Below are 58,868 nucleotides of genomic sequence, written 5' to 3'. Positions count from 1 at the left end.
CTGGAGCTGAGTGGTATTGGCTAACCAGCCATGGGCTTGGTTAGGACCAGAGCCTCAGTATTAAATGCTCCTCATCCTAATCTTTGGGTCGATTCCTACATACAAGGTCCTGTCTCAGAGCCAACATTTAGCCCACTTTGATATCCTTTTTGGGCATAAAAAACAGTCTCATGACCCAGGAACAGAAGAGACTCTCTAAGGATGTAACAGGATGAGTGAGTCAGCAAAACATTGCAGCCCTTTTAATTTTTCTTCTTCCTTGGCTGAAAAGGAGAAGACAAGAATGATTTAGATTTGGTGAATGAATTTTTAACAGGAAGGGACCAAACCCTTTGGTGTTAAAAGAGGGAAATTAATGACAGCTGAGTAACGAGATTTAACTCCTTGACATAAAAAGGCTTTTAGTGTTTCCAGAAGCTAAGGGGATATTTTGTAATGGATTTTGATGCAAGCAAGGACACGTGTTGCAACAGGAGTTGTTTGGAGAGGGAAGATCTGTGTCTGTGTGGTTTAGGATGGGGTTGAAGGAAGAAATGCAAATGGTGCAGTGGGGTTTGAAGCTCAGCAGGTAAGTTGCTGGGTTTGGACCTCAGCTAGGACACAGCCTGGTCTGGAGGCTAAACATTCACAACTGGTCCTCCTACAAATAAAACCTCATATTAGCAAAGCTCCTTGCTGTGATGGTGAGTTGCAAGAATAGGCAGCATCAAACCTGTGGCAAATGGAGATGTCCTTCCCATACATCCCCCCTGAGGGACTAGTGGCCTTGTGCTGTGAGGATGACTGCTCCCATGGGGTGCCCATCACAATTCCCAGTGATGGGATAGGGGAGCACAGGTTTGGATGAGGAGGGCAAACCTCTCTTGGAGACCATCCCTTCTGGGAATGTGTCCTCTGAGGACCCACCTTGACCAAGCACCCGAGATCAAAACGGGCACTTAATCTGGTGGCATCATCCATGCTGGTATCACATTTTTGCGTAATGTGTCCCTAGTGTTGCTCGATGTCTTCCCCAATCCCTTTTGGTTTTGGCCAGGTAGAAGATCAGTGAAAGCTTAAAATATCAACTGATGCTCCTTTTCTGGGGTAGAAAGATAGATTGAACTTGAGTCTCTAGGCAGCTTTCCTATTATTAAAGCAAAGAAAACACCGCACAGCCCTGAAAAGATTGTTTGGGAGCTACTGGTGACTCTGAAAGCATCAATTTCCTAATATCGCTCTGTTACAGAAAAAGACTGAAATGAACAATATTGTGAAGCCAATTAGGAAAGAGTTGTTTGAAATTGCTAGGGCCCTAACACAGTTTCTGCCTTATTGCTGAAGTGTTTCTAAGTCTTGCACGACTTACATTAATGACTTAAAAGCCTTTTATCTGATCAATTCACTCTGTCATCTCATCGTATGCAACCCTTTTTATTCCAATGCAGTGTGTTGTGAGTAATATCCTGAGTCCTTGGCTTGGATCAAAAGCCCCTTGTGCTAAGCGCAGTGAAAATTCAAAGTGAGAAGCAATTCCTGGACAACTCAATAGCAAAGATATTCAAATGTTAGGGAAGGAAACAGAGGCACGGAAAAACCAAGTGCCTTGCTGAGCACATGTAGCAGAGCTGGAACTGGATGCCAGCCTACACTGGGCTCCTCATGCAGAAGGGAAGAGGCGCTGTGATGGTTTCTTCAACAGTTTCTGAACAAAGTGAATGGGTTGTGCAAGGCTTGATCTGCATGAGTCCTTGAAAGTCCCACCTCATGCTCAAAAGCAGAAAGATGCACTTGGAAGAGCCCCAGCACCTTATACTTAGGAGTAGGCAGGAGTTTGCAGCTCAGCTGTGGAAAATGCTCCTTCATTAACTCAGACTATTTGTGACTGCTCTGAGCACTCTCAGTGATCAGCTTTGAAGCTGATCTGGTGTAGACAGCATGTCTGGCTGCATCCTCAGGGAGCTGGCTGAAAACTTGCTTAAAAGGCTACTGTTGTGTTTTATTTTGTTTCTAGTTTACTCCTATTGGAAGCAATGGGAGTTATCATTGATTTCCCATAGCAGAGCCCACACAAGTGCTAAGGAGTTGAGCAGCAATAGAATTAATGAAATCTGCAGGCACCTCTGCCTCAGCAAGTGGGAACAGCATATCAATATCTGATACCCCCAGAAGTGAAGGTGGTACAAAGAGTAGCTAGTCAAGACCTGACCTCCATGGGTTTGTGGTTGGGTTGGGATTTGTGCAGTGACAGTGTTGAGGTGTGAGTAGCTGCCCTGAGAGGTTCTGCAGACTTTGGATCTAAGCCTAAAGTTCTGTTCTGAAAAGTCTGAATCATCTCTGCAGTTACGTGAGCTTTCAGACGACTTCCAGAGGAGAAATGGAGGTTAGAGACAGTTTCAGCCTCAGATCTTCAGATTCAATTTCCAAATATCAGCTCAGGAAGGCATGTTCATTCTCACACTTCAATTAGCACACCTACAGCTTCTCCCCATGACTTCTTACTTTGTATCTGGCCTTAACTCTTTGGCCTCCTGGACTTGAAAAGTTTTTAAAATCTGGCTTTGGTCTAATCTCTAAGGAGCTCTCACAGATCACAGGGGAGCTCTCACAGCCCAGTCCACTGATTTTGAGCAGGTGAGTCGGGGCAGGGTTTTGCATGTTGAACTTTCTGCTGGGAGCCCAGGGCCACACGCTCTTTTTTCATAAAACTTTTGGGAAAGAGAAATACACTCTTCAACCATCTTGCTCTTACTGAACCTTCAGTAAGACCTCATGTCTGGGGCACCAGAGTCCGGATGCTGAGGGAATCTTGCAGTCTGAGAGACAGTTTGTCTGTCTCCTCCTCCCTCAAAGTAAGCGCTGTGTTACTTTTTCATGTAATATAAAACTTGCATACACTTTGCAAGCCTGTGTATAATGCACACCCCATCCCAGGACTGCCATGTGTCCTAGCCCATGAAAGCTTTTCAGCAGCTACACCCCCTCCAGTGGTTATTGCAGAAGGGAGGTAGAGGTTTGCATCATAGCCTGCCAAGGAAGCAGCTAATTGTGGCTGTATGGTAGGAAAACCTTCTTCAGGAGTGTTGGAATGACTCAGAAAGATGTTACATGGTGCATCCCCTTAGGAGCTCAAACAGAGCAGATGAAAAGGTTTGTCCCAGACTTATGTTCTCTCCAAAGTGTGATAGTTTGTGAGCCTCAAAGGAGCACTCTGAAATGCCTACTGTAAAAAATAAAATCTCTTTGTTTCAAGCTCAGTCAGGGAAGATAGATGTAGAATAGATGGTGGTTTATAGTTTTCTGAACTTATAGCTTTTAATCCTGCATTGACTTTTACTGTCAGTGGTTTACAAGGTTTCCTGTGAAGCTGTCTCCTCTCCTCACTTTGCTCATCTGCTGTTGCCTTACCCCAGTGTTTATAGCCCTATATCTAAGTCTCACCCAGCAAAGGTAAACAGCAAATGACATTCAGCAGCCAGATAAATCAGACTGTCTCTCTAATCCCCAGTTGTGCAAAACAGCCATTAAACTTAGATAGATTTGGAGTCATGGGACTGATCTTTTATTCATTGTTATTGTAGGAGTTTATGGTATGCATAGCCATAACAAGAGTCAATCCCAGCACCCAGCACATATAGAGGAGCTGAAACCATGATGCCCCAAAATAAACATAAGAAAACTCATGGGATCAGCCTAAGCCCAGTGCCAGGCGTCCATAGCAGGGCTGGTTGTACTTATCTGGTGTATTGCCTTGATGATTTTTTCTCCCATTCAAAGGCTCCAGAAAGGCCTGTTTGCAGATCTGCTGAGGATCACAGGTGGTGCTTGGTTCCTCTGGGCCAAAATGCAAACTGGGGTTTATAACAAATGAGTGTGTAATGGCTTGCCAAAGAGCCACTGAGTCTCAAACAGGACTTGGAGCACCAAGGGTCTCTGGGCAGGGAGGGACCCCAATGCCCAGGATGTCCCTCAGGTGATGGCTCCTCACTTGACGGCAGCACAAGCTGCAGCCTCTTGCAGGGATGGATGGCACCTTCACATTTCTGACACCTGCAGTGTGACCCCTGGAATCAAAGGGTTAAATTCCCGTTTGTGATTTCCTCTTCCTTTTATTCCCCTTGCCATGATCCTGCTTTCTTGGAAGCAGCTCCTCAAGTGGGCATGTTTCTAACTCTCCAGCAAAACCAGCAGCCCAAATGGGTGCAGCAGCTCATCAGTGAGCAAAATCAAGACCCTGCTTGTCCTGAGATGATCCATAAGTGATGTACAGGATACCAGGAGCTCCTCCACTCTCACACCCTTCTGCACACAGCAGCTTGTTGGCCTCTGCCCCCGTGTGCACTACCAGAGCAAAGAATAAACATTGTGGTAGGTGATCTTTGGTGAGTCTTGCCTTGCTACATGTGATTACTGAGAGCCTTGTCGAGCATTAAGGTTCTAAACTGAAAAATGAGCTCTCTGGAAAGGCACCTAAGGTTAGACAACTCTGACTGGATAAATTAGTGTATGCCAGGTCTCTGCTTCAGTTTGGACAATGAAGCTGGCTAGTACTAGGAATGGCCCAAGCATGGTTACAGTGGGGGCAAGCAGAAAGATCTACAACCCAACCCTGAGACCCTCCCTCCTCCTCCAGCACTGGCCCAGACAGGCTTCCCACTATTTCTTTGATCAGCTTTCCCAGGAGTATGAAATTTGTTTACTTTGACACCTCTGCTTTGACACCTGGGGCTGTTGAGGAAGCCTGTGTACAGGTGTGGATCCATTTCCCACATTTGCTGGTGGATTTCTCTTGATTCAGTTGTTCTGTCTCCATCCCCACATAATGTTCTTTTGGGGTTTCTTTGGAGAAAACATGCACTAGCAGAGACATCCAGATTAAGCATTATATGACAGTTTGCTTCTCTGAAGCTGGCAGGGGCAAAAACCACATGGGGGGCAGAATGTCCATAGGTCCCTTTTTCCTTGGGCACTGCATCTGGTGTCACAGCTTCCCTGGGTTTATATGCCACTATGTGGATTTTATATGGGTTTGCCTAATTAATTAATGAAAACAAATTGCAAAATTACCTTCTTGTTAAACTGATCTCACTGCGGAAATAAAGCTGATTACTTCCCTGACAAATTTTAATTAGTCAGCTACAACAAACTGTAATAAAGAGCACAAATTAAAAACAGATCATGCTAGACGTGGCTTTGTCAAATGCTGTGTTAATACCAGGTAACATACACAATGATTAAATTATATGGAAAAAGCTCTTATTTTCTCCTCTGGTAAAAATCTATCATATTTCCAGAGAAAGAAGAGTTTATATAAAAACATCACATTAATAATCAACGCATCAGTGAGTGTTTATCAGTAGTTTCTTTCCAACAGCATCTCTTAACTTGCACATTCTGCAAGACTCAACCATTACAGTGTTCTTTATCTCTCCTCTAAATTTATGCTTGTAGTACACATGACCCAAGGTTACTGCAGAGCCTCTGAGAACAAGAAAAACTTTATTACCTGCACATACGCTCCTCAATTTGTCTTTCCTCTTTTAGCTTTTTAGGGCTTAGATTTGGCTCAGCTGAAAACAGAACACAATTCGATAATGATTTGCATAAGAATTGTAAGCAGAGGCCCACACAAATTAAACATTAATTAATGAGCACCTAAAGCCTTCTGCTGAATGCATCCTGAGGCCAAGCAATGCTCAAGTATGCATGGGGGAAAGAGTGGGTAAGCATATAAAATTAAAGAGAAACACTTAATTCTTCTCCAGTGTTCATCCAGCCCTTGAGACTGCAGAAGAATTGCAGACTTCTTACCCCATTTAGAGGATGATGAGGGCTGGGTTAAAGGGAAAGCTCTTCCATGTGGATCTGAATTCATCCAGAAGATCCCAGGCTGTGTTGTGTCCAGGATGCTGGACTCTGGTTGAGGAGTGACAGTGCTCTAAGCCGTGGCCTGGCTGCCCCCTGAGGAGGGAGAGGCTGACCCAGCCCTACAGTCTGGGCACTGTGTGGGTGCAAAGTGGGGCTGGGGGTGCTGGGGTGGGTGTTTGGTGTCTGGGATGTGGATGGCATGCTGGTTTCCGGGACAGGCAGGCAGCACCTTGGAGATGTGTGGAGAAGGCAGGTTTGTGTTCATTAATGCAGGGTCTGGGGGGATTCAATTCATCTGAGGGAATAAGGAGACCTCTGATATAACAGGGCAGTGGGCTTTGGATGTGAGAGAAGGTCAAGGCTGAGTCTGGAGACTTTTGAAACCTGAAGTGACCGTTTTTCTTATGATGTTGGATGGGGAAAAGTACTCCTAAGAAAACTGGCTTTTAGCTTTTTTGGTCGATAACCATGCTATGGACCTGCTGCCACCCTTGACCTGTTATAGCCAGAGCCTTCACAAGAAAACATTTTGACTCTGGTTCTCTCCTTCTTTCTAGCCTAGAAAAATGTTTTGCAGCTCTGCTTTAGGCATTTAGCTGGGAGCCCCCAGCTGCTGGGCATTTCAAATCAGCTCAGGCATTCTGATAAAAGGAAAACACTCTTTCTGCAGAGCTCCTGGGAGAGAGGTCATGGTGCTGGACTTCCCGGGCTGAGCAGATGGAGAGCTGTTTTGTGCTGCCTTACAGGTATGTGAAATGTCTCCTCACACTAGAGATGTGTTAATATACCAGAAAACAAATGCTAGTATTACTCTGAGCTGGGGGGTTGTTGGTGTCCTTGACCTAATTCAGTTGTGTAGCTGTCTTGAGCATAAAGCTTGCATCCCAGTAGCCTAAGAAAGGTCCAGTCAGGCCCTGCTGCTTCTTTTTGTAAGCCCTAAAAGGTTAGGAAAAGCAGAACTGTCCCCTTGAACTGGAAGCCACTTGATCTGTCTTTGTGCTCTGCTGCAAACCTGGGATCGTTCTGCTGTTGACAATTATTTCATAACAAGATTCCTGGCTAGATGTATGTATCCTAATGAGTACTAGGAGCTAACAAGGGCCAATAGGTACTTTAAGATCAATTGAAGTGCTCAGTCAGTTTGTTAAAGTAATGGAGGGGAGCCTGAACTTTAGCTAATAAGCAAATAAATCAAAACACTTGATGTTTTTAAACTCCGTGGTACTAATTGCTGCAGCATCTCAGGTCTCTATGACTCAAAAACACACACTGCCCTTGTGGGCTCCTTGGGAACTGTCATGTGGCTCTCGGCAGACAGCGACTGTCCCCACGTGGCTGGGATCGGGGTGGGCTGATGTTGCATGGCCGGGTGTGCTGCCCCAGGGGAGAACAGGAGGGTTTGGCTTCTGGGACCGTAAGGGAGCCCAGGCGCTTGGTTTGGCACTTGGTTTGCTCTGGAGGAATGTATTTAACTTGCTGCTAAGGTGCCTGTGCTGTCGTTGCCCCATGGAGCCCTGCATCCTGCTGTGCTGTGTTCAGTGTTGCTGGGTGCCTCCCTCCTTATCTGCCCCATGAGGGTGTCTGGAGCCTGGTATCCAGGGAAAAATGATAGCAAAGGGAGTGACCATTAGCTTATATAGACTTCTGTGTGTGTATATATATGTTAAAAATAACATATATACTCTCAGGCATGTGGTATGACTCTTGAGGATGTGCAGGGCTAGGAGTTGGACTCAATGATCCTTGGAGGTCCCTTCCAACTCAGCATATTCTGTGATACTTTGGCTTCTCTATACACAAACTATAATATATATGTAATATGTACCATATATAGCTACTAATACATAAGCTATATGTAATATATCTCTCTGTGTACACACACGCATAGAATCTCCTCCAGTTTTCAGTGTTCTGACTTATCTTGCCTAAAAACTTCATCTTGCTTTTAAATGACTTTTTAGGCCACTTATGACTACAGTGAGCAGTACAGATCCCTGGGCACGTTCCTCCTCTGTTGAAAAACTACGGCTTATTCCTAGCCTTGTGGGTTTTGGGTTTTTTATCCCTCTATTTATTAATGCATTAAAGGATCCTCCTTCTCATCCTGTGACATCCTAGCGGCTTTAAGTGCCTTGAAGAGGGGTTTTGTTAAAAGCCCTTTGGCATTAAAATGCTGCCAAATGGAGTAGGCAAGCATTCTACTGGTCACTGCCCCTTGTTCCTGCTGATGTGACAGTGCCTTCCCCTGCCAGGAGCCATCCTGGTTCCTTCCTGCTGCTTCTCTTCTTGACAAAGTTTTTCCCCAGCGTGCAAGTACTGAGGTCTCCCTACCCCAGGGCTCTCTCTTAAACTCTCTCTCACATTTGTCATTTCTTATATCTCTGGTGTTGATGTTGAGGAGAGAGGGGCTGTCACTCCAACACAGGCAGCTGTGACAAGTATTTGTGGTGGAAGATCTTTGAAAAATAATTCTTCCTTTTTTTATTAATATCTGTGGTTTGAGTACTAATCTAAATATTTCATGAAGGTTTGTGACTTTCCTGGCTCATACCACATTTTTTTAATTTATTTTTTTTTAATCTGATTGCTTAGAAACTCCTTGGCTTTAATACAGCCCATTAGTTTATAGGGAGAGGGCAGAGGAAGGGGGCTGTGATGATAACAGAGCCTTGCTGCTTTGCTGTTTTGCCTGTAACACACTGCCATGTTGTAAATACGTCTTGCTGAAGGTAATTACCATGGAAAAGTCACCGGCTCTTTCTCCAGGGACCTCCCTCCAACAGGTGCATGTGGTGGGAGCCAAATGCCAGGTCTCACGTGGTGTGAGCTCTGAGAGACTGCTCCAAAATCAGGTGTTTCAATTACTCATTAGTTAATGGTTCCTTGGGGATTTGAGGAAGGCTGGAACTTGAAGGAGCCTGTCTAGAAATGAAAGTCCAAAGATATATTCACAAGAACAAGTGTCCTGGAGATGCCCTGTGTGAACCTGATTTCAAGGAGGGGCACAGCCCCATTTGTGCTGGTTGGTCTAGGAGAGCCTCCGTAGTGATAGTCATTATGGCCAGCAGGACCAGAGCAGTGATTGTCCACCTGTACTTGGCACTGGTGAGGCCTCACCTCAAATCCTGTTGTCAGTTTTGGGCCCCTCACTACACAAAAGACACTGAGGGGCTGAAACAGAGAAGAGAGAGCTAGGGAAAGGTCTGGAGCACAAGTCTGATGAGGAGCAGATGAGGGAGCTGGAGGTGTTCAGACTGGAGAAGATGAAGCTGAAGGGGAACCCTCTTGCTCTCTACAACTCCCTGACAGGAGGCTGTAGCCAGGTGGGGGTCAGTCTCTTTTTCTCAGTGACAAGACAAGAGGAAATGGCCTCAGCTTGCACCAGGGAAGATTTAGTTTGAAGTTTAGGAAAAGTTTCTTCACTGAAAGGGTGGTCAGGCATTGGAACAGGCTGCCCAGGGCAGTGGTGGAGTTGCCACCCCTGAAAGTATTTAAAAAGTGTGTGAATGTGGCATTTGGGGCCGTGGTTCAGTGATGGATATGGCAGTGCTGAGTTAGCATTTGGATTCAATGTGGATAGAGGTCTCTTCCAACCTAAACTATTCTGTGACTCCCACCACCCAGACTTTGTTCCAGGAACACTTGCAACACTGCAGGGTAGGGATGCTGTTGTTTGAAGTATCCAAAACAAAATTGTGTGGAATATTTAACAAGCTTTTTTTCCCCAACAAGTTTGCTTTACTGCAGGGCACTTAATTTGATGAATTAATGTGAGATGGGCTAATGTACCAGCAAAGACAGCAGGCAAAGATCTGTCTGCTGATCCCAGACATGACAGATTTCAACGGTGCTGCTGAGCATAGTGTGTGCTGATGCCACTAAGAATTGCCATATAGATAACAGCAGTATCTGTGCAGCCTCAGAGGAAGGTGCTTGTAGCTTTTAATTTCTCCTCTCTCTCTGTGATAAGACTGTGAGCAATCATCTTTGGAATAGGAGAGCAGGCTGGTGGGAATCTGCTCTCAAGTGCACAGGACAGAGATGCACACACTTTGAATGATGATACTATTCTCTTCCAGAGAGTTTCTTTCAAAGCCCTGGAGGGTGAACCCTATCCTGGAGCCTGCTGCATGCTCCCACTGGCTGCCCAAGTATGTCACCCCTGCTACAAGGGCTCTGGTCCTGCAGCAAGCAGCTTTGATTGCCTGGTGCTGGAACCTGAGGACAGAAGCTCCCAGCTCCAACATCTGCAATTCAATCCCAGGGAAAGATCTAGATTTAAAGACAAGTCAGGAGCCCCAGGCTTCTCTTACTGTGCTTGGAAGAGGCCAGTGCCTGGAGGGGGGATGCTGCCTTGTTTCTGATGTGTCTGTGGAGGGAGCTCACTGGCTCAGGCTTTCCACACATACCCTATATAATCTTACAAAATGTAGTGAGAGGACAAGGGGAATGGCTTTAAACTGAGAGAGAGTAGGTTTAGATTGGGTATTAGGAAGAAATTCTTCCCTGTGAGGGTGGTAAGGCCCTGAAACAGGTTGCCCAGAAAAGCTGTGGATGCCCCATCCCTGTAAGTGTTCAAAGCCAGGCTGGACGGGGCTTTGAGCAACCTGGTCTGGTGGAAAGTGTCCCTGTCCATGGCAGGGGGGTTAGAATGAGATGATCTTTAAACTTCCTTCCAACTCAAACCATTCTGTGATACAGAGGTCTGTTGTTGGGTCCTTAAAATCTTTCTAGAAGCAGCTCTCCTGTGACCACTGTGCAAAGTGATGTGTTGGTACACAGTGTACAATAATGATCACAGTTTGCATGTGGAGAAACACCTTTACAGCTTTGCTGTCTGTTTGAACTTGCCCACAGCAGGCTCTCAGATGATGCATGTTGAAATGGAGCCACCTCAAGATGCCTGTGTCTCAAGAGACCTTCAACGAGAGAGGACAAGATTTCTCTGTTGCTATTTTGAAAGATAAATGACCTGACTGTGAGTGACTGTCTGTTCACATGAGAAGTGTTTAGTCATTTGGCATGAAGCAGAATATCTAAACCATTAGAGTGTGTGGGCTCTGCAGTGCATAAATAAGTTACAAATTAGGGATTCTGAGTGGGTGCTCGCCCCTTGCGTGCAGCGCTCCAAGTGATTACCGTTCTCCTCTTTGTCTAATCAAAGATCCTCAGCTCAGAGCAGGTTTCTAATTTCAACACTTGAGTACTACATATCTCACTAAATTAAATAACCTTTACCCAGGCAAATCATTGCAGAAATCTATGTCTCATGCATGACAGATGCACGACCCCTGCCTTATACATGACTTTTTTTCCTTGACTTTGTAAGACAGCTTCCTCTGAAGGGTAAATGATTTCTCATATAAATATGAATAACCTTGGCTTTGCAATATTGTATCTTCAAACAACTCATTTAAGACATTTACTAGAAAATGCAGAAAGCACCTTGTAACTTTAGACATGATGGTTTATAGGGTCTTGGGTTCCTGAAGATGAATTTGGGACAGGATTTGCAGTAGAGCATCTTTACTCTTAGGGTCTTCAAAAACCTGGCATTCCTGGTGTGTCTTGCATTTTCTGGCTGTATTGCAATGCTGGAGTAACTGTCCAGATAAAGTCTGTGTGCAAATACTGTAACACTGCTCCAGAAAGGAGCCTTCTCTGTGTAAATGCATCTTTATGTAAAGAACTGGTAGGCAAAGTAGTAGCTACTCATCAAGGCAGAGATTTCCTCTACAACTTAACAGCATGTGCATCTTTTGTACTCTGCCCTGGGTCTCAGCTCTTGGCAGTGTTGCCTGCAGACTTTAATCCTGTCTGATGAAGAAGCCGTGCCATGCCTGCCTCTGATCCAAACTGGGGAGAACTTTGGTTCCATACATAGTCATACTTTAGGTACCTAAGGCTGACGAAAGCCTATAAATACTAACTCCTGTGATTGACCCAATAGAAGAGAGAGTGTGCTGTGCTTCATAAATGGTGACACCTGGCAGAAGGTACATCCTGGGGCTGAAGGATGCAAACAGAGCATCCTTGTGAGTAGAGGGAGAGAATATGGCTAGATGTGTGCAGGGGAAGATTACCCTTGCCTGCAGTGATTTAACTTAGAGCCTGACATAAGTATGTACTCGGGCTCTAACTCACAAAGAGTGGCTTTGCAGGGTTTCTTTTGCCCTCTGCCAGAGGCAGAGACGTCTCAATTGGCTGTACAGCAGCTGCTGAGCTGCTGCAGTGCACAGATGAGCACATTAATGCACAGCTGATGCAAGTTGGCTCAGTTTGCTCAGCTGGGAGCTGTGGCTCAATAGATGCCTGAGATGTACCACAGCATCCATGGGAATGCTGCAACCAGCAGACAGATTTTATAGGTGGAGGTTATCAGTTACCTGGCTTATTCTACAAGGGTAGTGAAGTAGAGCATGAAAATATTCAAATATATGGTTTTAAAAGATCTGTGAAATTGTGGCTTAAAAAGGATTCTTGGGATGGGGTTATGGCAGATGGGACCTTCTGGGACCCTGTGGGAAAGGGGTGAGCCCTGTTCTTTGCTCATGAAGGGTTTCTCATTGCCTTTTCTGAGTCAGTTCTGGCTATTATGGAGCTCAGCTTCTTACCATCTTGGGTTACATCTTCTGCTCTTCTGGGGTTTGGGGCAAGTTTTCCTATGGACAGTGGTGCTGTCTTGTCTTCTGGCAGACATGGGGATGGTGGTTGGGCAAAACCTCAGTGTGCCTGCCCAACCCTACAGAGCCATCAGGCAGGGGCTTGTGTACAGAGGAGCCGGGCTTTGCTCTGGGTATGATGGAAGATTTCAGGGGCATCTGTGTCAGGAAATATCCATATTTCATGTACAGTTCATCACAGACCAGGGCCAGGTCTGGTTTATCTAGGGTTTGATAATCTTTCTGTCTATTATATAACCCTGTGTGCACAAAGCTGGGAGGAACACCTGCACTCTGTGCATGCCCTGGCCCTGGGCAGGGAGCAGGATCCTCACAGCAGTCTCAGAGAGAAGAGCCATCCAGCAGCAAAGTGGTAGCAGCAATCAATGTGGACCTGACAGAGTCAGGTGATGAGTTGCAAATTAGATTTCTTTCTCAATAAGCAGTTAATTTCCAAAGCATTTTCAGGGTTGTTGTTTTGTTTTCTTTTTTTGTCTAAGTGATCAACAACTCATTGGTTCTGGATGTGTATCCTTCAGACAAGGGACTGCTCACAGATCATTGACTGGAATTGTTCCTGCCTTCTGGTTTTGATCTAAACCATGCGCTGATGAATGAGAGAAATATTTTTAAGGACAAGAGGATGGTGGATGCCATATTTCTGGTGTAAACTTTGAACAAGGAGGCATGTGCTAAAACTCACAGAAATTTTGTGAGCATCTCTCAGAAATGTCAATCTTTCCCTGGCATGTGAATAATCCTTAATAATGAATAAAGCTGTTGATATCCCAAAACAAATGTGAGGGAATAGTTTGCCAAAGAAGCAGATGCTGTGTTGCATCCCATTGTATGGTTAAAACTCCCAAAAATGACTTATCCACAAACCTTTTGCTTTTCCATTAAGTGATAATTCCCAGAGTTGTCTCATTCTGCAAACTTCTAGCTCCTCAGAAGAAGCAGAGAGCACTAAAATTAAGACAATAATTTCTAGCTGTGAAACAAATGTTCTGAGGTTTTGGGCTTTTTTTGGTTTTAGGGGGTTTGGTTTTTCAGTTGTTGGGGTTTTTTGGGTTTTTTTTGTTTGTTTGTTTGTTTGTTTTTTTAATAGGGGAAAACTATTTTTTTTTAGCTTCCTTTAATCATTAAATTAATTTCATTGGAAACCTAAATTTTTAATTGTTTTTTTTTATTATTTTTCCTTCACTTTTTCCATTTCATCCAGGGCACTAACCACCCCCCTTCCCCCAACAATATTGTAGGATATACCTGCATTTTAGTGCAAAATGACCTTGGGAGAGATTCCACCCAGTCATTCCTGTTCTCATTTCTGGGATCAGAAGGCAAAACTCTTAGGTGTGTTGTGTAGAAGCAAATCAATCTTTGCAACCTTCTAGCTGTGCCAAACTGTTCTTGTGAGCCAGATTGTGGTTTAACCCCCAAACCTGCCATCTTCCCAGGGGAAGCCCAACACCATCACTGCTGCTGTAAACTCCTCAAGTAGCATGTAACCCGATTTGTTTGTAGTCACAGCAGAGCAAGGGGCTGCTGTTCTATCTTGGCAACATTTTATTTTATCTTTGCAATGGAATAGAATAAAAGAATCAGATCGTGTGTGCAAAGTAGCATCAACAGGAAATAACTACTCGTTGATCAGCCCAGAGATAAGGAGGCTCAGGGGAGACATTATTGCTCTCTAAAACTGACTGAAAGGAGGTTGTAGCCAGGTGGAGGTCCGTCTCTTTTCCCAGGTAACAAGGGATAGAATAAAAGGAAACAGCCTCAAGTTGTGCCAGAGGAGGTTTAGATTGAATATTAGAAAATATTTCATCACTGAAAGGGTTGAAGTGTTGGAACAGGATGCCCAGGGAAGTGGTGGAGTCACCATCCCTGGGGATATTTAAAAGAGATGTAAATGTGGCACTCAGGGACATAGTTTAGTTTTGGGCCTGGCAGTGCTGAGTTAATGGTTAGACTTGATGATCTTAGGTTTTTCAACCTGAATAATTCTATGATTTTTGCACTGACTAATATTTTTTCACTGCTGCTTTGCAAGCCTGTGCTGGTCAGTCTGCATTCCAGTGTTGTCTCCACTTTACACAGCCCATAGGCAGAGATTTCAGCATGCAGGCACAGAACAGCTTAATGGGATGGCTGAGATGTCTGGATGAGCCCCATCCAGGCATGGCCAAACAGGCAGTCTGGGGTGTGAATTTGCAGCTCTTCATGGTGTATCATGTGTCACTGAAGAATAGGGGATTGTTTCTTCTGAAAGTGTTCTTATGGAAGATGTGGGGAGCACCTGCAGCCTCTGGCTGGGCTGCCCTGATCAACTCAGACACTGCCCTTAGAGTTCTGATTCACACTCTCTCTGTATCAGACACTGAATTACACCCATGTACTAGGCAATAGTTGTGTGGGGTTTAACTCTGATAGTATAAGTAAAATTAGCATGGTTGATGTGCTCATTATCCAGTTCTTTTAATACATTTTGCTCTCTAAATGGGAGGTAGGGCTACTGTGTTGCACAGACAAGTTTATCCAAAAGAAATGACCAGTAACTCATCTCTAATTGCAGGGAGTGCAGGAGAGTACAAAGCACTTTACCGGCTACTCTGACTCCACAGTGCAGAGCTGCTCCAGTCCCTCACATAACAGTTTAGCTGGAAACTGTGGAGGTCTGTCCCACCAGTTCCACTGTCAGATGTAATTGCATTTTACAGGGAAGGCTTGCAAAGTGGCTGCTCATCACTATTCTCTTCAATGTCAGTTGTAACCTGTCAGGCATTGAAATAAAACAAGCTGTTGGCACTGTAATATGTATTTATGTCACCTTCTGTGCACATCACGTATCCTGTAGACCACATGAATCTACATAATCAATTTACTCACTGCAAAAAGCTGCAATTCACAGGCCTGGCATGGCTAAAATATTAAAACTCCCATACCAGGCACTCCCTACCATCTAGACAGGCAGATACCTGCAGATTTTATCCGTTTTCCGTCAAGATACTGAGTTTCCTTTGATATTGCAGGTACAGCCCAGGGCTGTGGCATTGGAATGGTTTACATCTCTTTTAGCAAAATGAAATCCAGCATGTTAAGTGATTTTTCTCAGGAATTAAATCAAGAGGGAGTATGATATAAATACATTGGCCAAAGATGCTGTAGGGGAACTTGAACCCCCCCTCTTCTACAGTCAGGAGTGTTGGCCATTGTTTTAAATACAAAAGTCCCCTGTGGAGGCAGAGATGCCTGCAGGGCTCCAGCTGCCAGGAGTGTGGTGAGGGAGGGAAGCAGTGGGAAGCAGGGGCAGATGACACATTTAGGACTGGGGCAGGGAGCAGCTGAAGTCACAGCTCCAGCACTTTGCTGCTGGAGGAAAGAGAAGGAGGAATTGGAGATGGAGGAGGTTGGTTGGTAACAGCAGTAGCTCAAGGAGCCTCCCATTAGACGTGTTGGTCACCACCTCTCTGGTAATGCCTGACAAAACAGGTCTGAGAGTCCCTGCTAATGCTGGAACTTCTGAAATTTAGACGTGTGTGTGTTTGTTTTCTCAAGCTGTTAAATAGGCTGCAGGCTTTGGTGTCTCATGATCCTAAAATGCAATTGAATTCCCTCAACCTTGGAAATCCCTGTCTTCTCTTGGAGTTCTTGGAAGCTCTCCCTTGTGACCACAGCAAGAAGGGCTCCCCAGACTGTGCTTCCTCTGTTGCACGTGTGCTGTGCTGAGCAGCTCTGCGAGTTGGGCGACAGATGTTGCAGCTGAAACACTGAGGTGACAAAACCTGACACATCTGTGTGTATTTGGAGTAGCTTTTCAATTGTACTGATCTGATAGTAGTTTGTTTTAAAGGACTGGTGTAGTTCAGAATTTCCCAAAAGATGAAATACTGCTTGTAGTCAATTTTAAGACCCAACCCTTCCAAACAGGTATCTCTTATTCAGGAAAATGGAATAATAAAATTACAGTGACTGTATACTTGAGAGCAAGTGATTAGAAGGGTATAACTGAGCTGTATCAGAAAAGCTGAATAAGGATCCCAGAAACTGATGGCAAACGAATTGCTGGTTGTTCATAGGAACTTCTTTATCTGAGATTAATGACAGGAGGTTAGTGGCATCTTGCTCCAGAACCTTTTTTGGCTCTGGGATCCTTGCCAAAGTTTAGACTCCCATTCTGAGTGTTGACAGGCGGAGAGAGCACTTCAAAATGTGTTATGGACATAATTAGTTACTGTTATCACAGTTTTCTTAATTAGAATATCATAAAAAGGGGAAGTGTGATGATTTACATGGGGAAGATCGGAAGAGCAGCAATTCTAAAGGCCAGAGACTGAATACCAGAGAGTAATATAAAGGTTACCTGCCTCTGTGATGAGAGATGGTGCTCACCTGGGACATTCAGAGGGATGCCTGGAGGTTCTCTCACTGATAACTGAACTTTTTTTTTTTCAACTTACCAGTAACTCAGCCGAATTGCAGGAGCTTTTGTTCAGCAATTGCCCATCCATCTCCTGCAGGATGGCTCACCCGCTGCCAGGATCCTGGCAATGCTGATTACTTTCAAATGTTAAAAGGAAGCCTTACTTTTAAAAAGACAGCAGCTTCTTTCATAAGCTACATTTTTCTTGCTGTTTCTAGACAAGGGAATCCAAGACATTCAAGTTATTCATTCTCATAATTGTGGGGAGAAATTATAAACCTATTTTTAAAAGAATGCAAGCAGCTAAAGAAACCCAGTTATTTTACTGCTATCTTGCCTGGCAGTTCCTTATCAGGGCTGTGCTTCACTTCCCAGACATACCATCCTTTACAAAGGCAAGGTTGCACCTCTCCTGGAGTTCAGCTTAGAAAGCACTGCCTGTTCCCAGCCTCCACACCTGGTTGAATACTGCTTTTCCAAGCTGTTTTCTGCATCTCCCTGCCTGATGAGGAGTCCAGACCGAGCTGTTTGGCTTGTCTTTCTCTGCCATGATGAGTTTGCTTTACTGTTGCAGGGAGAATCATTTGACTGGCTTTGAGGCCAGAGCTCTGGAGCATGGGGTGCCTCCAGTTATTTCTTGAGGGCTGTGGATCTAAAACTTGCAACAAAATTTCCCACTGTTTATCAAAACTGCCACAAAACCAAGAGCTCTTCCTGAATGAGATGGACTCGGAGAAGGTGCTTTGGTGGACAAGGTGTGTTGAGGGTTGTGTCTGAGCTGTGCTGCACTCCTGCAGTTCCCTGCCCTACCACAGCCAGGGATGTAACTGGCGATCAATAAACGTTTCTTCTGTTTGCATTAATCCTTTGTCTGCAAGTAATGATTAAATTGTACCCAGGGAACTTGGGATGTGGCAGCCCACACAAGTGCTGAGACCCCAGCTGAGCTGAGGCTCAGCACTCCAGTGTGTCAGTGGCCAAGCCCTGCACCTTCTTGGATGGGGAGAGATGGCAGCTCTGCACATCCCCTGAGCCCCAGGAGTGATCCCTCTGCCCCTCCTTGCTCAGGCAGGAGCCCCTAACAGTGGCAGGGTCATGCTTCACACTCCAGGAAGCACCATGCAATAATAAATATGCCTTTCACAGAGCCATGGCGCTGGGATTCATCGGGAGAAATTAATCCCCTCCCTTTTCCTCTTCCCTTGACAAATAATTTCCGGTGTGACTGAACTTAAAATACCTAAATGAAATTCAGTGTGACTTTTTTCCCCCATAAAGTAGTGACTGAGTCATAGTTTTCTTGAAGGCAAAAACTATGTTTTTTCCTAATGGTATTCCTTGTGCATATGGCTGTGGAAACTCGCTCCTATTTGTCTCTGTCCACCCCCTCTGGCACACTCACGCTCACATATGCACTTGTTGCTTTGAGGAATGATGGTTCTGGGAGCCATAAGGTGTCTGTATCCCTTGGAGGTAACTGAAACTACTGCCACAAGTGTTCCCTGTGTTTAATTGCTGAGAAGCAGTGATCTGAGAAGCAGGGGGAAGTGCTGGTTTTGGGGAAGTAGAGACTGCCAAACACAAACCAGGAAAGCATCGTGCCTTGCAGGGACTTTTTCAAGCCCTGATGTGGGAAATGGGAGGTTGAAGTTCAGACTGTGTCACAAAATAATTACAGCAAGATATTTAGCCCTAGATGCTGAGAAGTGTCCTCTTGGGACTGCTATGGCTATTCAGGAGTGGCTCCAGGGGAACATTCCCCAACCCTGAATGACTGACGGACTTGACCTACCTTGGTGGCATGGGATGTTCCACCAAGTGCACAGATCACCAGAAGTATTTTTGTGGAGTTGTTTTGTTCTTATTGTTTGTTTATTTGGGCTTTTCCCCCCTAATTCTGCGCCCTCATTTGACTCCTCTAGTGGGAGGGTAACTGTGGTTGTCTGGTCATGGGAGAAGAGCACGGGAGCAGGCTGGTCCCCAACAGCATGTCTCACTCCATTCAACTGAAATGTCAATTAAAATTCAATTAAAAATTCAGCTGATGGGATGGGAAATGAGCAAATTTCTTGTTTACCTACCCCTTGTTTGCACTGTCCTAACAATAAGGTGAGCTCAGAGATGCAATGGTGCTTTTTGAGACACCTTGGCATAAATGTGAGAGGAATTAGTCCCAGGGTATGTCCCTCTTTGCCCTCCATGCTGGGTGTTTTTCAGGTGTGGGCTGCCACAGCCCCTCACCCTGCACAGCTGGCACCCAAGTTACCGTGGCTAGCAATGTGTTGGAGCTCTCATCCAGGGAAGAAGTGGGAATACATGCTGTCAGTAATTTTTCTGCAGGCAGTCCCATGCCCAGTGTGCCCACGGTGCCTGTTGTGCCTCAGATCCACCAGGGAAGAATGGGAAAGCAAGATGGGTTAAAAATGCAACAAACTTTGCACATTCATAGGAAGGGACTGTAATTTTCACATTTAACACTCTGTTAGATCTAATGGAAAGCTGATATTTTTCTGTAGGTGTGAAATTAACCTTTCAATAAAACTAAAAGCTATCTTGAGCATTTTCAAGCTGAAGTTTAAAATAGAGCAATTATGAAACTTGCTGAAACACTGCCAAGTTTTCTTGTTGAAAACTGCTGCAAATGAATTATGTTTCCCTTGTGATTTACAGCACAGTGTGAAGGAACTTTAGTTTGTATTTAAATCTGTTTCCATTAAAGACTATTTGCAGCTTACAGAAATTATTATTTTTTTTGGACAATGTTGTCAAACTCCATCAGAGAAAATTCCTTTCAATGTTTAATACCACAAATTGCTAAACATGGCATTGTTTATGAGTGCCACGTGTGGCAATTGTATGCCTTGAAAGAATATTTTCTTTCTGAGGGTGGATGGCTGATGCTAAACAAATTAGCTCCGTTTCTTGTGGAGGCTGCTGGAGGCAGACAGGGGGATGAGGAGAGTTTTGTCTTTCCTTAAATCCCAGCAAAGCCAGGATCTTCCATGCCATGCTCCCTTACCGTCATTTAGGCTAAAAAAGGGAAGCTGAATTTCATGTAGGTTTTGCACTCACTCATGTAGGTGCACTCGTGGTGTCTGTGCAGGGGATGGTGTTTGCCAACAGGATTGCTACTGGACACTGGAAAAACTCATTGAGTCAGCATCCAATCTGGAAATGCAGCCAAATTTGCAGCCTACTCCTAGAAACAAGGTATTAAATACCAATTCAGAGTGAACTGCTCTCTTTCACGCAGTTGTATGCACTGCAGAGAGCACGGAAGAAATTCCTGGGGATGTGGGGCATAGGAAAGGTGGTTGGTCATGGTAACACAACCGTAGTGTCTGGAGTGGAAGCTGCTTCATTGGCCACCTTTCTAGGAAATGGATTGAACTTTCTGTGAAATACATCTGATGGGTATGAAGGATAGGAAAATAAGAGGGGCCTGGAAAGGATTTTTAAATAAGGAGTTAACATTGAAAATATTCCTGTATAGAAGGCCTTGTGTCACATATACAGATACCATCATTTCATGTACATTGACACCTGCAGCTTCAGTTGGATCCTCTCTCCTCAGTGACCTTGAAAGCTTGACAAAGCAAACCATACCGCCAGTGCTAGGTGGTTGTTAAAAATATACACGGTTGGAATCACATATTCCATGTAATGACAAGGTGGTTCTTTGAGGTATTCATGTCTGAGGTCAAAAGCGAGAGAGCATTTATTTTGATTTTTTTAATTGCATTCTGAAAATAATATGTTAGAGGCAATAATCAATCTCCTGTTCAAAGCAGTCCTGAGGCAGGAGCACCATGGCATGACAAGTGCTGGCTCCTGCAGAGGTGAGGTGCCCACGGTGCTCTCCCCCAGCCAGGGATTTGGGATGTGGTCCCCTTGGAGACGTGGCAGTGCCCACTGGCTCCCTGCTGGCAGCTGTGCCTGGCAGCCTGCTCCAGCCCTGCCAGGTGCTGGCAGGTATCCCCCAACTTCACAAGATCAAATAATTTTGCTGTTTATTCTGGTTTAAATAACTCGAGGCGTGGCTGCTGCTCCCAGACCCAGAGCACACCAGGCACAACCGTATGTCCCCCGTGTGTGGGGTCAATCAGCTCACTGCGACCTACCAGGGGCTCACTCTCCACCAAATGTTTCTCCTCCTTTCCCTGCTGCAGCCATGTACACCCAAACCCTGTAGCACCAACTGCTTTGTGCTGCATCCACCTTGTTTCCAGCTACAGGTGGGTTCAGGTCAGGCTAGATAGCACTGGGTGGTTTTTGGCAAACAAGGCAGCTGGGCTCAGTTTTACTTCACAGATGGTGTTCCCAGCCTTGTTTTTGCTTGAAGAGCTTCCCCATACTTGACGGACTGCTCTTTGGCACAGAAGAAAGTACATCTGGAGACCTGTCCTGGGACAGACACAACTGAATTATTTGCAATCACCTCTGTGCCTGTGTATCTAATTAAAAAGAAAGCATTAACCTGTCAAAGTAACTGATACTCTTGCAGTCTCCATAATTATCCTCCATAAATGTCTGTCAGCTGTACAGGGCTCATATATTGCCATCCATCCTAATAGGAGATAGGCTGCTTGCCTGACTCATGCAGGTGGGCTTGGTGCTTACTGCTGGCTTCAGCAAGGTGGTGATGATTTACATCACTGGAAACCTGTTCTGATAAATGTAATAGCTGGTAGGTAATTGATTTCTTGGTAAAAATCAGCAATGAGAGTGTTACGATTCTTGAAAAACACAGCAAAGTGGCTTCTAAAAGTGATGAATCACACTTCTGATTGCATTTATGTCAGTCTTGCATCAACACAGCGGTGAAATCTGTTGGCTGTAGGTTCAGTTGTACTGTCACTGAAGTCAGCACTGATTTAAATTATTTAAGTGACTTAAGTGATGCTGAGTCTAGCTCTGCTGTCCCACAGCTGTCTGTGCAGGCCCACATGGGGCCACCTCCTGAAAACAGAGAAGACCTAGTTCACTGTCGATAGAGTTTGAATGGAGTGAATCAAGCAGCCAGCACAGGTACTGAGGATGGGGAAGCAAGTGAGTCCCAAAAGAGCAGGAAAAGGACTTTTGTCATGGTTGTGCTGTGTGTTGTGTCAGTATAAAGAAGGTGAAAGTCACTAACAGTGCAGAATTATATGCTGAAGTGCAATGCTTACCATTGGTGCTCTGGCATAGAGCAGTGGGCACCTGGGGACTCCTGGGGACAGCTTCACAGTCACAGTTGTGCTGTGCAGGGACAGTGGGATTTTTGGTGTATTTTTAGCATACAGAAAATCACTAGAGACTGTAAAGGAGAGAAAAATTGAAAAGTTTTTTCTTTCTTAAAGGCAAAAAAGTGCATTTTCCCCTCGTGCACATACTCTGCAGGAACTTGAACAGAGGGAATGCTCTCTTCTCCACAGGTGTTTTCGTGGGGAGAGTTCTGCCCCAGTGGATAACTCTGGGAAATTACTTGCTCTGCTGTCTGAAATCGCTCGACTGCACTTTCAACCATAATTATAAGCTGTCGAAAAGCTGCAACAGATACTGATATTTTGCCAAAGTTATTCTTGGAAAACGAGCTATACCTGAGCTTGTACTATAAACAGCAGCAAGAGTTCATCAGGAACTCCTCAGTATAATGAATACTGAAAATGCTGCCACACCAACAATCAGGAGATTAGCAGAAACCGTGGGTTTGAACTGCTCTTGGTTTATGGTACATTGCCAGTAACAGAGGGAGGTTTCGGCTGCCACTTGATATCTGAGATTTACCCTGTATTTCTTCTGTTTCCAGTTCTTTTCCTGCAGCCTCATCAGAATGACCAAATTAGCTCAAATTAGGACCAGGGTTTTTGTGTCCACTTTGCCTGAAGAGTTTGCTATTTGGGCACCCACAGCTTCTCTGGGTAACCTGTTCCAATGTCTCAACACTCTCACAGTAAAGAACTTTTTCCTTATACCTAATCTAAGATGCTATATTTCTGAAATTATCGGATTCTTATAATGCTACTGATCTTGGAAGCTGATAAAAAAGATGGAAAATCCCATTTCCTATGTCAGGGTATAACACTGTTCCTTAGGCAGTTAACAGCACAAGAGGCATCATTTTCACAGAATTTTCCAAAGCTTGAAGTTTTCTGTTGCCAAGAAAGCAACATTTTCTTCAATACACTTCCTCTCCCCAAGGTCCTTCAAAATTTCTGTCTACACGAAAAACCTTATTCAGCTGAACACAGTTGAGAGGTTTCAATCAGCTCTCATTTTAGACAAATAAATGAACACAACTCTCTTTACCCTGTAGATTAAAGATTTCTTTGGCAGCAAGTTACCTGCTACCGCTGCTGCCAAGTCTTTCTGCTTTTGAGTTACTTGAGAGTTATCCTGAGTTAGTTGTGGATGTAGAATGCCTGGAAGTGTTCAAGGCCAGGTTGGATGAGACTTTGAGCAACCTGGTCTAGCGGAACCATGGCAGAGGGGTTGAAACTAAATGAGCTTTAAGGTCCCTTTTGACCCAAACCATTCTATGATTCTGTGATCAGAGGTGCTTGGTTGGGTTGTGATGTGTGAAGCGGATAGAGAGGATAAGGGATTTTGCAAGGTCCTTCACACCCACCACTTGCACTGTTTGTGATTATTATCTCCTATTCTCACCACTAGATCCTGTTTAGAATCACACATTTTATCTCTATTAGAGATAAAAGTTCTGCTGATTAAATTATGTCTCCACAAAGTGGAGTAGGGGTTGTACAGTGCAAAAGTTTCTGAATTTCCCATCAAAAAGGGGGTAAACCCACAATACCTACAGAGGTAACTGGCCTGTTCCAGCTCCCCAGCAGCCATAAGAGGCCAGTAGGGGACTTTCACAAGTTTTTTGGAGGCAGGATAACTATCACTATCAATTATTTTGTGGCTACCCCTAGGAAAAAAATGCCTGTTAAAAACAGATTAAAGAGAATAAGTTTCTATATTTAACAAGGCCAGACAATATTAATATGCAAGTGCAGGGACATGGCTAATGAATAGGATTTGTTATTACTAAGGCAATCTATAACTTCTTTGAGTGCCACAAGTGGTGGGGAAGTCACTGCTGAAGTGACTGGAATTAATGAGCTGTCTCAGGAATTTTATCAAGTTCTCCATAAAAGTCTTCCCTTTGCTCCTGAGGAGATGGATATATTCAGAGAAAGGCAGAGAAAAAATTTCTTTGTATCTGCTTAAAGGTTGAATGATCATGAATGCTACAAAACCCCTGAGCTTAGGAAGCTCTTCGTGCTGAATTTTTATGGGAGCTTTGAACAGCATCAGCCCCATTAGCAAAGAAATACATCTCACCTCTTCAATCTGCTGATTTACCTCCTATGGCTCCAATCCATCAGGATTCTTCAGTGTATGAGCACATTAAAAAAAAGAGAGGTAACATGAACAGACCGGACCAGGTGCAGGCTTTGGTATAGTTTTTTAATAAAGACACTAGTCTGCAGCTTGCACAAAGCTCTTCTTGCTTCATGTTTTCCCAGGGCCAGACTGATTGAACCATCCTACACAAAACTGATTATTTATGTAGCAAATTATAGGAGTTTTAGAGGAAAACAAAGGCTCAAGGGTCTCAATGTATTTTGTCAGTGATGGGATCTCAGGTGAAGGTCCCTCATTCCTTTGGTACCTACACAGAGGGTGAGGAAGATGTAAAACCCCACCCTACCCTCCTGTAGAGGAGAGCTGATGCTCACAATGGTCATGTGAAGTAGTCACCCCTCCATGTGCCCTACCTTGCAGTAACAGGAGGGTAAATGCATGTTTAGTTGAGTAGCTGTGCTATGACTGACTCAGAAACGAGTTATTCACATGCCCACGTCACAAAACAACATGTTCTCTTGTATCAGAACTCTTGAGGAGGGCTTGGGTTCATATTCACCCCCTTCTTTGCTGCTGAGGTCTTGGTTCAAGTGAGAGCTAACAGAGGGCATCACAGTTCTGTGAAATGTATTTCCTTCAAGAAATTGAAAGGTCTCAAAGGCTCAGGGTGCATGTTTGAGTTAGTGTATATATGCATGTATTCATAATTTCCTGTGGCAACTGTCATCCTCTTTTTATTAAAAATTTCTCACACATATCTACAGATATATATAAATTGCATGTAGGAGTTGTTCTCTCCTGTATCCTAAGAAGGGTGCAGAGTAAGTAAGGGAAGATACAGGACAGAAATGTGCTTCCCTGACATTAACACTGTGCCTGTGTCTAAAAGTGCCACCTATAATTAGACAGTGTGAGCAAAGAACAGCAATCTTTCTCCTGTTGTTTGCTCCTTTTTCACATTCAGGACTGTGGGTCACTTCCCAGCAGGTACAGGCACCTGTTAGACCGCAGCAGGTGGATCTCTGCCAGCTGAGGCTTTCCTTTTCCTGCTGGGAAGTGATGCTAGAGGAGCTCTGCTCCAAACACAGCTGAGATGAAAGTGGAAAGATGTTGGCCAAGGGCAGGTTTGCAAGGCAGCCCTATGCAGACAGTAGAAACACAATGAGAGAGGAAAATAAGTCCTTTCACAAGGTTGTTCTTAATTATTTTTATTTTAAAAACATGAAATAGGAGGATTCAACAAGTCATTGAAAGTTATGGTGGGTGAGAACCTTGTGATGACTAAATGTACATGCAGAACATGTGAATTAATTCAGGGTTTGCCATTAGTCTTCTTAAGATGCAACTTCAGGGTTCAAGAGGGTTTTTTCCAGCTAGAAAAAATGGGAAGAACCCGTTTCCAACTTTTTGGAATATTTTCTAAACTTCAGTCTATTAAGCACAACTTTCTAGGCTGGAGAGCTCAAATACTGAACGTGCAGGGGTCTGCCATAGCACCCATTTACCTCACAGATCCCCCACTGTAGTCCAGACACAAGCAAGTCACTGCTGTCAGCACTGAACCCTGCACAGGTTACCTGGTGTCCACAGACAAAGATAATCCCAGGGCTCAGAGCTGGACTCCTGCAGGAGAGAAAAGTCTGTCTGCCTTCCACAGAAGAATGCAGGCACAAAATATGCTTCAAATACAAGCTCCTAGCAGGCACTAGTGACATTTAAGCTATAAAAAAATACTTTTGTTTCCTGCTGAAACCTTATGAACCATGATTTGACACCTTTTCCACAAGCTTTGGAGGAGCTGTGCTGAAGGAGGGAGGATTAGCCTTGAGGCAGGGCATGAGCAAGGACAGAAACTGGGGCTTGTTCATCACTCAGCTGATCACTTCTCATTCCAGAGCTAGTTATGAGATATGTTAATTTGAACTGGCAGTAGATTTTGCATAAATACATCTCAGAACACCAGCCAGCCCTAACATTTGCTATGGAATTTAGTTTTCATATTATTAAAACCTTATAATGAAATTTTACAGTGCAGATCTTACTTCAAGCTTTGCTGCAGTGACATTCGATACTGGCAGAGAATATGCTCACTTCAAAGGTTGAAGGGTGGAATTTTATTACTATTAAGTGTCCTGTGCTTGGCCTTGACTTCTTCACAGTGTAGGACATTAGGAATGTGGGGGTTATGTCCATAGGATTTGCAGCATCCCTCTTTTCCATGTGTGTGACAGAACTACCTAGAATTTTTATGCAGGAGCAAAGCATTTACTGTTGATGATACTGGAACTATTTCTATGACATCTTTTTGTCTAGAATGTATGTATTTTATCCTCTCTTTATAAAGGTAGTTCCACCAAAGTTGTTACCACTCTTCAGAGAATCTTTCCTGGACAGGTTGCATTTTCCTTCTGAAACCACAGGCCCATATGGAAAACACCTTCCCTTTGTGCCTGTGGAGGCTGAGGTGCTGTTGCAAACAGCACAGCTTTTGTTCCTGCTGTTTTATGAGGCTGCCAGAAGGGAGGGGGGTGCAGTGCCTGGGGAGGGCAGGCACACCCAGGCAGGGAGGCAGCAGCCAGTGAAGGAAGCAGAGCTGCAGGGGCTGGAGGAGTGGGAATGAGCTGGCAGAGTGAATTTGCTACCCAGCAGCTTTTGTAGCTGGGGTGGATGCCTTGTCCTTGCCTGCTATTCACAGCTCTTCTCTTGTCCCCCAGCTGATGTACCAGGTCTCTGGGGTGTGTGAGCTCCAGGGCAGCAGGCTGTGGGTGGGAGCAGGGGTCTCATCTCTCCAAGGGACCCCTGCTCTGGGTAGCACTGTGGTAAGCTCACCACCTGACAGGCTTCACCTCTTATCTTCCAGTGCATGTGTTGGTGATGCTGGGAATACCAGCTCTGTGTAATTAAGACACAGACGTCTCGTTCAGCAGGTTTTTATTCCCAAATGTTGCTTCTCCTGAGCTCTGTGGGGACCTTTCCCTGAGCCAGGCCTGAAGGATAGAAATATGTTCTCATAAGCACATGCCAGTGATTTTCCAGGCAGTGAATCCAGTGTGAAGTCTGAGCATCCCTGGGTATCCCCAGGCAAGGAATGAGGGAAAAGCCTGTATTCTAATCCTCACTGGAGACCTGTGCTGGAAAAGGCAGGGAGGTGAGGAAGGGGCATGCCCTGGCTGGGGCTTTGCTCCCCCTGTAGTGAGGGCAAGAGTGGCTGTGTCAGCCAGGCAGCACAGTTTATAATCGTGGGTCTAGAGAGATCAGAGGGAGCTGCACAATCCTACCTTGCAGGCAGGTAACATCAGCTGCCCTGTGCATTTCCTGCTGCAGCCTGTATGTCCTGGGACCAGCCAGCAAAATTCGAGCCAGCAGAGGCATGTCTGGATGCTCACTGCTGTGCCAACTGAATGGACACGGTCTGTGGAAATTTCCTGGGATCAGAGTTTGCTATTTCTGTTATCAGTTTTTACAGCCTGGGCTTGGCTGGAAGCAGCTTGACCTAATAGCACCACTTACCAGGGATATTTCCATCCCAGTCCTGGGATGTGCAGTGGCTGCTGCAGGGTAGGGAGGTTTTAATATTTAATATTTTTTTTATATTTTGTTTTTAATATTTTTTTGATATTGCCAACTGCTGAGTTCTTAACTTCTTTATGCTTAATGAAATCTTATTGTTTAAATAATACTAAATAAATCCCCACTGGTACTTGGGGTGCCTTCTAAACAGGGTTCAGCAAAGCCCCTCAGTCAGACTGGGCAATAGCTGGACTGATGATCTGAAGGTGGAAAATGTTAAAGCAGCACTGAGTTGATGGGAGAAAGTCTGGTGAGACACTTGCTGGCCTCAGGATGTCCCTATCCCATGCTGTGACAGAGGAATCATTGAGAGTGAAAGAAAGGCTGACTACTCATAAGGACTTTACTGAAAGTCTTTCCCAGAGCTTTTAACAGGCAAAAAACATCTTAATAAGCAAGAAGTGCAGAAAACCTCCCTGAAACTTTAATTGCTGCTCTATAACTCTGCAACTGGCAATCTCGCTTTTTACGGGTCTGCTGTACAGCTGGATCGTCAGCCACTGAAGATATTAGTTTATAATTAAAATGCTGGCAGTTCCTTAATTACCAGCACTGCTAAAATGTCATTCACCACTCTAATTGTTTGCCTTTCTGATGAGGAGCATGAGTAATTATTTTTCTTTAAGATTTTCAAATAAAATATTATTGGAAAGGATGTGGTCATCCTGTCAGTCTGCTGGAGGGAGGAACGTGCTGTGCTGGTGTAATGCACAGTGTAAGTGTTCAGCAGGTGACTCTGCAGGCAAAACTGCTTCCAGAAAGAAAAGCATCAGGGTGATATTTTCAGACACCCAGGCTGACGAGAGAGTAGGATCTGACTTAATAAATACTGGGATTGGTCTCTCCCCTCAGCTGCTGGAAAGCTGGGGTGGCTGTGTGGATGGTAGGGAGGTAATAATGCTGTCCAAGAGCTCAGCTCCTGTGAAGCTTTGCCTCTTCATCTCCTATTTTGCTGAAAAAAAAAAAAATCAGAGCATCACCAATAGAGGAGCTTTTTAACCTTTTCAATGCTTTGTCTAAATGAGCAGTAGCAGGACTGTACTCTAACTTTGGGGGTTAAAAAAATTTCCCAATGGGAATGGTCAAGCATTGGAATGCAGACCACAGAGGCAGTGGGACCTTCATCCCTGGGGACACTCAAACACCCAGGTTCAGGCTTAGACCAACCTCGCATAAATCTGAAGCTGGCCCTACTCTGAGCAGAAGTTTGGACTAGAGACCTCCAAAGATCCTTTGCAGCCAACATGATTGAATGATCCTATACGGCCAGTTTAGGTACCTTACTTTTACTTGTGAGGTAAGAAAAGGCAAAGAGAAGCAGGTACCTGTTGTGCAGGAGGGGACAGGGGGGACACAGTGTGCGAGGGACCTGGTGTGCACACCAGGAGCTAGTCTGCTATGGAGCCCCAGGAACAGGCACCTCGGTGTCTCTCTGGCTTTAGCACACCATACACAGAACTCTACAGCATTTTAGCAAACAAACACAGCCTGCTGCTGTTTCACTCACTGGGAATTGCTGCTGAAATTAATGAGCAGGAGAAGGACGGGGTGCTGAACCCAGCCTGCTGCGGCTGACACGGCTAATCACAGGCACAGCGACAGGCAGGGAGCAATTTGGAGATAACACAACTGGGAATCTTTCTTGTCTCATTTGCACTGACGTATCCATGTAATCAGTACATTTTGGTTGGTTACTATTATTTCTCGATGAAATTGCTGCTCTCTGGTCCGTGTGCCCAGTCTCTTCCCCCGCTGCTCCCCCGAGAGATGAGCCATTGTAACGCAAACAAGCGGCGGGTGTTTGACAATGGGTGGTAACAGGACAATGTGAAACAGCAAGGTAGCTGAACTTTCCAGTACATCACTAGGTGTCAAGACAAAGAATAACAAATATTTACTCCTCAGCAGTGTCTCTGTGTTTGTATCATGAGTAGAAGCAGCGGAGGGGGCTCTGGGCTGGCTTGAGAAGCCGTGGTAGCGATGGTTGTGAGGCTTTGAGCTATGGTTGGAAAAAATGGGAGTCACTGAGATATGAATGTTGATTTAATCAGTTTAAGCTTCCAGAAGAGCTTTGTACAGTGTAACCAGCAGTCTGCAAGGTTTTCAGTTGCAGGATGTGGGTGTGGGTGTGCAAATGTGCACGTATGTCTGTATACATGCACATACAGAGGCTATAGGTTTAGTCCTAGAGAATGGGAATGACAATCAGCACACAGTTAGTTGGCTTTGCTTTTCCTTTCTCTTTCTTTTTTTTGCTTCCTTTCTCTTCTTTCCACTCTTCCAAGACAATAAGCCCGCTGGCTCTCATCCCTTCCATGATCATTCCCTGAGGGCACCACAGTGGTTTGATGCCACAGCCTGTCTTTGAGCCCTCTGTCCTGAGGATTTGTTATGTTCTAGCTATTTGTCCCCATGGAGCTGTGTCCCGCAGTTTCTGTTTGCCCCCAACCAGGCTTGGTCTGCAGCTGACCACATGCAGGTTACAAGGCTTTTGAAATCCCCTGCCTGCTACTTGCATTAGCAGGAGAAAGTAAATATTCCCACTGCTTTTTAGCAATTCTCATCCTCAGGCGCTGTTAGTGGCATAAACCATCTATCAGTTGGCAGCAGGCTACGGCAGGAATTGGCACACTTGAAAAGCCCATGACATTGGATTAAAGCATCCACAGGCCAAGTAAACACTGGTGAAGCCCAGGCCTGTGGGGGCAGGGAGCAGGCAGCTTCAGGCAGTGCCCACAGTCCCTGGCTGTGTTGCTCTGGCTGGGCTTGTACAGTGCAGCTTTGCTCCTGGTCCTGCAGTCCAAGCTCTGAGGAAATACTGTGCTGCCAAACAACCCTGCTGCTTCCCTTAGGATTTTGCTCTCTAACCACGCTGTGATGTTTTCATTTTTGCTCACTCCATTTTTTTTAACTGAGTGGCTTTGCAACCACCCCACATCATTTTCAGCACAGGCCTTTACCCAGATTGCAGGAGTAGTGTGATTTCCTTCTTAAAACTTGCTTGTTAGGTGCTAGCTCCAGCCTTTATATGCTGTCTAGCAAATCAGCATCATGTGAGAGGCCTGAAATAGAGGTGAACAGTTTTCCTTCATTGTCTATTACATTATTTGGTGTAGGATGGTACAGGCATACCAGTGTTGGCTGATGCATTGTAGGGTTGGTGTCTGGATTTAGTCCTATCAAGCTTAGAGAATGTCTCTATGTATCTTGAGAGATGATGCAGTGGAGCACAAATCCCCTTTTTACATCTCTTCATTCAGTAAATATGCTGGCTATTTATTGGAGCAAAGAGATTACACGAGAGTTTTTCCCTGTGTGCCTTGAGATCCTTTGACATTGCTTGGTGTGCTTAGTGCAGCAGCTGGCAGGTTTGAAGGGTTAGGCAGTAAAGGAGAGAAAGGGAAGAGAACCTCTCACAAACTAAATACAATCTGTCTATTAAAAGAGGGGTTTGCTGTCTCTTACACCATCCTCCTGAATGAGTAGAACTGAAAAGTCAAATCCAAACACCCCCCAAATATTCCACTCTGCTCCCCCAGCTCTTCAGGACTGCCTTTACACCCAGGCAGGTCCTGGAGAGCTCTGCCCATGTGGCAAGCCCAGCTCCTGTGCCCCCTCACTGCCACCCTCTGCCCTGTGTGCACAAGCAAAAGGACCCAGGTTGGTCCTGGGGATTTTGTTCTCTTCGTCAATGTGCCAAGAAGTGCTGGGAAGAACCTGTTTTTCCATAAAAGAAACTGAATGAATGTGTGCCCCGGACAGGCTGAGTCCTGAGGTGCAATTCTCTCCTTCTTTCAGTGAATCCTGCTGCTGTTACATACCAGCAAATAGTTTTGATGCTCACATCTTATTTGACCGAGGCACAGGTCTCCCAAGGAAAGTTTCTGTCATCAGGACCGTCAGTTTTCCTTAAATCGCTTTTCAAGTTACCTCAATAGCATGACACGCTGGTATGTCAGAAGGGTAGAGATGTCACACAGCTCTACATGCTTTGAAAAATAACCTGCACATATCAGCCACCCCAGCATAACCTGTCTCCTGGCACTGGAGCATTCATGGATGTGTAGGCAGGTAGTAAATTCTCCCACTACAGGAAATGCTCCCACTTCTAGTTTTGCACCTTGCTGGCTGCTGGGGCCACTAATGACATGGATGGCAGGAGTGGTGGACCCAGTGCTCCACGGCCCTTCCCATTTCCAGCAGTCAGAATAACAAAGCAAAAGAGAATTGATCTGAACGTCTTCTGCAAATTCATGCAGAATGACTCAGAAGATACTGAGGTTAACAGGCACTAAGAAAGAAACCAAGACGGTTTTTTTTTTTCATGTTTCCTGTTAAATAAGTTAAAACATCACCTGTGAATTTCCAGTAGGCTGTAAAAGTTTCCTGAATGCAACTGGGAGAAGCTGCACTGGACAGTGATGGTTGTTTCCATGTGTTGTGTCTAAACTTGTTTCTTATGCTTGGTAATCAACCAGGGGCTTTTGCTTTCAGCTTTGAAGCTTATTGTGGTTTGGGATTTTTTTAGCAACAATACAATGCTTTAGAGAAAATACGTAGTTTTTGGTGCAGCAAGTTCAATGTAAAGGTGAATCTCACTTAGGTTCATATTAGGAGATTTAAGTGTAGTAATGCTTTATTGAAGAGTCGTTGGGAAGGTGGCTACGGTCAACTTGCCCTGCCAGATCATAAATTATATGTTGTTTTGTATTACAAATGAGCTGCTAGTGGGGCTTATTTGTTACATTCAGCACATGCTGTTATTTCCAGCATGCACTTCTGCTTTGTGTCGAGAAGAGCCCAATCTTTCTCTTCTTGGAGATAAACCATAACTTTAAATTCTCTAGGTGGTGACTTTTTCCTTGCAAGCAAACTGGCAAAGCATAACAGAGGTTGTTAGTTTTCCTTTTATTTTTCCTTTATTGTGAGAGCCATTTAAAAGCATGTATCTGGGCTGTTGACTATTTTAGGAATTCTCACGCAGTATAACACTTTTAGCAAACTTTTGCCAACTCTCTCACTGTGATGCTGCAAATTCTGAGCATCCCAATATTGAATGATTCTGAAACATCTCTTGTCTTGGCTTCGGGCTGGCGGAGTTGGGTGTGTTGGAGGCAGCAGTTTAGTGTACCAGAGGGTGCTTGGTCCCTATTGCAAGCACTGCCAGGCTCTGCTCTTCCAGCCCTTGCATGGAAGAGGCAGTGTGAAGGGTTTGGTATCTTATCATCAGTAGGAAAATGAAGTATTGGATACGCTTGTGTCACAAGATGGGGCATCGCAAAGAGCGAAGGTTTCAGCATTGCACCTTCTGCTCCTTGGCAGTGTTTTACGTGGTTTGGGGCAGTTTAGGAGAGGCCTTGAGAATCAGCGTAGTTCAGGCAAGACACTGAAAACGAAGTGCAGGGGTGAGCAAAACCCTCTTGGGGCCGTGCTATGCAGGGCCAGGAACTGGACTCCATGAACCTTGTGGGTCCCTCCAGCTCTGGATATTCTATGATTCTTCGGGGATTTAACTCCTCCGGACACTGGCGGGACTGTCCGTGCGTGGGAAACGGGAACTAAAAGAAAAAGAAGAGCTCTGGAAAGGGCTGGCGAGGCCGGGAAGCGCTGGGAACGCGCACGGTGGGATCCGCGATTCCCGGGCAGCCCGGCCTCTGCCGCCCCCTCGCGGCTCCATCGGGAGCGGGATCCGTGCGCGGGAGCCTGGGCCGAGAGGGAGGCGAGAGAAACAACGGGAGCCGGGGTTTCTCCGGGCGGTTTCGCACCATTAGGGCATTTGGGATTAGTTTTGTGCCTGTGGGGTGTTAAACGAGTACTCCCCAGCTCACCCTGCTCTGCGCGCTCCGGTACGAATCCATGATGGACCACGGTGGGGACCAGTTTTCGGGCTGTTGATAAGCCCACTTAGATGATCCCATGGGTGGTGTCTGGCAGCTCCCAGGAGCTGCTGTGGTTTGTGGCATCCAAACGTGTGGCCCCCCACAAAAGCTACTCAAATACAGACGTAGCAAATGTAGAAAAATGAGTTTGTTCCCAAGTTCCGTCCTCGTGGATCCCTCAAATAACACCAGCTCCTGCCATTCAGACAGCAACACCAGCAGCTGACAACACAACCAGTGCTCTGGCTCTGGCCAGGACAGGCCTTTAGTTCCTTCTTCCATGAAACAAGTCCCCCATCACTTCACCTGGCATAGGGGTCTAAGGCACCTCATCCTTCCCTTCTGGACTCTGCTATCTTGGACAGACCACACGCTGCACGTCTTTTCTTTTTTAAACTCACAAAAAAAGGAGACCCACCTGAGACTTGAGTAAAGGAGTGAGGGAAAGCATGGTACAAGGCAGCTGTGACAGCTGGAAAACTTACATGACAAGTATCTAAAATAATTCATAATTTCTAGCTCATAAATCTTTGGGATCTATTTTTTGCAATTTTCTGTCCTGACAGCAGCTTTCTTCAAATTAACGTGGTTTCAGAGATATCCCATCACTTGGCAATGTGTCACTGGGACCTTTTTTCTCCTCCTTCTTCCCTCCTTTCGTGGAGCTTGCTAAATCTAGCTTTAAAAATTACACCCAAGTTACCAATTCTGTCCAATGTTCCATTCTCCCTCTTCTGCTCTCATTTAGACAGGACAGAAAAATAAGTCCTGGCATTGCAAATGTCAGTTTATCACTTCAGCAACTCTCTTTCTGCTTTTATTTCTGCACCCACATAGCAAGAGATGGAGCATTTAGTCATATAATAATCCTTCAGCTCAGATAGGGACAAGGCAAATCATAAAACCAGGAATGATTTCTTATTTAAATAGTGTCATTGTGAACATTCTGAGTTCATGTACCTAGATTTTTATACATGCATATTTAAAGTCAATGCAGGTAGCATCAGAGAAAACTTCTGGAACAGAAGATTAAAGGAAATGCAGATACACATTTCCAACTTATGCAGGGCAGATTTGAAGCTGGAACCTGAGGTTTAGTAACAAAGCAGGTTAAATATTGTTGATAATTAGAATTCCATTTGGTTTTGTTTCTTTTTTTGGTACAAATCTAATGCTCAAGAGGTTAGATACATAAATACTGAAAATATTAGGAGCAAATATTTTGGATGTCCCACTGAGCTCACATTTGCAATGAATTGATGTTGCTTTTTATTTTGATTGCTCTCCAAGGTGGCCTCGTGACATCACCCTCTTGCTGCCACATGGCACTAGGGCAACTTGAATTTCTAGGGCAGCAATTTCTTTTCAAGATTGCATCACTGTAATTCAAACTAGAATGTATTCCTCTGCTATGCATTTGTCTTGCTTCTCTTGTGTGCAACTTTTGGTTTTGCTTATGTATTCCTTACCAGAGGGACAGGCTTGGATGTTGGCACATTTATGGTCAGGTTTTATCCAGAGCAGTGCAAGTTCTGAGATAAGATACTTAAGTGATGCAATTAATTTCCAAAGAAATGTGTAAAACAATTAATGGAAAATGTTCAGATTTTCATGATGACACTGCTATGGAGACTGTTTTTAGGTGTTAAATGTCATCCACCTCTGCACCAAAATTCAGTCCAGGTAGCTTATGAAGGGCATTTCAAACACAAAAAAATGTTAATATGCTTTAAAACTGTCTTGAGCCTTTGTAATTTATGATCTTCATAATTCATATGTTCATGACAGTGACTACTCCCTGATTTGGCAATAATTTAGTATTGCTGCTTTACAAAATATTTACTATTCACTGTTGTTAGGAGGGGAAAAACACAGTACACTAAATACTTTTTGACGCTGTATTTTTTCATATTAAATCCTTTTTGTTTGCTTAACCACCACCCCAACCTGCCAAATCTGTAGTGCATGAGAAGCACTGCATGTCTGCACAGGCTCTATCAGGCAAACCTGAGCTTCCCCTGTGTTCTGAGTTGACCAGCTGTGAACTAGAAGACTTTTGACAGCTTATTAGTTCAGGGCTGCAATGCGCTACTGAAGTTGTGTGACTTCTTGTTCAGCTGGCTTGCTGTTAGCAAACCTGGAATGTGAGCAAAACAAGCTCAGATATGTCTGTTCAGCCCAATGCACATAGATCCACAGCCACTGAGAGTGGGAATGATATGGCATTTGGACTATAAGTCTCGAATCTCAATCCTGGAAATCCCCCTCAGCTGTCACCGAGTAAGAAGGCAGCTCTGTTCTGTAGAACATCATTATTTTACTTGAACCATATATGCTTATGGCTCTGTCTGAGTGAGATCCAAAATGTTTTCCTTTACGCAAACCACTGGAAGGCTCAATGTTTTTAGAACAAGGCTAACAGGCAGTGACATCACCTACTGCCCCTTCCTTCCTCCTCGCCTTACAAAAGCATAGAGCATACTCCATTCTCTTCTCTTTTTGGGAAGGTTGAAACCTCCCAACAGACTGCAGGATGATCCAGGTGGATAAATTCCACCTTCCCTATTAATAACACAAATATCTCTGATTCTTTAACATCATGGTTACTGCTCTGCTGCTTCAGGGTTTTTTTTTGTGAGGCAGGAAGGGTTCCACCATCTGTTTCAGAAATTATGATGTATTTCATAATAGTCAATTGACAAGTAAAATCCAGAAGCAGATTATAAATGGTATCAGGATTAGATTCCTGGTTCTTCAAGAACAAAGCTTTTAAATCACAGTTTTAAAAGTGCCATTTCAAAATGTGACTTTTGAGGTGGCACAACAAACAAAGCAGAGCAAGGCTTGGATCACTGCAGATCTTTGCATCACTTTGAGGAAAAAATTAAAGCTAGTACGGGATTATTTTTGTTGTTTTATAACCCTTAACAAGCATTAATTCTATAGAAGTAATTTGTTTCATATGAAACTAGTAAGTTCTAAAATGACAGCTACTTTGAAAAAATAAGACCCTGCTTAGTTCAGATTTAGGTCCCATCTAGACTAAGCTATGGAAGTTGTAACTCATGCAGAGATGCACTGCCTTCAGTCTGATGTCTAGTAAGAAAAGCTCAATGCCTACTAAAAATAGGAAAATCTGTGAAAACACCTTTTATTGACAATGTTTAGCAAACACCTTAGTTCACAAGCACTGTGTAGAAGCTTCATCTTTTATAAACCACAATTTCACAAATTACAAAGTTTGTGAATTAACATAAAGTCCCTGTCTGCACAGATCTGCAACTGTTTTCCCCTGAAGCATAAGCATAACAAGTATTTTTGTATAAAAATTCACAGAAGCACTAGAAAACTATTTTCAGCTCCACCTCCCTTACTGTTGCTTTCAATAGAACATGAAGATACTTGGACTTTCTTCAGTAGTATTGTCAGTCTTCATATTACATCTACTGCTTGGCCTCTGCTTCCATCTGAGTTTCTTGGGATTCTTCAGCTTCTGAAAGTTTTTCATCATCTAAAATTCAATATTACTGTTAGTCAAACATGCTTGGTCATATTTACAGACTATATTGCAGAGCTGTGTCCCACTTAAAATATTTTGATTGCCTTGAATGTGTAGCTGACTGTCTCATTATATAAAGTGCTATGTTCAAACAAACAAACAAAAAATCCTTCAAAGTTTTTAAGGATGTTATTGCTGTTATTGGAAATATGGGGTAAATTTTACAGCATCAATTCAAACAAACAATACGAGAATGCTTCAAATCACATGCCTTCTCTTTGCCTACTAATGGTTTATTTATTTCAAACTGAAGCTGTGCCTTACACTAAAGGGCTACTTTCCTTCATAAAATCCTGAAAGCTGAAAGGTAATCTATATATTCATATGAAAATGCATTCTAAAGACTAATACTTAAGCAACTGTTAGTAACATATAATAACAATAACCTTCTGCTAAAGTTCACCTAGGATTAACAGTTCATTCTGCTTAAGAAGATCTAAATGGCCTTAGAGAATGAAAGTCTGCTCTTACAGCCATCTATGCATTTAATCAGGTCATGCTCAAAGGCTGTACCAATTGTTGTGTCTTCAAAAGACACGGTAAATATCCAGCAAATAATATTTAAAAACAATATTTCCACATTAGAGCACGAAAAGTTAGTGGTGTTGAAAACATTAATTCTTTGTATGACAAAAATGACTAATTCCTGAATTAGGCTCTTGTGTATGACAGCTTTAGTCCCTCCTCTATCACAAACTCACTGTCTGAGTAGGTCAGTCATTTACCGTTCCTGTATTTCAATTTCTTTTTAGTAAAGCCTCAAATGATACCATGATGGCAGTGATATTTCCAAAACTATCAAAATAGGAATTACACAAATATGTTTGGAAATAAGCGCAAGAATAATTTTCTGTAAGAAATACTTTCTCTGTTTAAAAACAAACAAACAAACAAAAAACTAACCTCTGAAATTGCTATTCTCCACCCCCACATTTTAAAGAATTCTGCTGCCTACAGATTAACCTGAAGCTAGTCAGGAAATGACACAGTGGGTAGCTTGTAGAAGAAAAGGCTCTGGACTACTACTGGGGAAAAAAATGCTGCCGATGCAAGAGGTCACCAACCTCAATTGCACAGAGCTATCCCACTGCTGGAAGCTGTGAATCCTTTTGATCCACTGAAACCCAACCCAGTTATATCTATTACCTAAGAACAACACTTACTCTCCAGGGTTTGCTGAAGTTCATGGATAGTGCTCAGGAGAACATGGAACTGTTTTCTTCTCAGCTCCAACTGGAATGATAAAATATGTATTGTAGGAAACAGAGAGCCAAACAACCAATAGCAGATTCCCCACTGTGTTCCTAATAAATTATTATATAACAATCTCTATGAAAGACCTACCTTATCTTCAACATTTTCTTTAATGTGAGAAAGATTTTGCAGTTCTTTTCCCAAAGCTTCCAGCTGCCTGAAAAGAAATTGCCACAGTTCTGTAAAATTGCCAAAGTTCTGTAAAATTCTTGCAGAACAGATTTGAACTAAGTAGAGGAAAAAGAACAATTAAATAAATAGCATATATAAACAAAACATAACAAGTGAAACAATACAGAGGTAAGGCCACTTCACGTAAATGTTAAATTATTATGTTCTAAACTTGTAATTTCAGGATTCTTACAAAAAAACCAGGTCTCCAAGCTGGAATACAGTTGTACACTGGGCATATGGACTGTAACAATCCAGTCCTTCTATAACATATTATTTACTTGACCATACAATGGAAGTTAAAGAAGCAGATTGATAGAATCATAGAATATCCTGAGTTGGAAGGGACCCACAAGGATCATCAAGTCCAACTCCTGGCCTTGCACAGGACAGCCACAACAATCCCACCATGTGCCTGAGTGCTGTTCAAACACTCCTTGAGTGCCCTGAGGAGCCTGTTCCAACGCCCTCTGGGTGAAAACCTTTCTGTTCTCACTTGAACTCACCATGGACCACCACAATAATTTTCGAGGCAAGCCAAAGACTATCAGGTACCCACCCCAGTGTACAGCACCTTTCAAATGAGGATGGAGCACCAACTCTTACATGCAAACCTCCTTCTACTTTTCCTCTGATGTCTACCATAATTTATGCTCCATGCAATGTGAACAAACTGTTGCTTTAAAGGTGAAAGAAACTCTAAGGCTGATCATCCCTGATTTATCAGCAGACAGAGCCATAGAGGGGTCAGCAAGGAAATCAAACTTTTTTTTCTGAAGCACTGACAGCTGCTACCACTAAGCCTGGGTAGGGAACCACAAAAATGCCTCCAGTCCTAAGTACCTCACTGTGAATGGGAAAAAGGTCTGTTTTAGTGCTACCTGAGGGTGTTGTCTTTTTTTGAGCCAGTATGCTTTGTACCTCAAAGGGAATGCCTGAGAGAGGGTTGGGTTGACATCATCCCTTTCTTTAATGGAAACAGGCTAACAGCTCATAGTCTCATACCGTGATTTTGTCAGTATTTAGTTTCTAGTTTCTGCAAGATTTCCATTTGGCCAAATCTCTCTGTTTACACCGTGCTGTCAGGTGTGAGCAGACTGCGAAAGGACATGCAATTTTTTTTCTAGTAACATCCAAGCTACATCTGGAATCTTACTCCTTTTATTTTCTGCTCCAGAGAATTTTTGCCTAGCCTCCTCCTTTTCTAAGACTCAGTGTTATTTCTGGGCCTTCTGAACAGCCCTTCTAATACTGCATATAATTACACTGTGGGCACTGTCATTTAGTAGTTCAGCTCCTGTCACTTCCTGAATTGGCTCCTGTGCATTATTTGTGACTAAGCTCCAGACAGCTCCTTTTGTAGTGTATGACTAGCTGTTCCAAGAAACAGTCCCTTAAAAGCATAAAGGAAGTATTTTTCTCAACTTTGCCCTATTGTGCCATATAACCTGCAGGAGCTATAAATGTAGCTCTTGACATAAACCATGATGCTTCTCCTCACAAGAAGTTTCCTCAAGTGTTTTTAGTGATAGAGAGTTCCATGAAAAGTGTGACATTGTTCATGAGGCTTCCTCTATTCTGATTTAAGGGTGGCCTTTGGTTCATTGTATGATTTTCTGTATACTTCCCTACGTACTGCATTCTTACTAGCTGTAACTTACCACCATTTCAAGCTTTGCTTAAGAAACTTAAGCTTGGATGTGTTAAGCAAAATTAGAGCAGCCCCTCCAAACCTAAACAAGCTGGTGTCCTCCAAGATAAAAAAGTATCATTTATCATAGAATTGTAGAATGGTGTGTGTTGGAAGGGACTTTAAAGATCATCTCATTCCAATGCCCCTGCTGTGGGCAGGGACACTTCACTAGACCAGGTTGCTCAGAGCCCCATCCAACCTGGCCGTGAACACTCCCAGGGACGGGGAATCCACAACTTCTCTGCTTTAGTCCTCATTTATTTGTTTCCATTCTTAATTGACTTACTGGAAAAACTTCACTTTTGATAGTTCTTTATTAAGGCCTCACTTGATAAATTAGTCACATAATGACTAATGAAGTAAGAAGTAGTCAAGCCTCATGAGAACTGCCCGTAATAACTGAAGTTGTGGTAATGAAATCAAGGCACAGGAAAGAAATGTGTGAAATATTGTCAATGTCTTATAGCTATAAAAATGCTATTATTACGGTAATGGTATAATCAAAACTCTTCCTTTTGCTATGAAAGGCCACAGAAAGTGAAAAGACAGCCTCTCTTGGCAATTTCACTGAAAGTGGGCAACAGGACAAGCACAAGCTGCACTTAAATGGGAACAGTAACCCCACTCTACACCTTTAATGAACTGAAGAAAGAGCAAACTCATAGATGCAGTAAGTCCTGGAATGTTTCTGTGGCTTGATAATCAAATTACAAAGATGACCTCCCTACAATTGCCCCAGAAGCACAGATAGAATGCAAATTCAGAATGTGACAAGCTGCACTGTAAGTTACGTGCAAGACGAGTTGGACAACAGGTAGGTCCAACCCACATGCCAGGGCAGGTTATGTTGAGGTACAACACAGCAATTTATAACCAGGCATGCAGGAACAACTACTACAAGGAAAACATTAAAAAAAAACTCTAAGAGCTTTCTCCTGCATTCTCTCATTCCACCTTACTTGCTTGTGTGTTATGCATTTTGAGTGACCACTGAATTCCTCGCTGGTGTTGCAGCACTTCCCACTATCTCTCTTTTCTGAGAAGCTCATCCCTGGTAAACTGACAACAGATGTGCATTTACATCCAAGTTCACTTATTCACCTTAACAGTGGAAAACTCTCAACTACAAAACTATTAGCAATGCTTGTGACAGGGAGAGATAGACGTTAATTAAAAAAGCTGATAAGGGCACAGAGACACGAGTTTTTCTTGTGTCAGAAGAAATGATATAAAAGCGAGGAAAGGTCAAACTGAAACCAAGGTAATATCAAATCTGGTGACTTTTAACTTACTGGCTTATTGTAATTTAATGTAGTTTTATACTTACTTCAATGTTTCATGTCTGTCTGGATGATGCTGTATGACTTTGGCCAACGCATCATATTCTGAAAGACATTTAAATAGTTGATCGAAATAATTCTGAAAATATTGATTCAAGAATCAAAACTCAGGTACCATAGAATGGCAGGCTCTTTCTCCTTCTTGAAAAACTGTTTTAACATTTCTCAAATATATACATAACACCTTACAATTATAAAAAAGTACCTACAAATATACATATATAAAAATGTATATGTTTTAAAAAAAATTATTACACTTAAGAACGATATTGTGGTTATTTAGGCAACTAACACATGCTTCTGGGATTTCTCTTAGGCCTGAAAACATCTCTCTGAACATTTCTTTCAGGTTTTCCTGATGTTGCATGTCATTGAGATCGCCTGGTTCAACCTTGACTACCTCATCCACCAAAACCTATCAGCAGAGGGTGTGGAACCCATCAGCTTAAATACAGTATCCACATCCCTCCCACTTTCAAAAATTTTGAATCTATTTTCCAACACAATGCATTTAAAAAGATAACAAAATAATGAAGCCCACCAGCCTAAATACAGACATTGCTCCTTACCCTGGCGATTTTTTCGAATCCTTTTTGCTTGCAGGATTTGTTTTTTGCATTCAGAAATCTTCTCATGGGCTGCAGCTATACTATTTTCTTTAAAAAAAAAGGATACACAGTTATATTGAACCCAAAAATACATGTAAATAAGCTATTCTGCTAAATTATAAAAGATAAAGAGCTGTTTGTGACACAGTGGCCTGTTAACTCCATCAGCTTCAAAACTACATTCATTATAATAGGTCAAAAAAGCTCTTGTTTTGTATGCATTTTATATACTGATAAGATGCTCACAGCACATGTATGAGTGCTATCTAGTAAAAAAAAAAATAAACGCAAAAAAACCTCCAAATCACTCATTGGATATATATATTTTGTTTAGCAGAACTGGCTGAAGCTCATTCATAAAAGAGAAACTGTCAAACAGAAACCAGTAAAATTTTCTCATATTTACCTATATCCTTATAGATTTTTTCATAATTTTCCATTTCTCTCAGGTTCATGTCATACACCAGAAGAGTTTTTCCCATCGAAAATTCACACTGTGATAAAGTACTCAGCATTCGTTGGTACTGGCTATAACTGAAAAAAGACAACATATTTATTCCCAAGAGTGTAAAAGTACAAAACTTCATGTAGCATAAGTAACAGCTAAATAACAATTATTCAATAAATACCTTAAAGATTCAATGTATAATTTCTTGAAAGTGCAGCTAGAAACATTGTACCCATTAATTCCACCATCACGTCCTTATCGGTGTAAAGTGAGTATTAAAGTAATGAGCAGTTTGATCTGGGGCTTATAAATTTCCCAGCTAGGGTTGGCCCTGTGACCGCCGAAATTAGTATTTTAATATTGCAGTGCTTCTCTGTACACACAAGCGTAATATTGTGTCCTCTGGGAATTTAAATCCAGTACTAATAGGGACCCCACAGCATGTTGTCACTCATCCCTTACTACTTTGACTTGTTTGGGTTTTGGTGTTTTTTTTTTTTAAAAAAAAAGAGAACCACAGCAGCAGAAATACCAGCAGTATTACTCCTCCCTTACAGAACAAACGCAGGACTGCCAACTAAAATATTCGAGTCATGATCCTGTTATAATAGCGGGACTCCCGGACGGATCGTGCCGCGGCAGGGGAATCCTGAGGGCATTCGAGCGCTGCTGACAGATTTCATGATACAGCCCGCAGCCTTCGGTGATTTCTGACCCGTCTCTAGCCCTCATCTCCCAGCACAGTGCTCGGCGTTTGTCCTGGAAACACCACAGAGCCATAGGAAAAGCAGACGTACACATTTCAACACGGGTTTTTTCAAAATGGATCGAGCCCTGTTTTCCGCTGCAATGGAAGCCAAGCAGTTCCAAGACTTAAAAAACCAAAACAAACCAACAGAAAACAAATACCCTTCCTCTTGAGATCCGGAATTACACCACTTAATGAAACTCTTCACCAACAAATTGATCCGCCTGTCGTCGCCAGCTCCGTCGCCATCGATCAGCAGCCGCTTGCGGATAACTTCATCTGCGGAAAAACTCCTGTTAGATCCTCTCACGGCATGGCAGCCGCATCCCAGCGCCGCGCGCGGGGCTCTCCCGGCCCTTCAGGGAACGATGTTCCCGGGGCCCAGAGCTGGGCGGATCTGCTGAACCCGGGCGGTGTGCGGATCCAGAGCGGGCCGGGCATGGAGGCCCGTGTGCGGGTGAGCGGCCCGGTGGCTCGCCCGGGCGGCTGCTCCCCGGGGGCGGGCGGGAAGCCCGGGCGGGGGTCCCGGCCGCGGGCGGAGGAAGGAGGTAGGATGGAGAGAGAAGCAAGAGAGCGGAGGGAGGGAGTCTCACCGTCGGTCACGGCCCCCATGGCGGAGAGTGCCGGAGCCGGCGGGCGCGCAGCAGGCAGCGTAGTGAGGTCAGCATTCCCACAATGCAGCCGGCGAGAGCGGCTGCCATGGAGGGGGAGGCGGCGGCATGCTGAGGCCTGAGCCGGCGGGCGCGGACGCGCGCCCGGGGAGGGCGGGCCGGCGCCGAGCCGCGCCCGCGGCCCCCCTTGGAACCGGCCCCCCTGGCGAGGGCGGCCCCGCCAGGTGAGCGCCCGACGGGGGGAAGGGAAACGGCGGTCCCGCAGCCAGGCTCCACCTCCCCGCCCCCGCCACCCGCAACCGCCCCCCGCCCCCGCCCGGCCGCCCCGCCATGCGCCCCGCACATGGTGCCGCGCCATCGAGGCCGCCGGGTGGGAGGCCGGCCGGCCCGCCCTGTGCGCCACGCTCCCTGCTTGGGGTTGTCCTCCCTGGGGGTTGCCATCTCCGGTCCCGTCCTCCATTGCACGGGGCTTCTCGCCTGGCTCGCGTGCCGTTCCCCGCCTGCCGGCTGGTGGCGGGTGATGCCACGAGTGCGGAGGAACGGTTCCACGGTGGTGCTCAGCGCCGTCGTGATGGCACAGGGAGCAGGTGGATGGTCCCCACCACGCGTGCCCAGTGCCATGACATAGGGTGGTGGGAACCCGCTGTGGTGGCTTGTCTAGTCCTGTGGCTGGAGGGAGCAGGAGTACGGACCCCTCGGTGCTTGCTCCCTGGCGAGGATGTGCCCATGGTGCAGGTGTGAGGGAGCCGGGCTGGCCTCACCGGGCCACCCTTGGGCTCATCCCCACTCAGTGCTGGGAGGATAAGCAGCAGGGCGTGGGGCGCGCTAAAAATCATAAAATCGTATATTATTCTGATAGATGTGCTGGCGAGTTTGGCTGTCACCAGTAGATAGGAACAATAGTTATTTCCTCCTGTCCTGACAAAACTAAGGTGGCGCTGGCAAAAATGGCTTGAAAAGAGATATTGAGGTGTTACCATGTGTTGTTTTCAGGCTTTTGTCCACAGACTTGGGCACTTGGGCAGTGCTAAAGCTGGTAATGTTAGTATTGTATATATCATGAGCTTGACACCTTCGTATTCCCTCTTCATTTTGGTTTGGAGAGTTAAGTAGCTCATGGTCTTGTTTTGCTCAGCGCTTTTTATTGACAGTCTTAGGGTCGTGGGGGAAATCGGGGTGAGAAAAGAACAAAGTTAATGTGTCTTGTGATCTGTTCAGTTCCTGGGTTTGGAGATATGCGTGATTAAGGTGCTTTTTTGTTCTGGATAGTGGCATTTAACGGCTATTTAAGGATTTGTAGATTGTTTCAGTCAGTCCTTTGTCTTCAACAGGCAACTGGTCGGGTTCTTTGAAAGGTGCTACTGGGAAAGCATTACTAGGAGTGGTCATTAAAACTCTGCTTGAACTTTTAGGAATAGTTTCCAACACAGCAAACTTGGATAAGTGATTTCTATTCTTGAAATTTTTATGAATTTTTATATGATTTATGTGTGATATAATTTCATGTGAAAACCCAACTCTCTACCCAGTCATGCAAAGTTTGGGCCAAAGAATGGGCTGTGCATTCATTAGGTATGTAAGCACTATTAAAAATGCTCACTTTTATGTACTTTGATTTTGTTGCCATTTAATATAGTTGGTTTGAACTAAAAACTGTTTTTCCTAAGGCTTTGGTCACTATGATGCAGCCCTAGTATTTTGACTAAGGCTGAGAAGAAGACCTTGCTGATCTTCTCTGTGCAAATTTTATGCACTTGCTGCCTCTTCCTCTTTACCCAGTGATTTCCTCTTGGAAGTCTTAAGCATCTTGAAGCATCCAGTTTTATCAAAACTTAATATTTTTCTTGCCCCTCTCTGAACTCTTTCCATTTTCTGAGCCTTCTCTGTTTTTACTACAGAGAGAAGTTGGTCAGAACTGAAGGATGTTGTAGGTGAAAATCCACAATTATTTATTTAATCATCTTAGAACTTCTATGTGATATTTTGTCATTTAATCCAATACAATCTTTTCTCACTTTTTGTTCATCATTCCACTGTTGGTCAGATAGTCTTATTAAACTTTCCACAATGACAAATAGATAGTCTTTGAGTAATTAATTTAGAATACAGCAGTCCATGTGATTAGTTAATAGTATTTAATGACTTTTGTGCCATTCTTGTCTTCACATGTGTTACTGATTACAAGCTTCTATGAAATTCTCTGTTCTGGGTCTTAGGCTCATAAGAACAATTTTGAGAACAAAGCCATTATTTTTCTTTTTGAGACAGGGCTTTCAGGCATCATCGATGTTCATTAACTTTTCTCATTTTGAATGGGAAGTAGAACTTGGTAAATACATCATCAAGAATCTCACCGAGGCTATGTATTGATGCAATAGTTCTCTTTCCTGCTGTGTTTTGCCATATTAAATATCCATGAAATGTTTTTGCCCGGGAAGCCAGTTCCAGCTTGCTGGGTTTCTCTACGCATTTGAGAATTCACAATGTCTTTGGAGTATTTCTTTTGATTTGCTCCATTTCCAAGTAGAATTCCTTATCTTGTAAGTACTAAACAACTCTTGTTTCATGTGTGTGGTGTGTTGCACTGGGCTGTATACAGTCATGTTTTTGCCATTAATTCAGTGTGATGTATGATGTAGATCTCTGGAGCAGGGTTGACCTACTCTTATTTATTTGTCCTTCACCAGTATTCTCTGCAGATTCTGTCAGCTACAGTCTTTTATATAATCCTTCAACTGACCAGCAGAAACACTGAGGAGCACTGGACCTTCCTTAAAGCATCAGTAGTGGAGATTCATGCAGTAGGAAAAAATGTCTTGCACAGGGTATAGCACCTGACTCTGTGCCAGCTCTTTTGGAATAAGTACCTGTGTGTGCTTTCAACCAAGTTAAATGTGATGTCGTTTTCCCTCTTTCCTTGAATTCCTTTATGTGTGCCATATGGTAAGACCCTGAAGCAGCTTATACATAATAATTTGTTGCACATCTGTCCTTGTCAAAAGTGTTAAATGATCCTCTGTAATGTTTCCAGGTGACTCTGGATGCAAGAAATATAAACTAGGTGAGTTTAGTACTGCAAGATGTTACACGTGTGTAGAACTGGCTCTGATTTTTCATTAGCTTTTTTTTTTTCCCTGAAAATATGGCTTTTAAGTACACAGTTTGTTTTTTTTATTGAGGAAATCTGTTAAAGCTGAAGTTTTTCTTTCCTGAAAAACAATCTATGAGAGTCAAAGTTTAAAGTGACTTTATACCTCCTCCCTTTTTCTTTAACGGTGTGCATATATATTTTTTTTTCCCAACTGCAGAAAAAGTTAAAGGGGAAGAAGCTTTTTATAGTATTCCAGGCTATAATGAGCTCTGATTTTTAAGAGCTAAGAAAACAGCTTTAACTATTGACGAGGTGGATTTAAAATATTTTTCCTAAGCCTCGCTAATAATTTATGAGGTGGTTTTAGATTCCAGGTTTTCTTCATGTTGAATAACTTCTAAATCAGACTGTTGTGTGGCCCTAAATCTTACAGAGATCTAAGTATAGTAGGTCAGAAACTACAAGGTATTTTTATCCAGTCCAACCTATATTCTTGTCAGAAAGCCATACCAAATTTATTTAGCGAGACCTATTTTCTGTAAGCCTATGTTTAGCATTGCTTTTTGCCACTATCCTTTATTTTTCTGTTGATTATATACCATGATTTTGTGCAAGACTGATATCAAACTAACCTATCCGTGTCACCCTGGTTTTTTTTTGTTTTAAAATATGTTAATGCTGTATTTTCTTTGCAGCCTTCTTTAGCCTCAGCATTTACTGAAAACCAGCATCAGTCTTCCAAGAGCTTGTCATCTCGTTCTGTAAGAATTCTTAGACACTGGCTGTCTAATTCTGCAGATATTAAAATAGTCACTCTTGGCAGATAAACCTGAAATTTTTCAACCCAGTGATTGAGAGAAAAAAAAGTAGTGAGTTGGTTCTTAGCCTTGTAAAAGGCTTTCCTGACATGGACCCTTGTGTTTCTGCAGAGCCAGCACATTTTCGTAGAATTACAGCAGAATGAGAAGGGAGGGTGAAAATACTTGTGACTGTAATGACAATACCAATACTTTAAAAATGCATCATTTTATTATCTGAAGAATAATCAATTTTGCTGTCTACTGTCTGTGTTACCAAGATTGATTAAATGTACTGTTAATCCTGTCCTTTAAAAACCATGCTCTTATCAGATAATAACGGAACCACAAGTTGTGGGCTACAGGACTGGTTATATTTGTTGTCTTTTACTTTGTAACTGAAAGAAACACGTAAAATTTCAAAATTTTTGACAGAAGCACTTTGCAAAATACAAGTCCTGGAAATATTTTGTTCATTAGAAAGACATTTCATTACTACTTCTTTTCTCATGAAGGGAGACAAAAGCTTATCTTACTCATAAAAAAATCCCCAGTGCTGTGTGGTCCTTTTAAATAACTTCTTCCTAAGTAAAGGCTCTGTGCCTTAGTTAATCTCAATTATACAGGTGGCATTCTGGTACTGTCCTCTTTCAGATATCTTCACAGGAATTATGTAACAACCTTCTACATTTCATCTCTGGATCCTAGTGAATATTTATGAAGCTTGAAGATCAATTATTGTACATTTTAAGATGATCTGTGACGAATTTATTAAAGCTTGTCAAACTCAAGCTGAAATTGCGTGACACTGGAAAGACAGGTATTCAGTGAAGAAACCAGAGCATGCAGGTGCAGGGATGCAAAGGAAAGTGTGCCTTGTGTGTGTGCCAAAAGGGGCTCTAATTGAGGAGTGGAATTAGCAGAAGTGGTACAATGGGTCATTGGTCCCCTCTTCCCAGGCACTTGGTAGATTCCCACTTAGCAAGAGAGTCAAGGTGTTTTAACAGGTGCCTCTTGAAACTCAGTGGCATGAAACTACTGCAAGACAGATTAGCTGCTTAGAATTTTCTTTTAATCTAAAAATCATTAACACTGCAGACTTCAGCTGTGCGGTGCCTTCAAGATCCCACATGTTGCATTCTGTGATTTAAAGTGACTCAGGGAATTTTAGGGTGGCATTTCATGCTATTCTGTAATTCCGTTTCATGTATTTTGTAAGAAAGCAGATGTTTATTCTTTTGGAATTGTTTTTGGCAGGATTAGTCAGTTATCTAGTAGCCTCTTGGTTTGTTGGCAGGATATTTGCAGGGTGGCTTTATTTTATTTTTTTTCTAATGAAAAAGAGCGTATTTTTATTTTTTTTACTTCCCCAGTCCTTCAGTTCATGGCTTTGGTAGTGATCAGTGTCGTGCCAGAATTTTCAGAGGAAGAGGTGGATGTTGACTGAGGTTTTACTACTGACTTAGATGAAAATTTGTCTTTGCTGGCGTTGGGCCAAATGGTAAATGTTTGTATTTAACTGTGGTTTGAAACATTGGATGCACAATAAGAGAGTTGTGAATATCATATTTACTTGTATCATGTTTAAATAAATGTTAGTGCTACCAAAGAAATTTTGTACAAAGATTACAAGGGAAAACAGGCATTTCCTCCTTTGAAAGAGGGGTGTTTTCTGAATCACGTGCCCAGATGCTTTGACTCGGCTAAGAAAGCTGAATCAGAGCTATTGCGCAGCTTCTGAGTCAGCTTTTCAAAGTTTAATAAAATTAGTTGGTTAAGTTTGTTTTCTTTCTTTTTTTTTTTTTTAATTTTTTTAAAAGCAGTCCAAATCTGTAAAAGAAGATGTAGAAATTTAATAAGACTTAGAGCTTGGCTGTGTCATGGACAGTAGTTGAAAGAAAGGCTTCTATCTCAGGAGATGAAGAAAGAGGGTATCAGGTCTCTATCGATAAACATCTGTTTCTCATTTTAAATTTGGTTTATATTTTGCTTTGGATTATTTTGTGGTTTATTTTCTTGTAATAGAGAAACTCTGCCAGTGGGTAGTGTTTAAGCACAGCTACAATTTACAGTTCCCATAAAACATGATACACTGACACATGTTCTCACCCCCTGATTTCTGAGTGAGGTACAAGCCTGAGCAGTGAAATAGAAATAATTGGAGGCATGATTGCACACTTTTAGTGATGCCTGCTCAGGTTTAGGTTTTAGTATGTCATATGTTGCATCGAATATGGATGGCACTGGTTGAGCACTGGAATAGGCTCCCCAGGGAAATGGGGCTCTCAGACATGTTGGGATTCTTAGGCCTGTCCTTTGCAGGGCCAGGAGTTGGACTCAGTGATCTTTTGGGTCCCTTCCAACTCAAGATACTCTGTGATTCTATGAAAACACTTTGTTTCTCACCACCATTATCCCACTGATAATGACTGGGAGCAGGGTAAAACCCCAAAGAGAAGTTATGGCCTGCTTAGGAAGAAGGCACATTCTCCTCAGTTTCTTTTTCTTTTTCCAGGAGGCCAAGTGTTGCTTCTAAACTGTTGTTTCAGTTGCTGTCAAAGCAGATGGTTTAAACAAATATTTCGATGGTGAGAGGGGAACTTGGCATTTCCAGCAGAGGCTCTCGGATCCAGAAGGGGCAGGTTCAGGTTTTGGCATTTCCTTACCTGCCTCAAGTTTATTGTACCAAAGGGAAGGTTGGTCTGGCTGAGGCCAGCTGGGTTGTGATTTCGTGAGGGTGGAGGGGGCCAAATGATTTAGTATCTGCTCGTGTTTTGTTAAAATTATACCAGCCAGAGCAGCTTGAAGGAGATGATGAATCTGCACATTTTCTATGCAGTAGCTGAAGTAGGAACATGCTTAAATCCTGCCTCTATCCAGGGCTAAGCACCTTTCTCTAGGGAGCATTTTGGATTCATGCTCTCTTGAAATTAGGATCATAAGCCCTTTCTTTCAAAAAGGGAGCAAAGGTCAATCTTTGCTTTCAAAACCCAGGAGGTGGCGATGGTTCTGGTTCCCTTTTCGTCATTAGCAGAGCTGTTATCCGCTAGACTGCTCACCACATGTGTGGGAGACTTCAACCCAGCTATCCTCCTTCCTGAGGGGATTAATGCCCATAATTCTTTCCATCAGAGTGAATTTTGTAATCACCAGACTGTTGACTAGTATGAGGTGGTGTTGCTGTGAGAAAGACAAACTGAACACAGCGGTGTAGCCCAGCACAGGAGGTATTCGATGACTGAGGACTAAGGTGTTTAAGGGAATAATCCATTAAAGCAAACTAGTAATTTCAGAAGTGAAGAAGAACAAACAAGATAATTTTTGCATTGCAGGTCAGGTTCTGTTCAAGATGTGTGAGCACTTCCCTGGTGATTTCCATACTTTATTTGCAAGCAGGGATAGAGTTTGAGTTTGGGAAGTATAAGAAACAGAAAAAACCAACCCCAAACAAGTTGTGGAATAAAGTAATCTGCTTTGTAAAAAAAAATGTTTTGGTGAGTTGCAAAAAGTAAATACATAAATTAATGTCAAACATTGGGAAAAAGGGGAATTAAACACAAAATACATTCTCTGTGAAGTGTGTGTATATACATATGTATTTATATATACATGTAAATTTTCAATTGAGATATGAAATTGATTATATGTGTACCCAAAACACTGAGCCCAAAGTGTTATTTCTCTTAATAGTAGTTACAAATATATGTAACAATGTATCTATTTTTATAACAGTGTTTTAACTAGGTTACAAGGTAACTTTTCTTATAGTAATGGTTCAGTAAAGGTGACATAAACACCTTTCGTGGTGGCTTGTTGGGATTTGGGGTTTTTTTTTGCAAAACGTTAGTGCAAAATGTTTGAAAACCAGAGTTCCATTTGGTCCCCTGCCTTTCACTTTTATTTTAATAAAAATTTAAATTTCGATTATGGATGGAGAGAACTGAACTAATAAAAGAGACAAGGCAAGGTAAATTGGATTTTATAACTTTGATGAATAAAGAGTGGCTTGTAGGAGGTGAGAGTAAAACAAAGACACGCTAATAATAACTGCAAGTATGCACCTGTGATTTTGTGGTTCACAGTAAATATTTTCACTTCGGTTTCATTCCAGTGTCACTTTGGCAGTTATGAGTTGGTGGTTTTTTGTTCATTTTTGAGATCTGCTTGTGGTTTATGGTATGTGTGTGTATATATGTATTTATATATAAAGCTAGGATGGTGTGGAATGATAACATCCTGAAATAAAACTATATGCATGTAGATTAAAATAAAACATACAGTATTTTTTTTAAAAAATGTCATTAGTTTGAAATTTAATTTTAAAAGTTCCTAAATGGCACTTGAGCTGCAGCCACTTTGCTTGAATTGGAATAGTGTGATAGTTACAGTCAGGTTTTCTGGTGGAGCTTTTTTTTCTGGTTGTTATGTGGAAGACTTGCACAAGCAACTGACTTGTAACTGTAGTTCATGTCATCAAACAAATGGAAGGAAATAGCTCAAGAACTGTTGTTTTCAAATGTTTATATTAAAGAAATCTGTCCTGGTCTTGCAAGCTCTTGAAGGGATTTTGAACTTTACTTGTCCTCTCAAATATTGGTGTAGCCTTGTAATACGATGTAATACAGGTAATGGGTTTCCCAATGACTGGATTATTCTTATCAAATCTTGATTTGTAGTTGCCTCTTCACAGAGTCTGTTCCTCATCATGTCTTTCTAGGACTGGCCTACTAAATTTGGCACGAGAGTTTCAACTCTAAGACAGCCATTTTGCAACCTACATTTTCTTCTCTTTCTGTTAATATCAGTGAGTGTAATTGCTGTTCTGTATCTTCTTTTGAGATGGATGCTATGAGAATGTGTTGCTCCCTTGAAGAGGCCTCTTAAAGTCACTTGGCAAAGTAAAGTTGTCTTTAGATAAGCAGTTGTTCTCTGCTGGCTTCTGTGCAGGTGGTGTCTTTTAAGCAGCTGCAGTACTGTCATGGCTTGGGGAAAAATAAGTAAGGGGCAGCCCTAGCACAAGGCAGCTGCTGGGAGGTGTGGGTAGGGTACAGCACTGTGGGTAGTGGTTGAGATGTGTTACAGTAATTCATGAGAAAAGGTAATTCTTTTGGACAAAGCTACAGAAGTAGGAAAATATTACCTTAACTATGTGTCAGTGTGGTTAAAGGAATGATTTCTGCTAATCCAGCTGTCAGCAGGGCCCAGACTTGGCTACACTCCATTATCCTTTTTGTTGAGAAAGGAGGAAGGAGTAATTGGAAATTCCATGATCTCTGATATCAAGTCAAAGATCTTCCCAGGAAAGTGTCTTCATCGAGAGGAATGTTGGTATGTGATATAGTTGTCTGTTGTTATCAGAGAATTTAAATCTTAAGAGTAAAATTTGTGTTAGAAATAAAAATACTTTGAAAAGAGAAAATGTAGCTGTTGAGGGTTTATGCACATAAATAAAATACTGGAGGATATGTGAAAAAAAACCCTTTGCTTTTATGTGGTCATAATTTTGGAGATTTACTTTGAAGTTTTCAGATCAATTTTTGACTTTTTATTTTTCTTGACATTTGATGACTATTTTTGTGTGTTTCTGGTTCTTCACAGCTCTTCTTTGTGCACCATCTCTGATATCAATGGGAAAGTGCATAGTTTTGCTGCAGGACAATGAGGCCAACCTCCTTTTTTTATTTGTGCTCACACCATAATAGTGATGTGTATTAAATCAGAAACATGACTTGAATTTTTAAAGTGGTAGGAATATCATCTATACTTTTGTTTGGTTTACTTATAAATAAAATCACTGCATAGGAAAGGAGTGCCTACTGTGTTCTAGCTGAGCTTCCTAAACTTTCTTAGACAAAAAAACTATATATAAAAATATTAAAGATGCTGAATTTGTGAAAGTAACTCTCCTTGGTCTGGTTTAGTTCTGAAAGAAAGTATTAATTAACTGCACACATGGAGAACATCACTAAATGAAATTAGAAAAGAGGAAGTATGAAGATGCCAGCGCAGTTGCTTAAATATCTAAAAAACATGATGTATAAACAATGTGTGCCACAAGAATGCAATCCCTTAACTTAAACAAGAGGGGACTGAGAGGGTGAGTACACGGATCTGTTGAAGGGCATTGTGTCAGGTGGGGAAAGGAACAGATCCTGTTGCAGTGATGAAGACTGATCATGGACAAACACAGTTTTCTAGCGGAAGTATTGAAAGGTTGGGGTAATCACCATTGTAGGAACAGTGGTGCATCCATTGCCCCAGGTCTTTAAGAACAGGTTTGATTATCTGTATTGTTCCCACCAGGTCGTTTAATTATCATGCCCTGGGGCTGAGGGATGGGCTGTCTGACCTTTGGTGGTTCCTTCGATCTCTCCTTTAGTTAACAGATCTGTAACTACACGTTGGACAGATTCTAATAGGATCAGAGCACATGATACATGCTGAAACCTACTTTTCACTCCTGTAACCTGTTTATCAGTTCACTTTCTACTGAAATTTGTTGGATCTGTGATAGTTGTCAAGGAAAGGTGTTTTCAACAGGTTTGGGTTTTTGGGGGGAGTGCTTCTTGCATGTAGTCCTCTAGGACAATGCTATAATGAGTCCCTGTCGTTCTTCTGTTTAAATATTCTTCTCTGCTGTAATGTTGCATTCAGGCCAGTTACAGAATTGTTATTCTGCTTGGAAAAACTGGGGGGATTCGTGGAGTTCCTTGTGGAGAAAAACACGCCCTGAGTGTGGATCAGAATGAGCAATTGTTCCAGCTGGCTGCATCCATACACCAGGAGGAAACTGTTGATTTCAGTAACTACAGCTTGGCCTAAGGTTCATACGTAGCTGTGTTCAACAGCAAGCTTTGTAATCCTGTTTAATTTCATTTTATCTGTGAATATGTTTCCCCTTAGGAAAAATTAATTTCTTAGTGGAACTAGCAGTGAGAGGATGGATACTGTGGGACCTGGAGGTTGTGTATCTAATGCAACAACAAACGTGAGAAGAAATCTTGTGTTTTTATAATGCTTCATTACCAGTCTTCTTGTCCATGAGCAGCAGAGTGAAGAAACGAGAACTGATTTCTTCACAAGGCATTATTAGTCATAGCTAATAAATTATTTTAATAGCTAAAGAGTATGCTAATACTCTACTTACATGGCTGTGACTTCATATCTGCTTATGCTTTGCAGAGAAGGTAACTGCTACTGGGAATATTTTAAAATGCAAATTATTATATTCTCCAGGTAAATGATAACAAAAAATTCTTCCTTTTATTCAGTTAAAGAATATCTAGCAGTTGGTCGATTAATGCATGAGTATTAGGTGCTTTATTAATAGCTACATAAGTAGTAGTTAGAAAAAGATATGATTTTTATATTGTATAATAAGCAGCTGTGAATTAATTATATATATATAATAAATATATAAATATATGTCAAGTTTACAGTGTGTGAGAAGAGCTGTTGGCTCAGGTGGGCTTTTGTAGACATTTAAGACACTTGTATATTTGGGTCAGTATGAATATATTTCTTAAAATGAAAATGGTAAGGTTTTTAAACGAAGTTTCATGCAGCTAAAAAGACATTTTTCATCTTATTAATATCACTAATGTCATGAATGTTAAAGCCTTGTCAGCATTTTAACACAGGTAGTCTTTGAAATGTGACTGTTGCATCTTCAGCTAATGATGAGATTCTGTATTCAGTTTCTTAGCATGGCCCAGCATATTTCTTAGCAAACAAACTGAAACACAGGATATACTTGAAGAGCAGTATAGTGCTATTTTACATGTAGTTTTCCCACATGTTCAACTTGCACGTTTATAACAAAATTGAAGTTTTCGGAGAGAAGCAGGGAGACATGGGCCAGATGCTCGTTAGTCACGAGTTCATAACATTGCATGTTAAGAAGAGAAACCTAAATAATTTAATCTTTTAAGCTAGTAGTAACTTTCTAGAATGTGAGTTCCTGGGTTTTTTTGGCTGGAATTGGCATTTCTCTCACTGCTGGACCATTTCTGTCCTTGTTCCCACCCTGTTCCATGTGAGCCGATGCGCTCTGACTCTAGATGGCAGTCACTGGTAGGCGAAGGGAACAGTCATTCTGGGATGGATGCTAGGCTTGAACCCTGCAAATCCCTGCACTGCTTGGCTTCTCTAGCTGGAATTTTTATGGTGTTGGACAGCAATAAAAGTGTCACCTCAGCTTTTTCCCCTTCTGAACTGTGACAGAAGAAGGAGGAAAAATAAAAAAAATAAGAGAAAATGTTGCAGTGAAACATTTAGTAATGCTGACAATACTGAAGAGATATCTTTTGTATCAGCATGATTTCTATCCTAGATTAACTGAAATAAATTTGTTTATAATGGAAGAAATACCAGTTTCCCACTAAATTCAGTTTCAATGAGTAAAATAGATTGACTAAGGTTCAGCTAGGGATAATAAGAGTGGAGATATGTATGATTGTAATTTTATTTAATTGAATGGGGATTTTCTCACAGCCTCATGGGCAAGTGTTGAAGGAGAAACTGTTCTCATTTTGCTTAAGACCTTGTGTCTTCTCCCACTTTCCTGCCCCTCCATGCTCCCTTTGCAGTGTCAATCCTCTCTCAATTTCCAAACTCCTTCCCATCACAGGTAATTCCCTTCCTTCACAGGTGTTATCAGTTTGTCTCTTGATTCTCCCCTCTGTCTCTTCTCTTTACAGTAGAACGAACTTTAAGTTTTTTCTCTCCCTTTCTTCGTATAGATGCTGTTTGCCTCCCTAACTCCTCACTACTGAACAGTCTGATGTAAAGTTGCTGTTAGAAAAGGCAGCAGCACTCAGGCAAATGAGCAACAGCTTCTCACCACTTGCTGTGCAAGGCTGATTGCTCTTCACGAAGTGAATGCTGCTTGATAAGAAAGCTATTGTTATCATAAATACAGTTCAAACCCAGGATTAATCTATACATGTTGTTGATCTCTGGTTTCAAACACAGTGCCAAATTACAGTCTTGTTTACCTATATGCAAATCCCAAGAAACTCTTTGGAAAAAGCTGGAGTAATTCTGGATTTACAGAGGTATACTTGAGATTATGTTTTGGCCTTTAGTTTTAATGATAAGGAAATTGTTTACTGTTGTTTTGCATGTTATATTAACTACCACCATTAGTAAAGGGACTCTGATCCTCTATCTACTTTGCAGATATTCTGCAGGACATCTTTTGCACTGAAGAAGAGTAACTGAAAATCAAAAGATCTTGATTTTTCCTTAATACAGTCCTAGCAACAAGCTTTTAATTTCTGAACATGCTAGTTTTAGTTGTGGAAAACTACTGATTTTAGAAAGGAAAAGTGCTTCAGTTGCAGAAGAATGAAAAAAACCCACAGCCAACCAACCAACCAACCAAAGCTTTAATTAGGTCTATATTTTTACATGTTTATGATGAAAAATATCATTGAGGTTTCCAGAGCCGAGTTGTACAGCTCACAGTCAAGTGCATTTCCAGAGCCAGTTTGAGAAATGTGGACCATCGTTTGTGAGGGAAAGCTTTCTGGGGGTTAGCAGTAATTTAGTACAGATTTCTGTGTGAAGTTCATGTGCAAGAAATACAAGATAGAGATAATTCTGGTATTATGTCAAGATTATATATTGGGATGACAGGTATCACAGTCCCTAATAGATTGCACAGGACAGAGATAATGAAGAGTGATGCTTTCTGTTCCCAAGCCTGCCTTGGGCCTGGTATGTAACTGTGGGCAAATCACTCCTCCTTCCTGAATTTCTCTGTCTGTAAAAATGATGATAATGATATGGATTATTTTGTGTTTCATTTTGAGATCTAAAGGGAACACATAGAAATGAAGTGGTAGGAGCATAAAGAGAAAATACACGGTGGTAAAATAAGCATCCCTATTGCAGACAGCTTTGTTCTGGGAACTGATTATAAAATTATTGATTCTGCTGTTCTTTCCTGTTGAGGGTGTCACTATGTACTTGTTCACAGGATTGAAGGAAAAAAATTTTGCTGTTTCTTATGCTAGCCTATCTTTAGCTTCTCATTCAGAATTTACGATAAGGTTATTCTGCTTTTTCTTGCCCATTACCATCCCCATGAGGGACAGTTAAAGCTGTAGCTGGTGGAGGATAAGGACAGCAAAGGTCTGTCTGTCTTTCTTTTCTCTGTCTCCTCCCTTTCTATCTCTCTGTCTCTCTTTGGCCGTTGAAAATGTAGGTCATATTGCATCACCATAAAATGGAACAGTCAGAAAGGTGTTTGAAAAATGCTGACATCCTTAGCCCGGGGTGCATGCCAGTGTCCTTTGTTTACATTGAAAATAGTGGTGTACCTGTGTAAGAACCAGCATCTCTGTTAAGGTTAGTGGTATGGTACCTGAATTATGAGTCAGATTTTAAGATGACTTTCATCTGCCTACAGTAATTTAAAATTAGACAGATAAAATGCAGCCACTCAAAATAATGATATACACGAGGAGCTAATTTGAAATCCTTAATCTGCAATAACTGTGACAGTGTAGTTTGAATAATATTACCTTTAACAGTGAAGCTCAGTAATAAATTTTGCAAATCATATTAATCATGTACTCTCGATTGTCTTGATTAGCTGTGCCTTTCTGTTTTGAAAGCTATGTTTATATTATACATTTTTATATTGTTTTTTGTGTTACTGTTTTACCTCATGCACCCTTTTAAATGATCCAATCAGAATATTATTTATTTTAAAAATAGAAAATCTTGATGTCCAGTGTCTTACTGCTTACTGCCAGGCTTTTATTGTTTGTGTTTCTGATGTAATACAAGTTGTGATTGGTATGAAATAT

General features: G+C 42.7%; 1 protein-coding gene across 1 annotated transcript; it reads right to left on the bottom strand.

Annotated features, from left to right (window-relative positions):
* Positions 1-36,860: 36,860 nt before the first annotated feature.
* Positions 36,861-44,183, bottom strand: THOC7 (THO complex 7). Its single transcript, XM_029958253.1, has 8 exons — positions 44,146-44,183; positions 43,714-43,831; positions 42,763-42,890; positions 42,318-42,404; positions 41,736-41,793; positions 38,635-38,701; positions 38,454-38,523; positions 36,861-37,242 (listed from the first exon to the last, which is right to left on the bottom strand). The coding sequence occupies exons 1-8, from the start codon at positions 44,162-44,164 to the stop codon at positions 37,175-37,177; spliced, it is 615 nt and encodes a 204-aa protein (XP_029814113.1). The 5' UTR covers positions 44,165-44,183; the 3' UTR covers positions 36,861-37,174.
* Between the last annotated feature and the right edge of the window lie 14,685 nt (positions 44,184-58,868).

This window comes from Manacus vitellinus, unplaced genomic scaffold (genome assembly GCF_001715985.3).
Source record: "Manacus vitellinus isolate BGI_N305 unplaced genomic scaffold, ASM171598v3 scaffold_14_pilon, whole genome shotgun sequence".
NCBI lineage: Eukaryota > Metazoa > Chordata > Aves > Passeriformes > Pipridae > Manacus > Manacus vitellinus.
The sequence above is the reverse complement of the archived record's forward strand: the minus strand, read 5'-3'. Positions and strand labels throughout refer to the sequence as shown.

What these genes read in the sequence shown, in the direction of transcription:
- THOC7 (XM_029958253.1), bottom strand. An exon ending in TCCGGATCTCAAGAGGAAGG is followed by an intron (nt 42,891 to 43,713) that starts GTATTTGTTTTC and finishes GTCTTTTTTCAG; the next exon opens with TTATAGCCAGTACCAACGAA. An exon ending in ACTTCAGCAAACCCTGGAGA is followed by an intron (nt 37,243 to 38,453) that starts GTAAGTGTTGTT and finishes ATTGAATTTTAG; the next exon opens with ATGATGAAAAACTTTCAGAA.